General features: G+C 33.1%; 5 protein-coding genes and 1 pseudogene across 5 annotated transcripts; 1 reads left to right on the top strand and 5 right to left on the bottom strand.

Annotated features, from left to right (window-relative positions):
* Nucleotides 1-679: 679 nt before the first annotated feature.
* Nucleotides 680-1,770, bottom strand: LOC133182745 (uncharacterized). The gene has a single exon (XM_061317592.1). The coding sequence runs from the start codon at nucleotides 1,757-1,759 to the stop codon at nucleotides 680-682; it is 1,080 nt and encodes a 359-aa protein (XP_061173576.1). The 5' UTR covers nucleotides 1,760-1,770.
* Nucleotides 1,771-4,223: 2,453 nt separating this feature from the next.
* Nucleotides 4,224-6,948, bottom strand: LOC133182744 (uncharacterized). Its single transcript, XM_061317591.1, has 3 exons — nucleotides 6,913-6,948; nucleotides 5,437-5,968; nucleotides 4,224-4,246 (listed from the first exon to the last, which is right to left on the bottom strand). Exons 1-3 carry the CDS (start codon nucleotides 6,946-6,948, stop codon nucleotides 4,224-4,226), a joined length of 591 nt encoding a protein of 196 aa, XP_061173575.1.
* An 846-nt stretch (nucleotides 6,949-7,794) lies between these two features.
* LOC133182743 (uncharacterized) lies at nucleotides 7,795-12,559 on the bottom strand. The gene is made up of 4 exons (XM_061317589.1): nucleotides 12,527-12,559; nucleotides 10,980-11,037; nucleotides 10,518-10,568; nucleotides 7,795-10,322 (listed from the first exon to the last, which is right to left on the bottom strand). The coding sequence occupies exons 1-4, from the start codon at nucleotides 12,557-12,559 to the stop codon at nucleotides 7,795-7,797; spliced, it is 2,670 nt and encodes an 889-aa protein (XP_061173573.1).
* A 2,973-nt stretch (nucleotides 12,560-15,532) lies between these two features.
* Nucleotides 15,533-24,660, top strand: LOC133183739 (leucine-rich repeat-containing protein 74B-like). Its single transcript, XM_061318652.1, has 13 exons — nucleotides 15,533-15,704; nucleotides 16,153-16,352; nucleotides 16,488-16,595; nucleotides 17,762-17,855; nucleotides 18,585-18,634; nucleotides 18,746-18,827; nucleotides 18,932-19,017; nucleotides 19,559-19,753; nucleotides 20,038-20,130; nucleotides 20,448-20,565; nucleotides 20,725-20,861; nucleotides 22,682-22,767; nucleotides 24,175-24,660. The coding sequence occupies exons 1-13, from the start codon at nucleotides 15,572-15,574 to the stop codon at nucleotides 24,578-24,580; spliced, it is 1,788 nt and encodes a 595-aa protein (XP_061174636.1). The 5' UTR covers nucleotides 15,533-15,571; the 3' UTR covers nucleotides 24,581-24,660.
* A 12,208-nt stretch (nucleotides 24,661-36,868) lies between these two features.
* On the bottom strand, nucleotides 36,869-45,373 carry LOC133183737 (uncharacterized). The gene is made up of 2 exons (XM_061318651.1): nucleotides 45,290-45,373; nucleotides 36,869-38,311 (listed from the first exon to the last, which is right to left on the bottom strand). The coding sequence occupies exon 2, from the start codon at nucleotides 38,213-38,215 to the stop codon at nucleotides 37,298-37,300; it is 918 nt and encodes a 305-aa protein (XP_061174635.1). The 5' UTR covers nucleotides 38,216-38,311; nucleotides 45,290-45,373; the 3' UTR covers nucleotides 36,869-37,297.
* Nucleotides 45,374-52,441: 7,068 nt separating this feature from the next.
* The window catches only part of LOC133182742 (egl nine homolog 1-like), a 15,382-nt pseudogene continuing 6,875 nt past the window's right edge, over nucleotides 52,442-60,948 (bottom strand).

The following is a 60,948-nucleotide window of genomic DNA, read 5'->3' as shown; positions in this document are numbered from 1 at the left end:
TGCGTTGACGTCGAATGCCAAGAGATAGATTTTATGTAACAATAAGAACTAAAACGAATAAGAAAAGAAACAAACACATTCCAGACACCTTATTGTAATGACTAACAGTAGTTTGTCATTATAATTGTCACTTGTAATAGCTAATGATGACCTATAGTTCTGTGACGATTACTGTCCATTACTGAATTATTTTTGTTTTCAAAAAAATATCTTAGTATTTTTATCTATTTGTTTTTATGTCTGATGTGTAATTAATGTTTTCCTATCACATGTACTGAAAATGTGGACATACATTATTTCAACAACTACAGTATTATAAATTAAACATATCTGGCTTAAATCAAAACTTTACTTAAAGGAATAAAACTATTTTTAGAATTGGGTACAGTTGAAATAGTTTTATAACATACAGTACATGATTCATTTTTGAATTTTGTTAGATTCAATATGTACAGTTTTAGGGAAACAATTATGCCAAAGTCCACATCTCTTTTATTTAAAAAACGTCCAAACGTTGATATCTGATTTCACTAATTAATAGAATTGTTATTTTACAAAAAAAATTACTACATAACTTAGCATCTTATATTTTAAGTTCAGTCGCTTCCAGTTAAAACACCTTTTCATTATCAAATACTACTTTAGTTTACCCTATTCCAAAATAATGAATAGATTTGGATTAAAAATTACCAAATCGTCTCCCCGGGAATCCTGGAGGAAAACCGCCCCGTTGTCCCCTAAAGAATGGCGGTCTCATAGGAGGCGGTCGCCTCATTAATGAATTTTGTGGAAATGGCAGGGGTGGTCCCTGCATAGGGAATTGTCCAATCATATTTTGTTGCATAGGCACTGGCATTTGTCCATTTTGAAACATAAATCTTCTATTTTGAAAAATTGCGTTTTGCATCGGATTGGGTCCCTGAAAAGGAAGTGGTTGTTGCATTGGCGCCTGCCCTGGAGGGGAAAACCTTTGATTTGGGAACATCATGTTGTTTACGGGATTCATTCCATTTATTGGCATTCTGGGTGGTAATAACGCGTTTGTAGAGGCAAGATTGTTTTGTTGCGCTGCCATCAAACTTGAATCTTGTGTAATAATTTGGCCATTCACAATTTGTTGTCCAACTAAGTGTTCAAGTGTAGGTGCCTCTATCATCTGTCCATTAATGTCTGCGATAAAAACTTTTCCATTAAATCTGATGATGCTTCCATTTATGGATGTGTCTGCTGAACCTACATTTGAATCAGTTCCAGAGTTCTGTGTCTGTGAGTTTTGTGTTATCTGCTGGGCTTGTTGCACTGTATTTTGAATTGTCTTTTGTACATCCGAATTGCTGTTTGTTTGTTGTATCGAAGAAAGTTGTTGTTGTTGTGTTGCTTGGTCTCGCTGAAAAGGTTGTAAAGATGTCCCCGGAGCAGCTTGAAATGTTGTTCCTTGAATCTGAATTTGTTGCGAATTCTGTTGAAGATTATTTCCAGGCAATTGTTGCATAGGTTGCAGCTGACTCCCTAAAGCCGCCTGGGGTTGCGGACCAGTCGATACTGGCTGTTGTGCACTACCTGCAGCTGGGGGGAATGGAACCATTTGAAATGGCGTATACGAAATTTGATTTGGAGAGGCTTGAACCCCTTGAAAAGGGACACCCTGTGCTTGAAATGTTTGCAATGGTTGGGTGGATTGAAAGACTGGTTGGCTTGGAATTTGTGCAAATACATTTGTCGAAAGCAGTAAAATCAGAACTGTCAATCTAACCTCCATTTTGTTTTGAAAAAATCCTCTTTGTATAGCTAAAGTATAGAAAAAAACTCTTTTCAGTTAATAAATAAAGGTGCAATTATTGCACAAATTCAATTTTTTTTTTACATATCAGAAAACAATAAAAGCGTTGTACACATGAATTATTCATTTAAAAAAAATTTTGTATAAAATAAAATTAGTATTAAGAGTTTCATTTAACATATCAAAAACACTTTTCTCCTTACCTACATAACAATCTAATCCTTCTCTGTATAAATTGGATGTAAATTTAACACAAGGCAACACTCCTCGCGCGTGTAAATAAAATAAAAAAGTGTAAAACGGGCGACAACGATGATATATTAATTATGATCATAAAAGGCGTCAGGAGGCAGGTGCTCTTTGGCCTATCGGCACCTCACCTAACGTAGACAGCGACGAATATCAGGGGCATTAACAGACATAAATGTAGCAATAGCATACAGGCGAACATTTTTATGAGGTTATTGGAATATGATTGACATCGTACATATATATTCCCATCTAATTACTTATAATTACCGATTCCGAGATTTTCATAGAAAATGATTTTATGTCATCTTATTGGATTTTACCTTATCCAGGATATTTTATGGAAATGTGAAAATAACGAATACATGTACATAGTAATCAAACTCTAAACTCACTTTAACATTACAGATGGAGATCAGCGCAAACAAGGACCCTTGAAAATATCAGTGGAAGGATCAGGAGGAGAAAGCATCCGCTGTCAACCGGTCATACCCGCAATGAGCACGTTGTCTTAATCGGGTAAACGAAGACAAATCGGTATGAAGCGAATGACCCAAAAATATTAATGAAAAACCTGAGTCGGCCGAATGACAGTTGTATTTGCAAACCAGGTCATTGTAACGACCATAGAATATGCCAATGTTAATCTTAAAGCAGAATGTTGATACGCTTGTAACATCAACTTATTTATTAGTAGCCTCTCTCGGTTCAGAAATTGTTCGCAGATCATGTTCTTGTGTACCGAATCAACTAGGAGACCCATACACCATGGCAAATTGTTTTTTTAAAGAGGAAAATTGATGGAATTGTTAAAGTCATCACGTTTATCATAAGATTAGTCGTTAGTTTGCCATTAATGTCAATCTCCGGTAAAACATCCAAATATGAAACAGAAATTTCAGACTCTGTGTTTCTTTTAATTTTTCTTTATTTTTTGACAATCGTGAAAAAAGTACTATCCATTAAAATATAAATCCCACCAAAAGACCGTGTTTTCATTACTTTGAAGTGGAATTCCCTCCTAGACTTCCTACACCGTGTTCCTGAAGCTACTACAGATAAGGATCTGAGAAATACTAAACTGGATCATGTATCTTTGTTTTTGCAAAATGAAATACCTTCATCAGTCTGCTGTCTTTCTATGTATTAATATTAACACAAAGATTCATTTATTTCCCTTAAATATAAAATAAGGACATCAGTTCAGTTATTCAGTTTATTAAGGTCAAGAGAATTACAACAATCGCACGGACAATCTTTACAAACATATACATGTAAGTACATATAAAAAAAGGTCGTAAAAGCTTATTATATATATTAGATTTTGTTTTCGTATATGTCTTATATTGTGGGCATTTTAGATCGAAATAAAACCCTTCCTTAATATCCCCTTATTCACAAAGATTCCATATTCTGTCATTTCTTTCAATTTTGTATATTTGCAATCATTAGATTATGTGCAGATAGACTTGATCTGTGATTGATATTCTTTATTTCAAACGGTTTACATAAGTGAGAGAAGTGAGTGGGCAGAATTATCGACAAGGTGTTGGTAAATAAGGTATTTTTTGGTGATTTATATAGATATGACATAATATTATTGTACAAATACATCACACATTTTCTGATATGCAATATAAATTGTGTTTCTATTTATACAATTTTTATCATACACTTTGCAAATCCCAATCTATGAAATTCATTTTAATATTAACAATCCATTCAGCATTATTTTGAGACCTGACTTCAGAATACAATTATCACTATTCCCTAGTATTAAGCAATATCTGAAGTTAACACACTGTTTGCAAAAGTACATCGTCGTGAGTAGACATACGTGTATATACTTGAATTTTTGTTGGAGTGTCTGTCTGTTTGGAAACTTCATTACCTTTGGAATGAATTTCAGAATCACAAATACAGACATTTATTGTAAGCATATAGATCCAATTAACAAATCTCTTTCAGACAACACAACTAGTAATGACCAGGTGCAGTTTATTTCTGTAACTTGTCTAGCTGTTAACGGCGATTGATCAGAATTTCATTTTCCCACCAGGAACCGAAATTACCATTAAAGTTATCGCATCAACAGTAGAAAGTCTTCATGTAAGTTTTGTTTTTGTTTGTTTGTTTTTGTTTTTGTTTTTTAAACAAGCGTTATGTTATAGAGCAGATCTGGAAAATAATATTTCTATGGTGGGTCTGGAGTCATCTCTATGACACAACGAACACATGATAAAAAAAAGAATTTTTGCCCTTTTTTCTCTTAACAAAATATCAAAGAGTGTAAAAGTAAATTAAACTAAAAACTAAACTACATTTCGGCAAAACTAAATGAAATGTGTCAGTTTTTGGAGAGAAAAAATTCCCCTTTCTACATTCATCAATAAAAATGATGAAACTCACAATCTAAATAAGCCGTGTTGAAGCAAAAACTTAAGTTAAATTTACCCGACTTCTATAATTATAAAACTGTATGATTTTTTTAAGTGTTGAGCTCTACGACAGTTATGTCCATGCATTTTGTGGTGACATGACAGTGCAGTGAAGATATAGGCCAAACAAATAATGCTATATTGAAGGAATCGTGAATAGATACTTATTCCTTATAATTACATATAAAAAACGTTTTTTTTTCTTTTCTGTTTTATTCCACTTAATAAATCTTATTAATATTATTAATTTTCTTTACGCCTACTTTTATCATACGAGATCACAGTATGAAGATATAACCACTAATTTTACCGGCATAATAATTAAAAAAAATACTAGTGTAATGTAAACAATGCTACATGTACATGTATATACATATAAGTTCAGACGTTTTATGTACTGTATCTTGTCTTTTACATAACAGTTACCGGTAGATGATAACAAAACTGGAAATGGTTTTGCTATAAAATGTATTTTACATAACATACAAAAATAAAACACTCGTCATGAAATATACAATGTTAATATATATACAGCGTACGTTCCTAGAACGTGAGTTTAAGATGGAAGTCTTTGGGAGAAAGAATAATCCACAGTGTAAGTGGATGAAAAATTTTGTGTTGATTGACACAAATTCCTTCACACATATCACAATGTCGTAGTCGTCTGGATCGTAGAATCAGCATCTCCGAGAGCTGCCGGTGCCTCCTTATCTTTTCTTATCGTGCACTTCTAAATTTATTTTCCTGCAAAAATTGCGTAAAACATACATGTACATTAGAAACTATAAGATTCATCAACTTTCCTTCTACAAAATTTGAAAAAATAATATTTAACAATTTTTTGATTGACGAAGGGATTTTGATTTTCTGCTCTGTAGTCTGGTCAATGTAATTTTTTCCATCAAAGTCTCGCAGTGAAAAGTGTTAAAAATGAGAATACAGAAACAAAATATAAAAAAATGTACTTACCGACTGGTTGTCTAAGTCCAGGGTTTAGTTGATTGAACTGGTTAAATTGGCCTGGAAATTGACCAACCATACCAGGTTGTCCAAAACGGTTGAAAGTATTTAGACCATTGTTGAATCCAGTGCCGAACTGGTTAAATCCTGTACCAAATTGATTTCCGAAGGGAGACCCCAGTGGAGTATTAAATCCAGTAGTTCCGAACTGATTGAAGCCCGTAGTTCCGGCAAATCCACCAAGCTGCCCGCTAGGCACAAGGGATGGATTCCGACCAAACTGACCATTTATACCAAACTGGTTTCCAAACTGATTGAAGGCTCCAAACTGGTTCATTCCTAATTGTCCTTGCATTCCAAACTGATTGAATTGTGTTCCAAGTTGGCCAGGAATTCCTCCGATTTGACCAGGAACTCCGAATTGACCAGGAACACCACCTATCTGACCGGGACGAAGTTGTGCATTTAACTGTGGATTGATTTGTGCGAAATTCCTTCCACAGAAAGCAAGCGAAACGCAAATTACAAACAAAAACCTCATCTACAAAAAATAGAGTATATTTTCATTAAAGAATTCAGTCAATCAAAATCTATAATTAAAAACAATACTGTAAAGAAACATACTTTAATGCACATGTATGAATTCTCGAACAGATGTATATTCTTACCTTGTTGGAGACCAATATACCCAGGTTAATACTAACTTTGAATGACCAATCCAGGTTATTTATGCAGCTTTTTAGAGAGGGATGTCTGGGCTATTTACCATCAATCAACTGTTACGTTAATTGACACTGGCTTCGTGATTTCTCACCTCTTATTCATTCACCAATCACAGAGTTTGATTTGGACATTACCAGGGTGCCCGTAGGATCGGGGAAGTTGGGTGTTATACACAGATGATACAATGTTATCTCTGGACCAAAGAGGAACTTAAGGCAAGGGAAACGAATATGAATAAATATAGTTATCTAGATAATTTGGAGACAGAGAGATACATGTAGTAACTATTCTTATGTTTCTCTAATTGAAAAAGTTCCGTAGCAAATAGAAGAAAAGTGTGCGATTAAATAAAGCTGTTTCTTGAGCCGTACTTTTTTTTTTAACAGATATCAAATACTTAAAGCATGAAACGGGATATTAGGTTTTTTGATATTTAACAGAATATCAAATGCAGCACTAGCTCCAATTCTTTATTTTATTATACAGGGCACTGATCTTTGCGACATGAAGGACGAGAACAGTAATAGAAATGTTGTTTTTCATTAATGTGGACGTCTTGAAAACAAGTCTGGATACCTTTTTTTAGACAAACTTTAAAAATTGTGTCCAAAATTCTGAACATTTTGTTCAATGTTTTTTTTCTATGATGAAGCGATAGAATACTAATGCTGTGATATCAACTCATGTTGACACATTTAAAATAACGTCATACACCCCAGATCCGAGTCTATTGCTGGTCATTACTCATATAAAACATTGTACAATATGTCCACGAGGCACATTGTCCATTAACGCCATGGGTGTCGTTTACAGAAAGTCAGTGTTATTTAATTAAAGAGATTAATGGCTTAATCAAGACGCAAGTATTTCTAACGTTAGTAATATACTTGAGTAAGAAAAACATATGTTTGACCAATGACCTGAAACGTATTTTCATAATAATGTAATTCACTTACATATATGGCTGGTCATATGTCATTCTTGAAAATAGATATTAAAATGTAAATCTCAAAAAGCTACTTAATTGTTCTGTATTAATTTAATTACTAACAATTACCAAATGAGATGACAACAGAAATCTCACTTTAAATTTTGCCTGATTGAAGAATCTGAAAATTGTTGACATTTGTCAGCTGAAAAAAATACCCATTTTACCAAAAAATAACATAAAAGCCTTGTGGTAAATTATGTACATGTATTTATTTGTTGGAATAATGTAATTACCACGTACCAGCTTCCCATTAAATCTGATCGAATAATGTACAGTTGTAATAATTATTCATTAGCTTTTCATTAATTTTGACATGAAAAAATTCATTAACTAAGGCTCTGACAATAGATTTTACACACCAATATTCTGAAAATAAATTGCTTATTTCTAGTATCAAGAATATTGAAGAAACTAAACATGTTCGTTACTGGAATATATATTATCTAATAAATCTTTAAGAATTTTTTAAAAGTAAAACAGAAACAAACAAACAAAAACGCACAGATCTTTAATAATATTTAAAAAAACATTCAAACAAATACTACATAATATGTCGTAGAATAATATTTAGACGTAGAACTGGAAATCAGCCATGATCATCTGTTTTCCAAATTCAATATATTCTTCAAGTGTGAAGATGAAAAAGATTCAAGTCAAGGGGAGTTATTCTTAAGTAATTTGAATATTGGCAAGTTCAGCTTATCACAAGCAACTGCTAATGCCAGGTGTTTTTCAACATTCGTCCACTGATACTTTTCTAAAAGGAAGCGCACAATTTGTTCTGGACGATAATCTTCAGGAAAATTAGAGGCAATCGCCAGAGTTTGCTTCGTCCTTCTAATATTCAAAATGCATTCAAGGAGGAAGAAATCTCTTTTAGCACATGCAATCTCAATTGCTTTGTTCACAGCATCGTCTGACCATTCGCAATCATCAACCTTTGCGAAAATAGAATACAGAGGAATGGCTTTTGGAGAATACGCGCCTAAAACTAAGCAGTTGTCAGTGAGTTGCGTACCTGCCTCCATGAGGAAGTTTACGACTTCAACATTCCCTTTCATGCATGCGGTCTGCAAAGCAAATTCGCAGAGACGACTGTCCCATTTTCGGGATCTGTAGATGAGTTCAATCATTTCATAACTATCACTACTTAGTCCTGCAGCCAACTGCAAAACACCATCATCAACATGGATTCCGTCAGCTATTAGTAACTGGGCTTTTTGAGCATGTCCATGGCGACAGGTCAATCTGAGAGCCTCAATTTTCTGTTCCTCAGTTAAAAGATTTATCAAAACATACTCTAAAATCCTATTTGAGCCAGCTCCCGTTTCTATGAGAAGGTGAAGATGTGCTTCCGTAAATGACACATCGCTTTTCTGCAGAATGAACTTAAAAACGTTAACATTATCTCGAATACATGCTTGTTTAAAGGCATTCTCTTTCATTTCTGAATCCCATTGCTGAAAAATCCGCAATTTTTCTAAATATGCCGAAAGTTTTTCATCTATAGTTCCGGTATGTCGTCTTTGCTTTGGGATTAAAACATGCGATTCACTTGTTAGATATTCCACAAGTTCAAAAGATGATACGTCGATTTGAGTCAAGTTATCATTGGACATCTTCGGATGAATTCCAGTTTGTTCAGACTGTGTCAAAGGATGTTCCGATATGTAGTGAACAGCACCGTAGTGTAGTATGATCTCTACAACTTGTGGACAGTCCGAGTTCATCGCCAGAGCAAGCGTAAACTTTCTTTCGCGTCGAAACCAGGCATTGTTTGGATCATAAGATTGTATGATTTGAGATAAAAACGCGGGATTTCTGTAGCTGAAGAAGACAAGAGATGGTGAATGGTCTCCAATGTCAACCGAGCACTGTGAAACCAGTCTGGCTGCATCGGAAAAATTGTACCGTCTGGAAATTAAGCTTTGGAGACATGAAGCTTTATTGAAATGTTGCAAAAGGTTTTTGACAAAACGATTTTGTTGCATGATTTTCAAGTTGATGGTTTCATAAGGGTTTTGAGTTATTTCTGTATAAATTCTAGAATAAAGTATTGCACACTGTTCTGTTCTCAAAATCAGTTTGCTCCGTATATCTGTTTTTTCGTCATTTCCTAAAAAGTCGCACCATACTAGATCTAAATCTGTATTTCCACATTTACATAAAACAACTTCGAGGAATTTTCTTCCTGCGACTATGAAAACAGTTTCTCGAACCGAAGTGTGCGAAAATTCGTATACTGATGAGGATGTACTGAAGGAGAGAAATACCCCTTGCAGGAGTTTAAGATTTTTCCGCAGCCTTTCCAGATCAGGTGCACTTGATCCAAATTTCCCTAACATTTCGTGCAAAGCGTCGGTTTTGTTTAACAAATGGTGACTTGGAAAACAAGAGTCTTTTGAAAACAACAACACCACACAAAGAGTCACAAATCTATCAAAATGAAAGTCAAACATTTCCTCAATGTATCCCATTAGTATTTCATAAGGATGAGTGAAAAAATTCAAACCGTTTCGAAAAAAGTTTTCATGTGAGAAAAACAATTTGCAAAGATGGGGAAAACCTAACGGTGTGTCCGTATTTCCAATCTTATTTTTCAGGTTTTTTGAAAGACATTTTTTGTAACAATTCGAATAATTATCCAACATTTCTATTTTGGAAAGTCTATCTATTTTATAGTCCATTGCTAAATTGACCACATATCTGTCTGTAAAAATGTTGTGTTGACTGAATTTGGAGGACCGTAGAAATCTCAGACTTTCGGAGTAAATATTATTTCTCGAGGTAATAACAATGAAAACACTCCTCATGTCTGGATTCCCAAACCCCTTATACAGGTATAACTCCTCGAATCTTTGTCGCCAACTTTCAAAGAGATTCATTTCAAAACCGAAACTTCCAAAAATATCATCCAATAAAATGATACATTTTTCTTCTGTCATCAAGATTTTATGCATTTCGTCTGATTTTGAATTCCATAATTTTATTGGGGTCATTTTACAAACTTCATGGAAGTGGCGTAACACAGAGAGACCTAGTATTGTTTTTCCTTGCCCTGCCTTCCCTATTATTACAGCCAACCCTGTCTCCAATATACGCTTGATGACGTCATCCAAGACAGGTAACTCTGTGTAGCATGGCGGTCCGAGTTGTTGGTCCATAAGGCGTTTGGTTTGTTCTGAGAATTGAATATATAAAAAAGTAAAACCATACTGGAATTAACAAATGCTGATGGCACTCCTCTTTTGAAGCAAGTTTACTAATACTCATTAATTATTTTTTAAAATGTTTTTTTGTAATCTTCCTTATTGTTGATAACAAAGATGGCTGTAGTTCTAAGTCAGTTAAAAATATTCAACAAAGAAACACTTACCAATCAGGCTTTCTGCCAATGGATCCCATGGCTTATGATCTCCTGAGTTTGCTGTGAAGAAATTATATCGGTAAAACATTATTGTCAGTAAACATAGTACAAAAGAGGAAATGTAGTCAAACCTATACATAGTTTGAAAATTCAAGTTCAAAATTGACAGCACAAATAAATTGTATATATATAGAACTGTAAAAGCATTAGTCTGAGAGATTCTCTAGAGCATAATTAATTATCTTCGCTATTTATCTTTGTGATATTATGATAGTCTTTCTCGTTTACGGAAGTCCACATTAAGTATTATGCTCATTGTCAAGTGTGTATGAAGAATGGAGGTGACTATTACTGTTTGACCCTTTTTGATTTTTTTTATTTCAATACATGTACATTGCACACACAGAGACAGAGAGAGAGAGAGAGAGAGAGAGAGAGAGAAAGAGAGATTTACTCAGTATTTAATCTTACTGGTTATTGTAACGTTAGTGATGTTTGATAAGCTGACATTATTGGTTCTCCTCGCATCCTGTTGATTGAAAATGTAATTAAAAATAATTCATTATAAACAAATAACTATAGAACAAGCAGGAGAAAAGCAGGAGAAAACAAAGTCAAACGCATAAAGGATACAGCACTTGTCTGATGTTAAAAACCTCATTTGTTACAAAACTCTTTCATCATAGAATATTCATTCATTTTGTACCCAATACCATTCTTTATTCAAACAAAGATTTTTTGACCTTGTTCTTGATATGTATCAATTAAATATTCATCAAAAATAAAAGTAAATATATTGATTAATATAGAGAAACCTTTGACTTTGATACCTCATTATTAATATTTTATTTCCTAAGCGCTGAAAAATACCGAACAAAAGATCTATTTCTTTTTGTCTAATACATCATAGCTCACCGGGGCGCTTGATTTTTGTTTTTTGTATTCATAGATATCAGACATGGATGTATTTGTTTTCTAGACATTTCTGCTGTTTTGTTTCCTTTCCTTCACACGCAGTAGTAAATTAATGATAATTTACTTTATCAATTAGGGCCTAAAGTTCACATTAGAACATAATCAAGCAAAACTTTTTCCGAAATTTTACGCCAGATGGAGCAATTTTTTTGCTTGAAGCTGTGACTCTTTTTTTTAAAGACGGAAAAATAATTTTATCTCTTTTTATTTTTTAGCAGCTTCCTGTTAATTTTAAGAGCGTTGATTTTTGTGTGAATTGGAATGGAAAAGACACTGTGCTTGATTTTAAGCACCTAGTAAACCTTGACGAAGATTTATTGGGAGGAGTTAGAGATGGTGGGATTTGATCACGCCTAACAGTCACTTGCAGCTTACATTTAGCAGCCTCCCCTCCTTTGAATAATCAACCCAGATATTAAACTAGTTTTGTAATAGTATATCCCATTAAATAATTATTCTGCGAAATATGATAAGTCACAATCACAACTTTGAAGGTCTCCTTCTAGATAAAACAGGTACGTAGTATCGTTTTTGAAAGGGAGAGGGGCAGCCAGAAAAAAGTCAACTGAGAAAATTTTGACAAGCAAAAAAAAAAAAAAAAAAAAATAAATAAATAAATAAAAAAAAATAATAAATTAATTAATAAAAGTAAAAAAAAAATTGTCCATAGTTGAAAATCGTATTGGGGGGGGGGGATTCGGGGGAGGTTCCAACTTTTTTCACAAATTTTATTAATACTGTACATCACCACATTTGCCGTTATTTTTTATACTGCAACAAAAAGTTATGTTTGGAAAACAGATTGGGGAGGGGGGAGCACGTCCCCCTGACCCCCTCCCCTTTGATATTACGTGCCTGTGAATGGGGCACCAATATTATTGGTCTATGAAATAGGATTCACATCTATAATCACATGCATTATGGTTTGCCTTGAAGAATTTTTCCATATTTTGTATGAAACGCAAGAGTTCAAGCATAGTGCGTTTGCATGGGTTATTTCTAGTTTGTTTTAAAATCAAATTCTCCATCTAGATAATACTTACTGAGTCAGCTGATGGCACAATCTGATCTTCCATGATAACTGGGGATTTCCCGAACTAATATTGGGCTATGTCACCACCTATTATAAACAAACAAGTACTTATCAGGGATAAAATGAAATGTGTATTGGAGTACATATTCAGTACATTTGATCATGAACATGATAAGTTTTTCTTACAAGGTGTGAATTAAAAGAAATTGTCGAAGTCATCGTTCCCTATTCTAAATATAAGATCTACATCAATTTGTATTTTTTCTCATCTTTTATTACGTTAATTCCAAGTACAATGAAACCTTACATTGTCTAATATCTAATACATATATCAATATTTATTTATCATGAGAAAATATATCCGACATGCAAAAATTACCAGGTGTTATTACTTCATTAATTTTGTAGAATTTAACTTAATGCATGTACATGTATTCAGTTTGCATTTTTCAGAAACTGCAATGTTTGCTCGTCTAGTACACCTCAGTCGATAAAAGATAAAAAAACAAAACAAAAACAAAAACTGATAATGTTCGAAAAAGGGTAAACATACTTGCGTTTAATCCCGTATATCATCATAGTTTGTCAAGTGGTGAGCTGCATACTAAGAAAAGTTTTGAGTGACCAATACTTATTACATGTAAATGTACATATAGTTTATATGTACATTATCTATAGATAGAATCTTACATCATGAAACTAATATTATCTTATCAAACCGTGCGTTTGTTATCTATATGCATATATTCTTAATTTCTGATAAGATCAGATACTAGTTTGTGTATATCAATACATAATTTTACAATTTACAAGATACATTTACAAAACAAGATTGTCCTTCTATTATATAAAATACAATTTATACATCATAAAAAAATTTATTTCGCATATAAATAATTAGTAAAACAGTAAAAACCAATTACTTGTTAATATACAATCAATATTATCACGAGATAATATGCTTAAAGTTAAGATATTCATAACCTTACAGCAAATAAGTTAATAGAAATGTAAAAGAGAAGCTAAAAATCTTCTTAACTTTGAACAATGATTTACTTTCTTTGAATATAGATTGATAGTACTCTGATACATTCGAAAAATCACATTTAGCCACGGAAAAAAACTATCTGTATAAATTCTTTTTTAAAGAAAGAAAGAAAAAATCGCCTCATACAATTTCTTGATACAACCACCATGATTTTATGAAGATGATTTCTATACATTAGTTATAACTAGTAAGTATTATACAAGGAAACGTGTCTATACCATTGTGCCAATGATATGGTTTTTTGCATTTTAAGAGGGCAAATAATTGACTACCCACCAGTAACATCACTATTCTTCTCAGACGAACGCTCTTTGTCTTCATATCTTTTACTGCACTCTATATATTATGTATAAATTCCCTCATATCTTCTTCTGTTTCGTAACGTGACGGAAACAATTCGAGCACTCTGTACACTATAAATTGATTATTGAACATCAAGCATCAGAAAACTGTGCCGCCCCATGGGTATTCATCGGAGCTATCCAGCTAATAAAAAATACATTGATCTTGTTTCTACTGGACCATGTTTTTGCTATTGATAATGTTACTTACATGTAACCGTGAAAGACGAGTGCGCTATCAAAAAGAATGTAACACACAGAGAGGTACGTAAGATAGATATATAATATGCTTGGCAGATTTTTTAATTTATTTCATGAAGAAATAATGTATATATCAGTTTTTATTTTCCAAATATTGCATTATCTTGGTTTCTTAAAACTTGAGAAATATCTTGAGTTCTATGGTTGGTGTTTTTTTCTGCAATAATATAATATATATTATAAATGCATTTTTTTTCTAACATCTAAATACTTTATCTAATCATAGGTACACTTTTTGCATATTTTTTTCTAATTTTTTTTATTTTACATATAGTTTTTTCAATCTCTAAATAAAATAAAATTGGTTTCAGACATTTTCATGAGTGTTTTGGGACACACTTAACACTATTAGTTTGTTTGACTTTAATTTATGTACCTGAATGAACTTTGATTACGGACAGAGGACAGAAGCAAACTTAAAAAAAAATCATGAAAATAACAAATTCATGTTAATATAAGTAAAATGAATGTTTAATGCATATATCATATTTTTCATTCATAGTTTCACAATAATGTCTTATAAAATTATGAAATGTTGTATAGATTAATAAGGCTGATGGCAGAAAAGTAGAAAACAACGAATCAGATGCGAATCATACTTTAAGATTTTTAAAATACTATCAAAGAATAAATTCTTAAAATTGTTTTTGTGAAGCAGAAGTGTAAAAATTTCTGGCATTGTATATTGACTTTTTATTTTGTAATTTTTAACAAACTCGCTAAAAATCTTGAAAGCAAAACGTGAAATAATTATCAGTGTTTTGCTCTTTGTGTTGACATGCCAATATTCTGAAGTTGAAAATAATAACTTTATGACATTGTGAAAAAGGTGTACATTACTCGTATTTATTTTCGATTGGCTAAATTTTCAGTATTCAGTGTAAAACACTAGAAGAAAGCAATAAAACAATAAACGAGCCTAGCTAAATAAGTATTTTGTCAACTTACCTAGTGGTACAAGTATTCTTCATACTTTATAATTGACTTCTTGTAAATCAAGTGGGGATCATTGAATAAGTGGTCTAATATCTAACTTTTCCCCCCGAGATTCGGTTTTATTGCATTTAAACTCTTAATCTGGGAATTTCTGTGCTGCATAAACCATTGCTTTTATGTACCGGCTAAAATGTTGTAGACTATATTGCACGACTTCCAAATCTCCAAAGTATGTAATTTAAAAAAATGGGGAATTGGCTCTGAAAAGACAAAAAATAACTTAAAGCTCAATAAATATTCAATGTTAACAAAATTATTTCATAGATGACTTTTAAAAATCAATTCTGATGAAAATTTATCCAAAACTTGACGTACAGATCAAGTTCTTTATATTGTAGAAACTCTTGGACTTTGGCTACAGTTGCAAATTGGGATGTATCTTGATGTTTAGATACAGTAACTGCTGAAAATGTCTAGTAATCACACAGATGACACATCTGAGAGCAGTTCTATTTCGTTAGAACCCACAACGGAAGTAACGTATCTTGTTGATACACCATCTCCCTGCAGCGAGGATTTTGATACAGACCTTGAAAATTCAGGTAACCACGTATTTCTAATCAATTGAAAAATTGCTACCATTTAATAGAGATTCACGGCATGGGCATATATTTTCAAGTTAATTAATCTCATTTGTAAATAAGAAGTTAAAGAGAAGATACTTGATTTTAGGAGTAGTTAAATGAAGAAAAATGAAGACTTGAAATGTCTAAAACATTCCACATAATTACAAAACAAGTGAAGCATCATAATCTTCAACATTCACTAACGGATCTTTTATATATTTTTGTTAAATGATAAACCAACTTTAAAGCATAAGTACAGGTATCTGCTACGGGTATTAAATACTTGTATCCAACATCAATTAATTCCAATTAACGCGATTTTTATCAAATACGGCATTGCAATGAGGAAAAGCTTTAGGACAATCAAGATTTCGCATATCTAAATATTTGTAATTAATCTTTTCATCTATTCTATTTCTTTTAGATGATATTGATAAAGAAAGACAAGAACTTAAAAGCCGAGAAAATGTGGATATAGGTCACCATACCTACATGGAAGTCTGTCAGGAACTAAATACAGTTCCGATACGACTTGTTCAACAACAGCTCAAGGAGAGCGAAATATGCCTACAACACATTGGCCTAAACACCAATGACGTCATTGCTCTGATGTATGCTTTACTGGTTCGTAGACATTGTGTTGCTTCTTGATTGTATAAATTGATTTCTTTTCCTTGATCTCTGTATTTAGTATAATTATTATGTAATATTTCTTATGCTGAGAGAAAATAATAACAAAAAACGTTAATTTGATTCCAGCACAACAGCAGGGTAGAGAACCTCGATTTAACAGACAATGGAATGTCTGAAGAAGCCCAGTTACACGTCATCGAGGTCCTACGTCATAACAATGCAATTTCAAGTCTTGTGAGGGTCGCTATATATCTTAATATGTTATTGGCAGAAACGTTTTCTATCATTAACAATGATTTTTGTTGTATTATTAACAGTAAAGGTAATGAAATGTCTGAATATGTCTCATATGTGGATGAAAATGGCAATATTTAGTAAAATAATTTTACTATTTCTATGCCCCCGTAATTGAAGATTGGGGGCATATAGTTTTTGATCTGTCCGTCCGTCTGTTTGTCTGCTAATGTTTGTCCTTAACCTTGCTCATACTTTTTAAATGGTTGGTGCCAGGGCTTTCATATTTAAATACATATTCCTTTTGACAAGACCTTTCTTTGGGTACCAACATATTTGACCTCTATACCTTGACCTTGGAATTTGACCAACTTCCAAACTTTAACCTTGACCATAACTTTTGAAAGGTTGGAACTAGGAATTTTTTTTATGTCTCATGTGTATTTCACGCATCCAGACCTTTTTTGGGGTACCAACATTTTTACCTTACCTTGAATTTGAATTTGACCTACTTTTGAAAAACTTTTATCTTGGCCATAACTTTTGAACAGTGAGTGCTAGGATTTTCATATATAATATGTATATTCCTTGTGACAAGACCTTTCTTTGGCCTGGGTAACAACATTTTGGACCTCATGACCTTGATCTTTGAGTTTGACCTACATTTGAAACTTTTATCTTGGCCATAACTTTTGAACAGTGAGTGCTAGGATTTTCATATATAATATGTATATTCCTTGTGACAAGACCTTTCTTTGGCCTGGGTAACAACATTTTGGACCTCATGACCTTGATCTTTGAGTTTGACCTACATTTGAAAAACTTTAACCTTGCCTATAACCTTTGAACGGTTCCTGCTAGGTCTTTCACTTATGTATTTGTTGTGACAAGATCTTTTGTTTGGTACCATTATTTTACTTCATGACATTGACCTTGAAGTATGACCAACTTTTTGAAAAACATGAACCTTGGCCATGTTTTTGAATGGTTGGTACTAGGGCTATTACATTTCACAGGTGTATTCCTTTTGACAAGACCTTTCTTTGGGTATCAACATTTTTTAACTCTTGACCCTGGAGTTTGACCTACGTTTGAAAAACTTTAACCTTGGCCTTGAGCTGCCATACGGGGCATTAGTGTTTCACAAGCACATCTTGTTTACATAGAATTTATCCGAAAACAGAACGACACCAATCTGTTGTGCCTCCCTTGCTAATGTAATAGAGGAAACTACATGGCTGACACACTTGAATTTATCAGGTAATTGTGTATTTATTGCAAACCTCACTCAGTTTGACATTTACCCTGTTAGAAAAAAATAAACATTTATAAATCCTTTAGCAAATCAAACTGATACGATGTATTACTTTTCAATGGTTCAGTGAAATATATGGATAACGAACAGTATTCAAGTTCAAAAGTCCATTAAACAAATGAATACAAATTTTGGAGCAGAGCAAACACGGACCTCTAAAATATCAGAGGTGGGATCAGGTGCCATGGAGGAGTGAACATCCTCTGCCGACCGGTCACACCCGCCGTGCGCTCCTTGTCATGATCGGGAAATAACGGGAAAATCCGTCGACAATTCAGTGTGTAAATAGTCAAACAGATTTTATCGCTAGTATCCAAAACATTTTATTTAGTAAGCGTCTGCCTATAGTAAACCTGTTCTGTTCCGTTATATTTTCTCAAAAATTGTTCAGTTTGGAGCTATGACCAAGACAATAAGTTTTGTTAGCCGAACCTTACATAGAACTCAGGGACCGATCTGAACATGTGGCTGTTCAGACACGCTATACGATACCGTCTTTTTTCACAGTATAATAGGAGTATTTTTAGTCTGCGTGCTGCAGATTATAACTGAGTACCAGTAATCTGGGTCATTCTTTTATAAGTACTGATTCCATTGAAGAAAGCATCCTTTTCCCCCCAGGATAAGCTAAACATTTTCCAAATCGTCCTATAATACAATACTTTCCTTTTAAGGTACTGGAATTGGCGATGATGGTGCAAAACATATTGCAACAGGCATGAGAGTAAGTCTACTGCAAATTACTTAGTAATCCTATTCCCATGACTTGCATATTAATATGTGAATGAATCAATTTTTACTTGAGATATAAAATATTTTCTTTCATTTTCAAAAGGGCAACGTAAGCATCGTTTGGTTAAATCTGAGTCACAATGACATCGAAGAAGCAGGAGCTACTCGAATTGGAAAAGCCCTAAGTGAGTACTTATCACATAAAACATGTTCTCAGTAATCTTTTAAAGTAGTAGTTTAAATTTTTAATGTCTCCAAGACCATATACCGGCATGCTGTTTCTTTGTAGCAATTAACGACACTCTACATGTGCTAGACCTGAGTTGGAACCATATTAGGATGATAGGGGCGGTGTCTCTTTGTAAAGGCTTACAGGTACTTGTGTAAAACGGTGTTCAGTTGCACCAGATAACAATGAAACATACAGTTATTTTATCATTATCTGATTTATTACTGGCCATCATTGACATATGCAGTGCTGTGAACTTTGACAACGACAGTGACTATTCAGATTATGAATGATTGGAACCTTTGTCTATCAAATTTCCTGAGAACTGGTTTCTTACTATCCTCTATGGGACTGTATCACAGATTTGTTGAATTTTTTTTTTTATTGTAAATTGCAAAATTATGCAGCTTATAACTGACGTGCGATTTAGCAGTATTCCGGAGATTAAACAAATCCTCACTAATTAAAAAACCTGAATATTTCCATTATTATCAACGTTCACTTCATCACAAATGTCAAGGAGTAACATTATTCGTTTTATCATGTTTATTCCCCCCTCCCCTCCTTTCTGTACTCTTTCTGATCCATTTGTTTTCTTTCTCTCTTTATCGTGTTCATGCACGGTTAAAAATTGAGCAAGTATGCTTTAAAAGAATCTAAACAAAACTGATCAGTGTCTTTTGACAGGAAAATACGTCCATTACCAACCTCAACGTTTCTTGGAACGGTTTGGGGTTTGAAGGTAGTATAGCTCTTGAGGATGCTCTGAAGGAGAACACAGCTTTAAAAGTCCTTGACCTCACCAACAACAGAATCACGTGGGAGGGAGTGAAACATATTATTAGAGGACTAAAGGCTAATGAAACACTACAGGTGTTAAAGGTGTAAAAGAGATGTTAACTACATTTATATCAGATTCTGCATTTGAAGCATTACAATTTTAAGAATAATTTAAATGTATTGCATGTACATGTATTAGAAATTGATTTCCTGCAACTCCATGAGGGTCACTTAAAATATAGCATATAATGTGAACCCCCGTCACTCTCTTGGAGAGTCTCTTTCTCTATAACGTGGATGAGAGGTCTGGTTTTTTTTTTGTTTTTGTTTTTTTTTTTAAAGTTAAAGAGCTTAAATATCATCTAATTCTTTAATTTGTTTTATAGATTGGGACTAACCCTATCACTATGGATGGTTGTCGGAGAATCCTTGAGGCTGTTGATAAGCCTGAAAGTTGTATCATACATGTTAATTTTGAGGTTAATATATTTCTACATTAAAAAATGGGCAATAAATCTTTTAATTAAAAGAGATGTCGAAAAGCAATCTCAAAAGTTTTTAATGTTGCTTTCTGCATTCTTCCTCCCTCTAGTTTGGTTTTTATAAAATATCAAGCAGAATTGTTTTTTGCGAGCTTTTTTTCGAGAATCATTTTTTTTTTTAAGTTTGGTCACATGATCATAAGTCATATTCTTGGAGACATAGAGAGAGATCACAAGGAAGGAAAAATGTAAAGAAGCACCCGAGTGAATAAGATGCGTAGATTTTAGAAAATTTATCAATTATTTGAAATTAGGGAATACCAATCAATAGTAGCATTGAGGAGCTGGCGGAAAGCATTGCAAAAAAGCGTTCCTTTACTTATGCGCATGGTGGTGTCACAGACTCGCACTTTATGATGGGAATAAAAAGAGGTATCAAAAATTAATCATAAGGTTCAGATTCCTTTCTGAAAAACTAATTTACAGATGTGTATCTGTCAAAGCTTGCCTCAAATCAGTTTGTGTTATTAATAAGTGCCAAGGATATTGTTTTCTTTTGTTGAATTTGCGATCAGAATTACTTATTTTTAGTGAAGAGAGAAGACCCGTTTACCTTGCTGATTAGATACATCAATATGATGGGGATACGGATAATGGATTTGTTCCGGATGCTTGACACTAAAAATGGAGCCACCGTGTCCAAGGCCAACTTCATCCGAGGACTAAAGGTCATAATTAACAGTCTAATTATTGATCATTCAGTGTGATATTACAAGAACGTATTTCTTTTTTTTTTACATAGAATTAGTAAGCAATTTTTAATTTAGTTATTACACAATTTCCCTGTAATCATCGTTTTACCCTTAAAAGTATTTTCACTATACAAATACTACAGATCTAAAGACCAATAGATCACGAATAAATGTTAATGAAAGTAGTCAAACAATTTTGATATTTGACCGGCTACTGGTCCAAAATACGAATTGTTGGACTGCTTAAATATCAACTAATTATATGTATCCCCTGCAACGAAGTTGGAGGGGATATAGTAATGCGCGCGTGAGTGTGTGCGTAATGGAAGTAATATATCGGATCGACATTTGCTGCTTTGCTGAATTGAATATTTGTTGTAACTTGTTTTCGTGATTTTTGTATTACGATCACAAAAATATAAATGAAACAAATTAAACATAAGATTCAATCTTATAGTTCTTGTTTAATGTGAATATTGAGTTGTGATCAATCGAGTTCTGAGTTATTCTATCCTTGACTGCTTAATGAAAAAGGTGAAGATAACGAACAGTGATCAAGATAACGAACAATGATCGATCTCGGGGGAAAAAACTACAAACAATTCTGTGAACAGGGCATAAAAGACAAACCCCCGGGAATTCCAGAGGTGGGATCAGGTGCCTAGGAGGAGTAAGCATCCCCTGTCGACCTGTCACAACCGCCGTGAGCCTTTATTATGTGTTGATCAGTTACTCGGAATATTCCGTAATCAAATTTAGTTAAAAAACAACTTTATGATTGGTATGAAATACGTCAGACAAAATACGACCCAATGATAGGCTATATTTGCTAACAAGGTCATTATAACGACCTTGTAATTTACGAAATGTTGATTGTTAACTAGGTTGTTGAAAATCGGTAATGAGTTTATCACAATATTCGATATTTTCCATTTGTATTGTATAATTTTTCCATTTACATTGTATGATTTCTATTTGTATTGTATAATCTTTATTTGTATTCTATAATTTTCCCTTCGTATTCTGTGATTTGTTTGGTGTTATATAATTGTTTAGTTATACAAGATAACTAAAAAAATATACAATACAAATTGAAAAAGTATGCGATAAAAATGGAAAATTATTCAATTTAAATGAAAAATTATACGATACAAATGGAAAATTAATTATACATACAAATCAAAATTATACAATACAAACGGAAAAATGGAAAAATAATACAAATGGAAAAGATTGAATATTGCAACGTTTGACATGCAATGTTACATCTCATTCTACACGGCCTTTTCCATCAAGTCGAGCAAACCCGATATTTACAGAAATAAATGAAAAAAAATATATATATCTACACATTTTACGGAAATTTGCAGTAAATTTAAATTCTTCCTTGCTCTAATGCACACTAAAGAAAAATCTACGAAAACCTTTCGTGACTTTCTAAGATATAATCAAAGGAACAAATAGTGATTTAAAAAATCCAAAATCCCTATGTTCAAATCAGATCTGTTTCAAATTTAAACGTGGTCATCCTTGCCTGAAAATTTTCATGAAAATCCATCACCAGATTCTGAGAAATCTTGTGAACAGATTGACAGACAGACGGACGTACAGATGGAAGTCATGAATATGAAAACATAACTTGCCAACTGCGTTAGTGGCTATAATAAACCGAGTTACTTCTCTTTGTATCTATTTATCCTATATGAACAGTCGCTAGGATTTACTATAGAAAAATATATAATATATGTACATGTACTGGACGTGTAATAAAGATGACTTGTGTATTTTATCTACAGAAAATTGGAGCACCAATCAGCGAGAATGACATGAGAACTGTCGCCCAAAGGCTGGAAAGAAAAGGACAAGGGTCAATTAGTTACAGGTAAAGTATACATGTACTACCGTAGCTCATTAAATTTCAAATGAAATTGAAAATTTTAACATATTGATTTATTCCAATAATATTTATTCACAAAAGTGAATGGGACTGGGCAGCAGGCATAACCTATTTTAGCCCTCTCCCTACATCAAAGTCACGGTAAATACATACATGGAAGGGACATGGCTACAGATTTGAATTTGATGTTTATAAACTTCAAAATTTTGGTAGTTTTCATGACTTGCATTTAGCAAGAGCGTTTCAGACTTTATATATTAAATAAACTAGAGACTTACAGTATGTTATCTGAAATGCTAAAAACTACAAATGTTAAAAACTACAAATTTCGGGGATTTTTTTTGCACTTTCATGAACTAAAATTTATCCTTATTTCTTAATATTCAGAGTGTAAATTCTTAGGTATATTAATAAAAAAAAGTTATTTAAATCAAGAAAAATCAAAAGAGAAATGTACGAAATCAAAACCAACACAGCAGTGTTGTCAGTTTGTGGTCAGTGATGTGAGCAATGTCAGCAAACACTTGTAAAACGACAGCCCCCCCCCCCCCCTCAAAAAAGAAAAAAAGCTCAATGTTTACAAAAACAGATGTTTGGTGTAAGGTTATTTGTCACTGAGTTTTTCATATAAGACATTTCCAAGTTTTTATCTACATTTAGCGTCCACGTGCGCCTTGTTTTCTTTGACAATCCCCGATGAAAAAAAAAAAAAAATCAGCAGTCCAAAATTTGTTTTTGATGGTGGAAACGTTTGTATTCTGTCAATTTCTTTCTATATTTGTTGAGAATCTGTCAAATTTGGTGTATACTTAGCATATACTTCCTTGATTTTGCGAAGCATATATCTTTCTACGAGAAAAGAAGAATAATGAAATGTTGTCGTTTTAACGTCCTTGAACTCTGTGTTTTACTTATCGGCTAGTGTTTTTTCTATAATTAGGTAGGTATGTTCTTGCATGATAGGTGGACGCTAAACAGAAAAAAAACTTGGAGTAGCCTAAGTTCAAGTCATGAAACTGAATTTTTTTTAAAAACTAGAAATAGAAATTCAAAATTGTAACTAAAACAGCAATGCAATTGCGTCCATGCCCCTGAAAATAAACAAATCAAGATATAGAAAAAGAAATAAGGAAAGAAAGAAGGAAAATTACAGAGAAGTTACGTATTTGCCATGTAATCATTTCAACTTCAGACTAAAATTAATGAACGACAAAACTAACTTGAAAAGCATCATGTCGGAAAATATTATGTCCAAGTCAGTGTAAATTTGCAGTCTCATTCTTTTTACGATGCATACATTATGAGACATAAGAAGTATCAAATCATGATAAACTTTGTATGCTTTTCCAAAAATTGCATATGATTATCATTTGATTGTTTGATGTTTTCAAGTGTTCTTGCTAATGGAGTTCGAAACCATATACGAGAAGAAAGGAAGGAAGACAAGCGACAGGAGATGATAGAAAAACAAAAACGAGAAAAAAGGAAAAACATTCTTCATCAGGGATCTCAGCGCATGATTCCAGAGGAATTACAAGAACTTAGACTTCTCTCCGCCATGGGCAACACCAAGACTTTTTCTCAGGTTTTTAGTTCCGCATCATCAGTGTCCAGCCGTCATGGATCCATTGCTGGGAGGGAATCCCTCATATTACCGCCTCTCCAAGAAACTTCGATAAATGTCACAGAAACAGTTCAGTCTGCGCGGACATTCTCTTTTCCGCTAACTTCTGGTGTCAAAGAAAAAAGTACAAGTGCACAACCGAGACAGAAAATCGGAGGTAGTTTATCGCTATAATGGCTTTGATGATTAAAAGTATTACAAACCTCTTCAATACTATTGATCTCCGAGTCATTTTTCACTTAGTCTACATGTACAAATGGGCAATTAATCATTTGTCGTAATGAAGTTTGGATTAACTAAAAAGTCCTCTGACTTACAAAGAAACGTCCATTTTTCCTCAACAAAAGAAAACGAAATCTTTTCGATCGTATGATTATCATGAGTTTCTAATTTCCAATACAATACATTATTGGAATTGATCAAATTTAGTTTCTAATAGCGTGCCATTATTGAATAATTTTTATCGTCTATGGATTTTGAAAATATCCAGAATAGAACAGAAGCTCTTTATCTACCTGTCAAAGTATCCGCACTTACCAACGCGATACAAAAAGCCCCAAGACTTCATTGTGTCTCCCCGAACGGGAGGATACTTATTGGTTTCTGTCATATTGAACTTGATTAAAATAAACATTTGATGACATATGGACAATAAAGGAGGCACTTAACACATTTTTCTAGAAGTCATTAATAATTTCTGGAAGTTGTTTATGTATCTCACTTGATTTTTAATTATAAGTCGGAACTTGATTGTTAATTACAAGTCGGAACTAGATTTTTTAATTAATAGCGATTCTCTGTAACCACTTAAACTTCTTTGCCACGCATGGTCACCGATTTTGATGAAACTTTGCCCATTATTACAACTTGACACCAGAAACAGATATCAAATAAAATTTCGTTGCTATGTGTCTTGGTTGCCATGGTAACAGCCAGAAAAGTTGGAAAAACTGAGATTTTCAGCTACCTTGAATCTTTATTAAGCCTTAACAAAGACTAAGAATAACAAACAAACCATTCTCACAAAAACATGACACCTTGTTGGCACTTATGCTATAAAGAAACTATTTAGAATTTATCTCTAAATAAGTGGTAACCATGGGTACATTCGGAATACATTTTAGATGCTGAAAAATGCAGAAAAACGCTCAATATTCACTAATGATAGGTGTTAAATGATCAAACTCAATCAGCAACCTAAGAAAAAACAATAAAAATATTTGACCTTAAGTAATTAGGTATTGGCAATATTATTCTAAAAATAACTTTCATGGTTGCCATGGTAACACAGTGTTACCATGCTAAATGTGTTGCTAAGATTGGGTTAATGCTACTATCTTCAGGAAAAAGAATAAATTTCATGACTGGCACATATACATCCTTAGGACCTTGCAACACCAACAATATAAGAAAAATTGGGATTAATTGTTACTTTGCAGTGTAACCATGGAAACAATGAACCAGTTGTTAAAAGTGATATTTTTTTTTGCTGCCTTAGGAATAGTACTTATCTGGTAGAACTAAAGTTGAATATCATATACTGATAACGTTTGTTGAAAAATACAACACTGTTGCTATGGTAACCAAGAAGGGAATATGTTCGATTTTGTTAATTTTATATCAATATTAAACCTTATGTGCCAGCTTTTTGCATCCAGATAGAGATTGGGTGGCAGTCAAAATTGAAAGTCAGGTTAGTTGTTCATAATTATCAATCATAAAAGTTTTGGGAATCTACATACAAGGGTACGTATCCAAGGAAACAGAATATTTTTTCAGATTTTTATGCATATTTCTCGGCTTATTTCCATAGCAACGCTCTATATAAAGAATTGAATTTGAATTTTTTGAAATATGAAAATTAGGCCCACATGAACATCTTTAAAAATTGATCATTAGTTATATAGAAATATGCTTTTTAAAAAGATAGGATTAGATTTAAACACTAACAGAGTAAATTTAAAATCCCTTCTTGGCATTAAAACCATGGCAACCATTGCCAACCTATAAGAAATTTCATAATTCTTCCTTGATATATGTTACAAAGATCTTTTGTCTATTATTTGCTTGCATTTCAACCTATATTTTTTTTTATTCTTAAGTGTATGATTTTATAAAATTAAATGAACAAAATTATTACTTTTGAATACTTTGTTTCCATAGTAACGTATGTAATAGTTGATTTACCAAACATGTTTATCATGCATTTAAGACATCAGGCCTTCAACTTTCAGAAACAATCATTGACACTTGTTTGCTTTGCTGCAAACGTTAACTGTGAGACTCTGAACATGTTGAAAAATGCCATTTTTCAAACTTCAGGACATGTTGCCATGGTAACCATGACACGTAGCAACCAATTTCTGCCTGATTTAAGTTTACGGTATCAAAGACTTTTATCATAGAGAGTTTGGAGAAATTCTGAGACTATGCGTGCCACAGCTCCTATATAAAAGTTCAAGTCGTTACAGATAATGGCTCTTATAAGTCGGAACTTCTATACAAGGTACATGCTGTCTTTGATGATAAAGAGAAGGGAGACTTATATTTGCTTCAAAACAAATTCCTATCTCCCAGACGCAATTAACATAATAACCCAACTGATATGTTTATATTTACAATATTTTAACAGATATGCTATTGAATGTTCGATTTTGTAATTATTAAATTATGATATGCATCAGAAGTATATTCTTAGTTGTCGAGTCAGTTGTCTCCCTCTGATTCGTGTGTATCCATATAATTGTGTCTTTCTTTTTTTAGTTATTACGTTCGCCATCTTGATTTGACTTTGGTTTTCTATCAAACAGAACAAAACTTTTAAAATATATATATATAATTTACAGTTATACATAAAATAAAATTACAGTTTTATATATATATATATATATATATATATATATATATATATATATATATATATATATATATATATATATATATATATATATGTATATTGCAATAAACAGATGTTTCATTTTGGTAAAAAAAAAAAAAGAAAAAAGAAAAATGATAACTAAACCGTTTTTCATCTATTTTTAAAACATCTTATACTAATCTTTCTTGAAACCGACATGCATTAAAATACATGATTTATTTCATCTGTACAATGTAAAATATTCCAAAATATTGAGAGTATATTTCTTTGGTAAACCATTCATTTTTTTTCTCTTGTTTACCTGTCTTGTAATATTTTTAGCGAAACCCAAGAGCCGTGGTAAAATATGCACCCAGAAATTAATTGACCACTTAAAATACTTGAGGAGCAAAATGCAAAAGCTTGACAGAATGGAGAGTCAAACTTTCAAAGTTTGACAAGTTTGCAACATGCAGATGGATGTATCGCTTTGTTTATATTAGTTTCCATCTCTTATCTTTCACAATAACTTGATAAATGACCCAAACGTATCAAAGAAACTACACCTGGCAATAGCCTGGCACTATGTATGTAAACTTTCCAGATTAACGTGACTGGCAGATAATGGAAACCATTTTAACTAAAGACCGAGTTGTTTCATATGGTCCCTTAGATGAGACGAAAGCAATCCCTCTACACCTCTCCACCGAGATTTAATCAGTGAAGTATCTAAACAGAAACCAAGTTACTGCGTACACAAAAGACAGAAAACCAAGTTAGACAAGAGAGTATGCGTCGTCCATTGGAAGAAAGAACCAACAACGGAGTTGAGCTTTAGAAATTATAATCCATTTGTCTTTGATATATGGAGAGGTCTTGTCGTCTGCTGAAGAGGTATTGTCGTCTGTCAGAAACAAGATGACTCAGAAAGTACATACAGAAAAAAAGATCTTCAATTCACTTTTCAGACATTGCAGCATGCAAACTTACAACATTTTTTTTCTTTGAATTCTTATTTTTGGATGTCGCCAGTCGTGTAACAGCACTTGGCTGTGCCGAGAAATTGAATACCGCGCGTTACCGCGGTATGATAATTTGTCGGCACGGATAGTTGTTATTATACGATCGACGACATCCAAAAATAAGGGTTTTTTTGTTTATTTATTGTTTAACGTCCCTCTCAAGAATTTTTCACTCATATGGAGACGCCACCACTTGCCGGTGGAGAGCTGCAAATTTTGACCTATACTTGGCACTCAGGGCCATTGAGCAGTGAGGGATCTTTTTCGTGCCAGCACCTACTGCGACACGGGACCTCGGTTTATACGGTCTCATCCGAAAGCCGCGACGTAAGGATCAACTTACTCCGCGACTCTAGAGCGAACGCTCTAACCACTGCGCCACGCCGGCGACTCCAAAAATAAGAACTGAATGCTTATATATACGTTCTCTTCATAAATGTTAATTTCATTCGTCTTTATTATAAACTTATCGCCTTTCAGAACTACATGGTGTGGTTAACAGACGTGAGAGCCGTTATGATGTAGACTGATTGATTGTATGTTGTTTACGTCCCGTTCGAGAATTTTTCACTCATATAGAGACGTCACCATGTACCGCTGAAGGGCTTCAAATTTAGACCTTTACTCGGCACTTAGGGCCATTGAGCAGTGAAGGTTCTAAATCGCGCCAACGCCTACCGTGACACGGGGCTTCGTTTTTTAAGGTCTCATCCGAAGGACCCGCAACTCTTACTTCAAAGCCTAGCACTTGGCAAAGGACCAATTGCTACCCATGTGTGTGTGTGTGTGTGTGTGGAGAATAAGATTCCCATCCTCCTAAAAAAGTTGAAAAGATAATACAATTAATGTGATTTATTTCACATTTGTAATTTATAACAAACTAAGGTTAAAAAAAAGAGCATTCATTTTTTTTGTAAATTCAATAAATATATACAATGTATATATTTCTTTTGTACAACTGGAAACTTCAGTCGTGGAATTCTATCACTGACACGAAAAAAAGGTTTAAACTGGTATTATGCCCCACGAAGGTAAGTAAATCATTATTATGGAATTCAATTTTCATATTTACACAATCAGGTTTGACCTATCTCAATGTAGTACAATTGGTAGAAGTTAAATATTAATCAAGGAAAGGCCTTGGTGTGATCTCATATTGCTTCCCATTTTATCTATTATTTAAACTATGTTCTCCCGGACAAATTGTGAGCTTGAAAATGAAGATGGATGCTTTGTTTTTCAGCAATAAAACGAAATTCTGTAGATGAAAAATTATTTGAGTATAAAAATTCATCCATTGATATTATACAATAAAGGTCGGGTTGACTAGCGTCGGGCATCAATCTTTAAAATAAATTTTTCAAGAGGAAAACAGATTTCAGTACTTTAAAACTCTTCACGTCTCTCTCGAAACAATTTTGAAATTAGCTTAAAACACTAAAATTGTTTGTTTACGATAAACTTTTAAATCAAAGTCAAACAATACAGGTAGGTGGGAACACAATTTGTCTGAGGTTGACCTGTGTTACGTAAATAACCGATTTACTCTTTCAATCCACTTGACTCTCTGTTTCCATACTCTTGAAGTACATTATGGGCCGATGATGATCGTGGTTTATCAGAATACAATCATCTTATTTTCAACATAATACTTTAAATTTAGACAGCGGTCCTGCCTCTTTGCAACGAAACTAAAATGAAAGAAGTCATTGAAATTGTATTGTTTTTGGTTTAATTTAAGAAGAGAGTCATATTTTTTCCTGCTGGAAATTGAATCCAAGACCCCCAGAACTAGAAGAAAAGCACAACGGTATCCCATCGTGGAGATGAAGTGTTATTGACTCCTATGAAGTGAAGTACTTTTGATACTCATTGAAGGAATTTGGATTAAATTTTGAGCACCAATGAATATATATTGGAACTGTCTCGTTGCATCTGGCAAAAGTTGATGATTCTCTCTACACGCGAGCTAAGATTTCAGTGCAAAATATTGCTATTATCTCATAAAAAATATTATTTTTTATGTTGCTTATACGAGGGCCCTCGTAGATCATGTATCTCTATAAACTCTCTCTCTTGATTGTTGGTGGAGGGTGAGACGTGCAGTTGCTGAGCTACATGTAGGGTGGTGCTACTAAGGCATTCTTAATAATCACTTCTTTCATACACTTCAAAGTGCATACGAATCTAATGTCCATTGTTACTGGATTACTTGTGTAATCAAGTCTTCAATAGTTTTTTTTCACATACAATAAAATGGAAGAATTTCTATAAAGTATTGATATCACTATAACTTATTTTATACAGATGTTCATTTACTAGCGTTATTAAGGAGTTAAGCTTTCCAGCAGTACATAATAAGAAAATCCCATCGAAAACAATTGCAAAAGTAAATTAGTAAATTTTTATGCCCATTAACAATAAAAGACTGCAAAAAAAAAGTTACGTCCTACAAGATTATTTACAAACTGTGTGCATACACCTGTATCTGGTCAAAAGGATGTGTAGTTATTATACATATGCTACATCTCAATTATCTCAATTATACGTGGAATTTCAGAGATAACAAACAACAAAATCATTTTCGATACGGTGAATGAGAATTGAAGCAACCTCTTAAATTATTGGACTATTCAATACACTTGAACAATCACAAGTATTAACATTTTTTTTTCCAAGCTGCGTCAATAGCTTCATGATTACAACACACCTATTTAAACCCATCGTTAAACTGTTTGTTTGTTTGTGTGATCATTCATTAAAAACCAATCCTTTGTCCTGACACTTCTTTCAATGCTAAGTAATACGATTATCAAACTACGTCTTTTAAATCGCTGGCGCTGGAGTTGGCATTTCTTATTTTTTCCAAATCATTTCATTTCTATTTAATTTCAGCATCTAATTCCAAGTATATTAAACGGTTGTCAAAATCAAAGAAATGCCTTTGAAGGAGTCGAAAATGTGTACAGTGTAATATCTTTCAGAAGCTTTTATATCCAAAAAATCAGATTTTCCAAAGAAAATAACTGGATTAACTCTAGACGTTTAAAGAATAGTTTTAATCCTTCAAACGGATGAGAATTTTGCTTCGCTCCTAGATTTCCGGAATAACAGAAAATATCTCAATGGATACGAATTAAAAATTTTTTCAAACGTATTTTTTTAAAATCTTAATTTCAAACTACAATGTTATCACTTGTCCCTTGTGTAGTATTCTTAGTGTTTTCCAATCCTTTGAGATACATACAAACAACTTAATCTTCTGTTAGACTGAAAAATATTGCAGTAGGCAAATTATACGCTTGGAAGAATTGGAACCCCCCCCCCCCCCCCAATTATAATGTACTGGACCGAAAGGTGAAGATAATGTAAATAAAAGTGTATTATCGCTATGGATAGACGAGAAATGTTGAAATCCCTAAACCTGATTTCGTCCCTCAAAAAGTTCTGTGTATGTCGTTGATTTAACTGAAGTTTAATTGAAATGGGGTGCTAATATCTCTCTTTCGTTCTCACGATGTCACTCTCACTTTCTCGCTGGCATTGTCGCTTACACTTGAGTTCCCGCTCTCACCTTCTCTCTTTTGCATTTTGAGATATCGCACTCTCTTTCTCCCGAGCATTATGGCTTGCTCTCTAGTGTTATTGCCTTTACTCTCTCGAGTGCATTGTCGTTTCTCTCTCATTTTATCACACTCAAATTCTCGCTCGTAATTTCGCTTGCTCTCTCATGATATCGCCCTCACTTTCTCCGCCGCATTGTTGCTTGCTCTCTCGTTCTCCCGTTTGTTGTCGCTTGCTGTCTCGTGTTATCAGGCCCACTTTTCTCGCTGGCATTGTAGCTTGCTCTCTCATGTTATCGCCCTCACTTTCTCCGGTGCATTGTCGCCTGCACTATTGTGTTATCTCTCCCACTTTCTCGCTCGCATGTGGCATACTCTCTCTACCCCCTCCCCCTCTCTCTCGTCATTGTTCTTCGCGTTCTCGCTTTGTGGGAAAGGATTGACCTATCACTTCACCAAAAGTTTTTTGATATTTTTGTGGAATAAGAAAATTTATATCTATGGCTTTTCTTTGTATGAGGAAATGTGTCAGATTTGATATCTCACGATTCACTAAAATTTACTACATGTATTTGCTTAGATTTATCAGGAATGATAACCTTTTTTTCATAGGGTTATTGTTAAATATGCAGATAGCAAACAGTTATTGTGAAATATGCAGATAACAAACAGTAATCATGCTCAAAAGTCCATTAAAACAATACGAATTGCGAACAGAGCAAACACGGGGCTCTAAAAACAGAGGTGGAATCAGGTGCCATGGAGGAGTTAGCTTCCCTTGTCGACGTTCACATCCGCCGTATGTTCTTTGTCATTTTCGGGAAAACGGAGAAATTCGTAGTAAATTCAGTATGAAAACAATGTCCTAGCAATTTACATTAAAGACATCAGTTATCATTCGACCTAACAACAGATTGTATTTGCAAACAAGTTCACCGTATCGACCATAGATTTTCGATGTTGACTTCAAACGAGATTCTATATACCCTTGTGTCATCAGCTTGTTTGTCAGTACCATGCCTCGTTTTAGATATTGTTCGTACGAAGATCAGGCTCTTGGTATCGAGTCAACTAGAGACATAAACCCCATATTCTAGGTGGAAATGGTATATTTTTGCTACATAAAATAAGGGAAGTGTTCAAGTCATCACATTTATCATAAAGTTTTGTTGTTAGTTTGCCACCAAACTTACTGTCATTCTCTAGTAAAAAATCAAAATTTGAAGCAGTTGTGTCAGACTTCGTGATGTTCTTTATTTTGAGTTCATTGAGATATATCGAATCAACGAATTTATCAAAATAATAAAATGTATTGTTAATGGACAAAACCTCATTAATTTATGTAAATGTCGAATTGAGGGCCACGGCAAAAGACTTCTTCTTTTCATGTAGAAGTGGTGTTTTGAATAAATTCTGCTTCATAAGAATACAAAAACAGGTCTGCTAATAATGGTAATAATTAGGATCCATAGGAACCCCAACGGATTGTTTGAATACCTGGTCTCCAAAGACTATATACATAGATTTTGTCACTGAGAAACCCAAGCACCTTTTATCATCATCTTCAGAGTACTTGTGTGAAGAATCAGAATGGTTTTTGACAAAGTAAGTCTGCAGATGACCAATAAGAAGGTAGAAAAGTTTGCGAGATCTATTCTTATTAAAATAAAAAAATGGCACTTGTCTATGATGTCAAAAAGCCGGGGCGTTTTTATTGTAGGGAATGGTTGTATAAAGTGTTGAAAAGACATACGTTGTGACGGTACAATTTGTCGTTTTGTACATATTGTCGTCGGCGACAATATGTACCTACCCTCACTGCACATATTGTCGTCCATCTGTACATATTGTCGCCGACTGAAAAGTTACATATGTACATATTGTCGCTGGCGACATTATGTGCCTCACCCTCACTGTACATATTGTCGCCCCACAGATATTGTTGTTTAAAGGTGTTTTTTGCTGTTTTTTGGTAGTTTTGTGAATGTAATTGGTGTGAGAATCACACTGACGTGTCTTGTATGCTATTTCTTGCAGCGTGATTGTGACGGTACATTTTGTCGTCCTGTTCATATTGTCGCCGACGACAATGTGTACCTTCCCTCAATGCGCATATTGTCGTCCATCAGTGTTATTGTATATGTTAAGTTAATTATTTAATTATGAAATTTTACCTGTGGACTAAGTATATACAAGTTAAACAAACAGAATTTACCAAAGCACAAAAAAAAATCAAACCACCAAGCAAGGGGTGGGGGGGGGGGCTACATCTGTCTGGGTCTTTGGTGTTTGAGAAGATTTTTAAAGATTTTCTGTATATATTCCTATGTAAAACTTTGATCACCCATTGTGGCCCCACATTACCCCTGGGGTCATGACTTGAACAAAATTGATTTTGTTTTTGTTTGTTTGTTTTTGGTAAAAATGTGTTGAAATTGACCCAGTAGTTCTTGAAAAGAAGCTAAAATTATGAATAGTATACAGACAGACGGACGGTCAGACAAAATGTGATCAGTAAAGCTCGCTTGAACTTCCAGTTCAGGTGATCTAAAAATGTTATTTTTTGCGTTATTCTTATATTATTATTAACAATAAATTATGTTTATAATATTATATCGGCACATGATCGTATATAAGAATAATTTCCAAATAATCATTACTACTGAACCCCCCCCCCCAAAAAAAAAAAAAACTGTATTCAATCTCCAAGTATATATTACAAGAAAAAAAGAATAGCTGATTTATCAGATATCTCTAGAATTACGGTATCTTGATATGTCATAGTGATGTACATCAATCCTGGACACAATTTTCTGACCAAAATGTTTTCTCCCTACAGTATTGCGAGTAATGCTGACTGTCTCCCTCCGTGCGTGTGTATGTTTGTCAATTTCCCTTTCTTTTCTCAAGTAAAAATTCGTCAAAACAATATATCGACGACAATATATACCGACCTTGACTGTACATATTGTCGCCGACGACAATATGTGCTGGTGCTTGACTGTACATTTTGTCGTCCATTATAATGCAGGAGAAAAATAAGGCTCGTCTCAGTACATATTGTCGCCGGCGACAATATGCACCGATGGACGACAGTATGTGCAGTGAGGGTAGGTACATATTGTCGCCGACGACAATATGTACAAAACGACAATATGTACCGTCACATACGTTTTGATGCTATTAATGTTGGTAAAAATATGTGATTTCAAATTTTCTAAAAGTTTGGTGGAGGTTTTAATTATCCATATTTGATTAACACCACTTCTTGAATGTGTTGTTTCACAGTACTGTTGAAGTTTTCCCTTCACTTGCTGTTAATATGTTTGTGAGGAGTAAAGAAGGAGGCTTGGTAGGACATTTGCTTGGTCACACCGTGTATCTCTGTGAGGATTTTTACGAAGTTTGAATCCAATAAAGGTATTGTAATTCAAAATCAATTTGGTTTTTAGGAATATTGAAAACACGTGTATTTAATACTGACATGTGATTTTGAGGAATCTCTTCCTTAGAAAGGGAACTATGAAAGTGTGTATGAAGAGAGGAAAATTTAAAAGCATTCGGAACTTGCTCCAATTTCCCTTTTGAGTCAACACAAAATCTTTTCAAATTAGAATATTTACATTTCCAATAAATTTCCCCTATGATTCTTTACAAAATAGAATACAGTTCATTTTCTCATGAACTACCATGGATGAGCATGAATATCTCCATTGTTACGTCATAATACCTTACTTGACGTCAAAACTATATAGTGCAAACTGTTTTGCTTTAAAAATGACAGTTGAATGGCGGTATTTGTGGCAAATCATCGGAAAAAAATAATGTAAATATAAGAAATGAATTTCATTTTTGAAAATTCATGAGGTACATGAACTACAATGCTTCTCGCCGGCATATTTATCATGAAGCGCTAACGCGCTTCATGAAATATGCCGGCGTGAAGCGTCGTAGTTCATGTCCTCATGAATCTTCAAAAATGAAATTCATTTCTTAAATAAATTCAATGTCGACATAATGAATATTGAAAAGAAAGTTCACGTCGCAGATCAGAATAGACACTGCAGATCTGGGTTGTTAAAAAATATATGAGTGTTTGTCTGCTCCAACCTGTCTTCATCTTTACAACGTGTTCTTCAGCCCACATTGCAAATAAAGCCGACATACAAATTCTGAATATTAATAAGAGTATCGGTTACAACGTATAAAACGCCATAATTGCTGTTCGTCTTTTCTCAACAATTCCAAGTTAATCATGATAATTGTCATATTGGTGTACAAGAGGTATCAGTTTCTTTTTCTTCATTTCTCAACTGATTCTGTTGTATGTTTGTATAACAAATATTTCCACCACAAATTTAATTCTTAGTGGGTGTAAGTAAATTGCACAGCTGTATATACTAAGGGGATATGGACCTCCTACTAAGTTAGGTAACTGTATTAAATCTACAGCATGAGCACGAAATAGAAGGTAACTAGAAATTAAAATTACTCAATTTTCTCTTTGAACTCATGAAACTATAAATTGGGCATTTGTTTCACGCTCTTAGGTTTTTCAATGTAATACGATATATAAGAATTCATATATCGGTCAGATGGAATACGAGACCTTATTTTTCAGTTGTGGAAAGTTAATGTATTTTATTATATCGAAATCAATAAAATGTAACCTGATATAAACCCTGCAGGGCTTTGAAAAGCAGTGTACGAGATATTTTATAACGATCATTATCGGGAACTTGATTAGTGCCTTTAGAGGGCAATGATATGAACCTAAAAAATGAGAATGAATGCTTAATTGAGTACACTATATATTATTTTATACAAAATGTTGGATGTCAGAGGGAAAAGTAGGGTGGAATATATACTAGGGATTTAAAGGAACCACATTTTTCTCCCACATTTTGATTACTAAACTTGTATAATTTAACAGCTCACAGATGTATTTGTATAAGTCAAGTCATAAACTGTTAATTCTTGAGTAACCACGGGCTTGAAAATAATCAAAAGAGAACGCAGGTGATTGATCAAACTTTATATAATATATTAAAAAAGATAAAGAATATTGAAAACTGTATAAAGATAAGAGAGGAAATTTATAGGTCGAACACAGTGACTAAACACCAAAACAAATACCATAAGCATTGGTATTTGACAAATTTATATTTAGCGACCGATAAACAAGTGGTGACAATGGTGATTCCATAATCAATAAATATAAACAAACAAAAAAATATATAATACTGCTCCAACGTGCCAATAACAAAGATAGCAAAAGAAGAAACGATTGAGCAATATTTGATATTGCAGATTTTGTGTGTGTGAAAATAAAATGTATCACAGACGTCCAAATTTGATTTGCACACGTCCCGATTGTAACAATTTAAAAATGCGTTTTTGAAACATTGATTCTTATAATGTTTATCGAAACTTTTTAGGTTATAAAAGGTCATGCTTTGACCTGACCTTCTTTGTTTTTCAGCCATTGCTTACTAGCACTCGGAACACTAATGTGTGAACCTCCAGCACTCGGAATACTCATATGAGAATCAGATTCTTCCATAATTCTATCAAATGATGAACCACTATGTTTGCCACTGCTGTCGTAGTAATCTGAATCGTAGTCCGCTCCCCAGCCATTGCTAGCACCAGTTTCATTGTCAATGGTAAGAGAAAGGGTTTGACCCTCGGTATAAGAACTTTGGTTGGCAAAAGACTTCTTTTTCTTGCCTTGACTTGCTTTTCTTGGGTCCTGTGTTCGCAAAGGCAGTAGAAGTGCCGCATGTGTATGTGCTCTTTGTTGATTTTTATTGTACTTTGATTCCATTGTAGGACTTCCAACATAATTTTCTCGTGTGGATTCTGTACGGCGTAAATTAGCTTTCGTTCTTGACCTGTCCTTAACGGTCCATCCAAGACTTGTAGTTTCAGGTGACACGTCTGATCCATTTTTAAAGATATTTGGCAACTTTACGTCATATTCATGCACATACGAGTTAGGATTTGAATTTACCAAATGTTTTTCAATAGGAAGAGGGGATTCTAGATCATTTGTTGCAGGTCTTGTCGAAGGACAACTTGGAGATCGACATAACTTTTTCCGCCTATGTTTCCTCTCCTTGGTTTGCGGATTTGAGTTACTTTGTGAGGAAAGACTTGGTAACTTACACGGTGACTTGGACGGACTATTATCACGTGATGATAATGGTGGAATTTCCGGTGCCTCGACTGGCGTGTCTGAATCGTTGCTGCTGCTATTCGATCTCAGTACATGTTTTCGTGGAGAGGCAATAGGAGGAAACAATCCGTTCACTTCCTCTTTTCCTCCATGCTCCTGTTTATCGGACGTTTTATTATTACTTGGCATATTTCCTTCCCTAGGTTTTCACATCAAACACACGGTCATATTTTGAAGAAGTAATTTGTTTTTCTGTTTACATTTCTAATCCAGGTGTTCTATGTTCTGAAAAGAAATAAAACGTTGGTAAGTTTTTGATCTGTTCTAATACTAAAGGTATATTCATTATGCAAAATACATGTCTTATGGTTTGGCGTCGTTTATTGCACACGAAAAGAAGCAATCTAAAAGTCTCCTTTTTTATTAGCCATCATGAAAATAAAACACAAATAACTCTCTAAAATATGTAACAAATGTGTCTTAATCCAGTAAGAATTACGTAACTGTGGCGAAATGATATATTGGACTTAGTCTGGATTTTTAAAGTACAAAACCAATTGTCCAATACACGAAAGCCCGTAAGAACCCTTCATTAAAATTTCATGAAAGAGAAATAAAAGGGACGAACTAAACAGAAGACGAGAGCTATTAACACTTTGAATCCGAGAAATTCCTATTAAGCAATGGCGAATTTCTCGTGGGTCTTGGCAAAGCATTTCATTGACCTTGTTCATCCGAGTATATTTTAACATGGAGCGCCAATCAACGGCTAGATAATTTATTAGTCTGTTGTGAGATTTTCTTATTATTCATAACCAGACCAATTTCCTTGCGACCTTGCGATGAACTGTTCCAAGCGGGAATATTACTGATTTAGGGGGAATTAAACTCGCTTCGATTGTTGGAACAGTTCTATAGTGAAATAAGGCCTATTAGTGAAATTGAAAATTGTCAGTTTCTGTTTGTATAAGGTAGAGGATTTATTGATTTCAAGCAAAGCATTCAAGCAGGCGTGAAAAAAAAAAAAAATCTTGCTCAGTATGACGATTAAGCTGATGCCATCGCTAATGAATAAAAGATAGGTAAAGAAAATTAACCAAAGAAATAAAACAATTGAAAGATGAAATCAGATTTAAAATATAGGGAAAATACCAAAATAAAAGCATTCTTATCTGAAGACAATAACACTTCGTTTAATGTTTTACATACAGTATTCTGTTGTGAAATTACAATTAATTACATCAGGAAAAAATACGCGACCTGGTTTCAGACAATTTCCAAGGAAAGCCTGGGTAAAGCATACTTAATAAAAATTCATCCCCGATTATGTCTTCCAAATCAGGACCACTTAAGCACAACACATAAAATGTCCTTTCTCGGTTAATGTTCTTTTCCAGACTGAAAGTATTGAACATGCATATCAGGGCGAATACGCATTGTTGATGAAATGTAACAATTATTCCATTAGGAATAAAAGTCCCGACTGGGTGTGATTTCTTTTCGTCGAAGCCAGTAAACTCTCGCTGAATTAAAAATTACTGACTATACATAGAGCCCTAAAGTATTTTATTTATAATTCTACGTTAACCACCTGTTTCCCAATAATTATCATGAAAAATCTTTAAGTACAGCAAATGTTTATCAATAGAACGAGGAAGATTTTTTAATATTCCTAGAATAGAAAGATTGTGCAAATTTTGTTCAATGTCACAAGTTGAAGACGAGTATCATTTTATTCTGGTTTGTCCGTTTTTTTCCGATGTTAGAAAGGAGTATATTAAGAAATATTATCACCAAAAACCATCTACCTTTAAACGTGTTCAATTGTTGTCGACAAAAAATGTAACAGAGTTATGTAAACTAGGAAAATATCTTTACAAATGTACAAGATTGAGAGCAGAAGTTAACTCACATTGATATAACGAGATTATCCTCACTATTACTAATACCAACGTTAACTTTCATTATGGTGCTTTTGTCTGCTTTATGGACTAATTTATATCATGGTGCTTTTGTTTGCTTTGTGAACCAAGAATGAATAGTATGTAAGATCCTTTACTATGATCCTGCTTTACTTAATGTACAAATGATAATGAAATGTTATACATGTATATTGTACAAATTGATTTATGTATATACTTTAAACCTATGAACTGTATGGTTCTTGGTAATAAACAATACAATACAATCAATGCAGGTAGAAAAACAAAACCTTATTACTATTTGACAAGAGTTTAACTGTTTATTTTCTTTAATTTTGAAATCAAATATAAGTTTAATAATGACAGAAATTCTAATTAATTTAAATTCAATGAAAAGTAATAATGTTTACCATTTCAGAGGAAAAAAAACAGAAAACGAAGCAAATCAGGATAAATGTTAAGTAATTTCTATGAAATTAAAAATTATATGAAATGGTCTCTAATGTCTAAAGGGTCTTTCTTATTTTAAACATCTTTAGATAAAGTCGTTTACTATTTTACATGGTGTTAGGGGATCAAAAGAAATTACAAAGCACAAATACGAAAAAGGAAGAAAAGAAATAGCCACGAACCCCCTTGGAGATGACAAACTTTAATCCTCAACACGTACGTCAAAAATCCTGTAAGTTCTGTTTTGCAATTTCTCATCACAAATATGAAATCATAAATAAAGTCTCAGAATTTAAATATACTGAAAATAGTTAAGACGATGATTTAAATTCAGATTGCCCGCGGATTACCTTCAAATTCTGGAACATAGAGGGGGTCTGCGCGTTTCGAGAGTAACTTTTTTGCACAATAGTCGCATGATATTATCCGCGCCGTGATAGGTAATAAATCTTGAACGGTTGTTTAATTTACCTTTCTGCCATTAAATCGTACATTGTTAGTCCTTCTTAGGTCGGCACCTATATGTTGTCTCAATAAACTCGTCGACTTATTATTTTTTCATAAGAATGGAAATGGGCGAGCTGTTTGAATACACTTGAAAATGCAGTGACGTTAATACTATTCCAAAAATAGATGAATGTAAATGGATGATGAATCCATATCATATTTAATAAGTCTTATATTGTACTTTTGCACGTACTCGAATCTCTTGATAATAACACATGATCTAACGTCACCAAATACTATTTCGATGTAACCCCCCCCCCCCCCCCCCCAATATATACTCCGAGTCCAAGAATATTATCCCATATGGAAATTCCCAAAAATGACGAATAAAATACCGCGGCTATGATTTTTTTAGATAAAATGTTTATTTTTTCTTTTACGTTTCCATATGGAATACATTACAAATGTGTGCTAGAAGAATAATTTATGAAAGTATCCTTGAACCCGGAGTATTTTTTTTGGGGGGGGGGAGAGGAGGGGGGGGTCCTATCCACAAGCACCCGTGTTTCGATATACTTTTTGTTCACATGCTACAAGCAGCTGCGACTGCATGTATACTTTTTGTGCACATGCTACATGTAACTGCGACTGCATGATCATGTTACCTCTAGTTCGTTTTAGAAATTCACTCTCTGATTATTTTCTTATAATATTAATGCTGTAACAATAAAAAGGGTCCATATACATTTATAAAGCTTTTTTCGGAATGAAAGTGCATTTCCCTATTCATTCTAGTCTCTACTCTGGCCTGTCTTGAACGTTTACATATAGTGATGCGCAAGAGTCAGGGAAATAGCGTGTCCTCAAAGTTCGATTACTGATATGTACTTTTACAGACAATATAAAATAGATCTCTTTATTCTTATTCTCGTCCGTAGACATAACGGTACTTAAAGCATGTCTTACCCACTGAGTCAGCTAAAACCACTTTGGATAAAAAATATACATCCATGCAAATATTTTTCATCATTGCAAACATAATAATCCGTTAACGAGAGCTTACGATGAGTATTTTCAAGGTGGGTTTTATTAAGCACCCTATGTAAATTGGGGGTGATTCATGGGGTTGCTTTATAGGAGAATACCACACAGACAGCTGAATAAATAATAAATTTTATATCTTCTAATTTTTTTTCTTTTGGTCAAAATCATAAATTATAAAAAATGAGAGAGAGAGAGAGAGAGAGAGAGAGAGAGAGAGAGAGAGAGAGAGAGAGAACTAACAGATGTCGGTCAGAGTTCTGCAACTTGTGACACTTTAATATCGTTTTCAATTGCCGTATAATTTTACACAAAAATACACATATAAAGCCGTAGTTTAAAGTGCCTATTTGATTTTAGCAAGATAAACAAGTACACAACAGAGACATGTTTTCGTTTGCGATTCAGATGTCATTCTAAAACTTGACCATTAAGTGCTCGAATTTCTCTTTGAATATTGTCATGAACAAGAAAAGCATGCGTTGAAGCTGCGGTTTACAACCGTTTTCTTTAAATAATCAAATTTAAATCACTTTCATTAATTACTGTTGGTTCAAGCTAGTACAGTGCATGAAATTTTCCTATAACAGGTACACGAGGGATTCGGGTGGGTCATTTATAGCTTAGCAGGGGACACGAGTGAAGCATGGGGGTATTGTTAAGGGGATTACGGGTATGGATGCTGATTAATATTTGATTTGTTTACCTGTTCAGTAGAGGAAAATAGCCAATAAATTAACTACGAACAATCATTGATAATGATATACTTAATTGTGCTCATTTGAGTTTGAAGGACAATGAAACTGATATATAAATTTATGAGTATGATGCATTATTGAAAGTGAATAAAAGTCCTCGAAGTCGATAACCTGGATGTTCAGATTTTTAAAGCAAACTACGGAAGTGTAAAAATATATATACAACATTTATTTCACGTTTTTGAGACGGGTATAGATGTGCCAAACAGAAGGAAATAATGAACACATTCTGACAGAAACCCCCCCCCCCCCCCACCAAAGACGAGTTCAAGTTTAACAAACAGTTATAAATAGATTAACTTGATTTTAAAACTTAATGTAACATATATACATGTACCTCAATTAAAATTATTCTTTCGAATATTCTTATAACAGAGGCATGGTTATCTTTGCAAGCCAGGGGTTACGATCCACTCGTCTCCCCCTAAAACTTGTCAAATTCATAAGTAACCACTGACTAGCAAAGGTGTATGGCTAGGAAAGAAGTTTAAAAAATACCATGCAAAACAAAACAAAAGGATTATGGAATTGGAACCAATGTAGGTACATCTGATGAATTAAAAAAAAAAGACTGATAGGAAAATGCTCTTCTAGATTTAATTTAATATTAGTGAGACTATGGGTAGTTTTCAAAATGTTAATTACAAGTCATTGCTGACATCTGTTTCTAACAACCAGATGTACAAATTTCTAAATGATCGTTTCTTAATTCATCAACCGTTTTATGTAAGAAAAGAACGACTTTGGTAGATTACATGTATATTGTATGGAATTCATATTACTCCTGGATTCCCAGAAATGAGGTATATTATCATGCCCCCCCCCTTTTTTTTTTTTAATTTTGCTTATTCACATAAAAATGTATTTACAATTACAGTGTAATATAATTTGCAAAAATATGTACACTTAATTACACGGACAAAAGGAAAATCAGTAAAACAATTCAACCCGCATGAAGAAGTAAGGAAGATTAAAGTACAGTAGGAGTAAACGTTATTCCGTGACAACTTTTAGAAAAGTTGGTTATAAAAGGGATAATATCTCATTTTGCATTACAATGACCCCCCTCCCCCCCCCCCCCTCCCACCTTACCACAGTCACATGCTCCTGTAGATTCCTCTCATTTCGTGTCAATATTTCACTCATATTTCTATTTTGATTTGTTACATAACAAATGACTACTCCGTGCATTATCTTTTCATTTCGTTGTTCCTTATTTTAAGTTTGATTGATCGGTCTTTTTCTAGCTTTTTTTATGTTTGATAATCAACTATAGATTTCTTATGTGGACCGACGTCTAAGAGCCGCTGTAAACACGATTCAGAACAATTCCAACACTTCTGATATTAACTTGGCATTATTATGCAATGCGTTTCTTCTCAATTCAAACTTCTCGTATTGATCGGGAATTAATCAAGTCGACATGGCTTATTTCAATATTTCGTAGTTAATAATGAGATTTCTTAACTCAATTTCTGCACACCTTACAAAAATACGTTGAGTCTCCGCTATAAACAGTTTGTAAATACTCAGTATTGAAATGAAAGTTATGTCATAAAATCTTAATGAGATGTTCTTTTTTACTTGCCTGTTTATATGTATAATCGTAATCGAATATCGAAAAAAAATGTGTGAAGTTGCTTTTTTGCAGAGAATATTAGATGTCACTTCCGGTCATGAGATTCGATTCCATGGTTACCTCTGAGCCGATTTAAACCATTCTACTTTTAGAAGTATAAAAATCTTTTTAAAGACTGTAATATTTTAAAATCATTAATTTGACGTCTGTTTGGAAAGCAAACAAATTTCACGATCTAAAAATGAGCCTGGTATTTAAATCTAACGCATAATCCTATGCATGCAGTGGTCTTAATCCAGCTTTCTCGAGATTTGTTTAAAATTTAAATTGATTTTATTTGATTATGTAGGTCATTGAATTATAAAATTTCTTCAAACTAAATTTTATGCTTATAAATTTTAATAATGAAACTTTACTTATAAAAAGAAACAACGTGCTCTTAAGAAAAAAATCTGCAAATTTATTACTAAATATGCATTCTTAGAAATCGAAATTCATATGCTAAACATAAGATACAAATTAATTAAAGTTGGGATTTATATCTAGGTAGAAATTCGGCTATGCAGTTAAAATATATTTTAGACTTTACAGAAGTTAAAATCATTTTCGACTTTGAACACAATTTGTCGCTTTTATCATTTTCAAGCATGCTGCCCACTTTGATTCACAAAACGAAGAATCAAATTTAAACTGTATTTATAAATCTCTTACAAACAACCATAGAGTGATATATCAGGACCTGTACTTCGACTTAAAACCTTTATTGTAACCAGAAACAGAAAATGTACTTATTTCATTTAAGGAAAAAAAACAGTAGTAAATTTGATTCGATTTAGGTCGATATGCATGTATTGAACCAAGGTGTCAAAAGAAAATAGCATCTTTCATTTTTACATAAATTACATTGTTTTTTTTCTTTTCTAACATAAGCAACAATTTACAATGTGAAAGTAGAAACTGATTTCCTGAAGTTATATTCAAGCTAAAAGATGTTCTGTGTAAATTGTATTGATGGAAAAATTGATTCAGAAGAGTTAAAATTCGATCAAAAACTTTGAACACCTACCTGTCCGATAATTTTCCGTGCTGTGTAGCGATAGTGGGTTAGACCTTTAATAATTTCTGAATGGAAGCGTGAAATCGAATCCACCCGGCACATGCGCTTTCAATCACAACAAATCAGACCAATTGTAATCGATCGTGCCTTTAACCTTTAAAAAGTACAGCGTAAATGTTTTGTTTGTATTATTTCAATTGAATACTTTGCAGTCTGAGTGGAAAATGAGTTTGTTTTAAACGTCTGCTTTGAGAGGGCATTCTTGCGAAAGAGGGTCCTCAGTAATTACAGTATCAGTTTTTTTTTGTTGAACCTACGTTTCATTTTTTTTCATTTGGCACGAATGAGTAGACAATTTATCCTTTCAAAGGATGAGCCAGATTCAACCTTCATAACAAACGTTTTGTCAACAAAATAATTTAATCAGAGGTGCGGCCATTTAATAAAGGTCATACAAAACAAAACAAAAGCAAAAACAAAACACGCAGACCTGATCGGAGAGCATGGCATTAATTGCGATTTAAGTCTGTTTGTGAGATTCGTCTCAATTGTTGACGATCTAAAACGAACACTTATAATAAACTTTCCCCCACAACACTCTCTTTTCGATAAAAAAAATATTTTCAATAGTACACGATAAAATGATCTTTACACATTACTTGATCACATGATCAATTATTAGTCATATGACTTGAGATTTGTATGTGCACCTAGGTAGAGATTGTGTTACTCGTGGTCTTTTTCTGATATTCGAATCACTTCCGGTTTCACAGTCTGTGAATAAGCGCAAAGATACTTAAAAATGTGTGAACTTGGTGCTGTGAAACAAAGATTAGGCGATCAGTTTATTCGAAAATGGTCCACTGATATAAATAGCTCAACAAAAGGTCAAATTTATAAAACTTTGTAGTCTAATTTTTGAACGTGAAAATCTGAGCATTTTACCAAGTAAGTTAAGAATTTAGAGCTAAGGCCACTACCCTCTGGTTGAGAATGGTAGGTGGTCAGACTTTGTACATTATGTTACTCAGGTCAGATAGCAGACGAGTTTCATAAACTGGAATGACAATTCCAATGTCAGTTTAATAAAAAATCGCATTCCGATATCCATGTTGGCGTCTTGCTAAAATACGCCGGTCGAAGAAAATACAAATGCCGAGAAATTTCAAAAATCTTTGTAAAAATTGTCCGGGGGAGGGGGGTTCAAATAAATTATTTTTACTGTCTATAAAGAAGACAATATATATATAATATATATATAAAAGAAAATGGATACTGGTGTATAAGACAGGGGCGTGTTTTATTTAGCATGGCCCCAACATGGATGTCGGAATGCGATTTTTTTGAGACCACACAGGAACTCTTGATAATTAACTGGTACACTGTACCATGTTTTTTTTTTTTTTTTTGGGGGGGGGGGGGTTGCATACTAGTATTATACAAGAAATAATACCCGAAGCTTGCGACGAAAATCGAACGTTTTTATAATGCTTGGATCTGTAGCTCTCTAGGTTGCTCAACCTGCAGAGAGCTACAGTTCCGCAGTTTGTAAAAAACAAGTTTTAAATCGTTGAAAAATCCTTCTATATTCATAAAATATATAATACATCCCCCAAAATTCATATTTCCTACTTTAAAAAAAAAATCCTTTAAGTGTTTGTTGCTATGGTTTGTATATTCATTCAGCGTAAATAAATTCATCATCTTTTTTTTAAACGAGAATTGTTTTCTTATGAATTTCAGTATACTTTTAAAAGGGCATAGATAGAAAGTTGAGGTTTATATCCTTCAAAAATTTCGATAGAGTTTCACGACTTACATGTTCTAAAACGGTTCAAACATTTAATTTCAAAAACATGATTTAAAACAAATGTTATCTAAAAATAGTACGAATTTCGGGTGCAGCTGAATGTTGTACATCCTTACACTTTCACAAACTATTAAAATGTACGCATCCTTAATAAATATTTAAAAAAAAACAACAAAAACATGGAAAATGTGTATTGATTTAAAAATATTATAAGCGTGAAACTGAAAAGTCAGAATAGAAGCGTAAGAAAGCAAAATCAGCACACCAACGCTGTCTGTTCAAGTTCAGTGATGTGTGCAGTGTTAGCAAATCGAATACACTCGTTAAAACGTAAACTCATATGTAGTAACTGTTTACAAACACGTGTTTGGTGTGAGGTTTTAAAGAATGCCGTTGTCATCGAATATTGAGCATTTTCAGTGATAATCATTGAACTGAAGCTTTTTTAAATAAATAGGAAAAATCAAAATTATTAATAAATGCAATGCAAGTGTGTTTATGTCCCTTTCAAAAAAAAAAAAAAAATTAAAATAAAAAAAATTAAATTAAAAAAAAAATTAAAATAAATAGATAAATAAACAAAAGCCAATAATAAAATATGGAGGACTATTTTCTAAATAATATTATGACTTATATGTTGCTAGAGCATTTCACATCGAACTATATATATTAAACTAAGATTTTCGGGACGCGTTTGATTGACACATATCTTGCACTTTCACAAAGTAAACGTTATCCATAATACTTAAGAAAAGTAGAAATTTTGTTTTGTATCAATAAAAAATATGAAAACTATAATCCAGAAAGTTCTGAGTAGAAATGCAAGAAAGCAAAACCAACTCACCAGTATTGTCAGTCCGTGCTCAGTGATGTGTGCAGACTAAACAAGTTGAACACACCCGGCAAAAGGTAAACACTAACAATAACAGAGCTCGTGCCCTGTTTACAAACACAGGTGTTTGACATGATGTTATATGAAGAATGTCGTCACTGAATTCTTAGAATATTCAATATCATGTAAGTTCAAATAATTAAATTGAAGTTGTTTTTTGAATAGACATTTAAAATTGAAAACAATGCAGCTGTGTCCAAGCCCCTTTAAGCTAATAAACAGGCATATCAAAATTTAGAATAATAGAAAATCAGACATGTAATTATCTTCTATTTAGTAGGAGCTAAATGTACCTTATCTTGTTTTACCGAGTGTCAAACTCCTGACATTCATGACACCGCCCCCCCCCCCCCCCGTCACGTGATTATATTCCGTTAATTGTAACATCCATTTAAATCTATATTATCCCGCAAAAGTTTAAGTGTTTTACAATTAAAGAACAATTTAAAGTTAAGCTGAATCATATAATAAAAGGACAAACTTCTGTACACGATAATTAGTTAAAGAACACTCTCCTCAAGTTTGTCGCAGTATCAACTACAACGTACATGTACGTATACATTGTATGGTCAATGACATGTATATATACCCAAGTGAAAATTTCTTCCATGCATTAAAGATAATTTATAGATCTTTTAAAAAGTTTTGTTTATAAGAATTAGTTTAACGTCAATCTTTAAAGAGAGTCGATTCCTCCATTTATCACTCATCCGAGGGAAAAAAGTATTTCCGGTGGTAATTAAGCGAAGAAATTTTCTACAGTTTGTTGCCAATTGTTTCAATTATTTAAAGGCAGATAATTCAACGTGTCCTCCAAAAATTTTATTATCTGCCCCCCCCCCTTTTTTTAAAACAACTTTCCTGTAGGAGTTTAAACGAGATTTGTACTCTTTTGAATTTCATTACACTTTTAATAAAAGGGGCATAGATAGGATGTTCAAGTTTAACTTCCATATACATGTTCCAGAACGGTTCAACTGATATATTATAAAAACATGTTTAGAAACTAATATCATCTGAAAAATATAACTATGAATTTCGGACGTGCTTAAATGTTATACATGATCCTTACACTGTCATATACCAAAATATTTTTTTTTAATTTTTTTTTTGTACTACTTCCCTGTATTTTCTGCTTGTCATTTTCAAATAAACTATGGTTTAAACTAAAATATTCTTAATTGATATTTAAAAGTTTAAGAAACAAGGGAAATCTGTCACAGTAGTGCATTAATTTAAAAATTTTTAAAGTGTGAAACAGAAAATTCAGAACAGAAGCGTTAGAAAGCAAAACGAACACACTAGTGCTATCTATTCAAATTCAGTGATGTGTGTAGTGTTATCAAATCGAATACACCCGGTAAAACGTATATGTAAATACAAACAATAACAGTTTACAAACGCGTGTTTGATGTGAGGTTTTGAAGAATGCCGTTGTCATTGAATATTGAGAATTTTCAGTGGTGGTTCAAATCATTGAACTGAAGTCATTTTTAAAATTTATGTAATTAGGAACATTCAAAATTGTAAATAGAAGGCAAAGTAAATGTGTCTTTGTCCCTTTCAATCAATCAATAAAAAACACCTGACTTAAGTTAGTTCGTGTAATAAACAGATCAATCAAAATTTGGAATAAGTCGTGTAATTATCTTCTTTTAGTACGAGCTACACGTACATGTACCTTGCCTTGTTTTACCAAGCGTCAAACTCCTGACACCGACCCCCTGTCACGTGATTAAATATTCCGTTAATTGTGATCCATTTAAATTTATTATTATATATTTATCCAGATAAAAGTCATGCAAACAAAACAACAATTAATAGATTTACAATCAAATTTTAAAATTTTACAGCCTGGGAATAAATAAAAAATAACAACCACATTGAAGACTATCACATACGAGGTTTGTCCGGTAAAACCGTGGACATCGCGTTTTTATATATATAAAAATAATAATAATAATAAAATAACGCAAGCACTAAACTGAAATTTTCAACAAATGTTTATTTATCATATTCAAGTATATTTTAATATTTTTGATAAATTATATTAAAAAATAAGGATTTCATTATATTTGAATTATATTTGAATGTGCATAGGCCTACGGCGCACGACCAAAAAATCGGGATTTTAACAGAGAATATTCGAGTAATAAAAGTATTAAAAAGATAAGGTTGGGGTAGAAAATAAATTATTTTTAATTCTCTATCTATTATGTCGTCATTTGGAAAATTTCAAGGATTTGCTCAATTTTTCGCAGTTTTCCGAGATTTTGAAATGGGAAAGTTATAAACGCGCACACGAAAAATTTCGACGTTTGATGACGTTACGGCCCACCGGTGAGAAGTTCAGTTATATGTTGTTTGAGTAATGACACCTTAAGTTAAGAAACTTTAAATGAATACAACAGAATACAACAAAATATAAAAATATCACTAATACAGTAGAATACAAGTAGAACGGGCAATTTTTTAAACGGGAGCTTTTTTGATCGAGTCCCCCTGTAGAACAAAACATATAGACAATCAACTATTGGCAATGATGAAATCATTGCAGACCGTCGGATAAAAGACTGCTTATTTCATTCCGTGAAAATGAAAATACCTTCCATAACTCACTAATACAAGTTTTCATAAGGTCCCATGTGTGTGCGAGATTGGTCCCTCGACTGTTTATTGAGGAATAAAGGGGAACTCGAGTGTGTGCGTCACTAAAATTCCAAAAATTAAAGTGGGACTTATCCAACTTTTTTAAGCAAAGAATAAACGTGACGTTCCTTCAGAAATTTTGACGTTATCATCCGTGCGCTGTACGCCGATACCACACATAACAAAAATTCCCATGTTTTGTTTCTCTGAGCATGTACCACTTTGAAATTTGCTATGTATATTGATGAAAAATGTACGAAAGAGTACGAAAATTTTTTAGAAGAAGTGTTGATTATTTTTCACTCTAGACTACTTGTCCACGATTTTACCGGACAACCCTCGTAAATAAGTAACAAATAGAGTCAAAGAGATAATGGAATTACTTGATTATACTAGGTATTCATAGATAAGTTTTTAATATATTTATAATTCATGTATATAATTACGGTATTCGAAAAACTTACGAAAGGACTATAAAAATGTACAAAATACTGATATAAAATAATACTGCCTTCTATCTTGGATAACCTCAAAAATCGTAAATGGCTTATTTCCATTAGAATCCATAATTATTTAGTATATTACATGTATTAAGTATAACATTAATTAAAGTTATACTATCCCGTGTTTTATAATCAAAAAACAGTTTTAAGTTAAGCTGAATAAACTAATAAAACAACAAACTTCTGTACACGATAATTAATTACATGCAAAGAACACTTCTTCAAGTTTGTAACTTTATTTATTAACTGCAATGTACATGAAATGAATGGTATGGTCATATATTATTATTTATTATTATTATATTATTAAGCATATGTACAAACAAGTAAAAATAACAAACATTAAAGATAATTTAGATCGTTTAATTTTGTTTAAAGAAATTACTTCAACACGGATCTTCAAAGACAGACAATTCTTCCATTTATCACTCATCCGAGGAAAAAAGACTTCCGATGGTACCGAAGGTAAACCTACAGTTATTTGCCTTTTGTTTCATTTGGCGGTAATCAAATGTTGTCTTCTAATAAATACATTTAGTTTCATGTATTTTGTTTTTCGAATATTCGAATGTAGATCCATTCTAAAAATTTTCGAATAGTCGACTTTTCATTAACGGAATGTCACTCACTTGTACTATTATAGGTATCATATAATTTTATTTCGACAACTTGTTATGTGTATCACATCATGTCAAGAGAAACAATTTAATGTAAATGTAACTCAGTATACGCAAAACTGCAGTTCAGTGTACACTGTTACTCTAGAATTCATAAACTACCATTACATCAAACTATTAAATGAATTCCATTCACAGAAATAAAAATTCGGTTTACGTCGTTCATTATCTTTTAGTCTCGCAAATTACGAGTATCTGCTAAAAACGCGTGAGAATCGATACTTATTTAATTTGTCAAAGAGATCCAATATCATATCGGTTTTCTTTTGAAGAAATAGATCTATTTTTTCATGATGTGTAACCTAGTCAACCATTGCGATAAATGACACACGAGTACTCGATTCATTGATCAATGACACATTTTTCATAGTCGTAAGTAAACTGATCAGTCTTTTTTTTTTTTTTTTTTAATTTTATCTTAGAATACAATGAAAGGTTTAACTGCATGGTTGGAAATAGATATTATATCAATAATAAGACATTGTTTTGTATCTTTTATACAATGTGGTGTACTAAGACAAGTTAAAAAGACTGGAAATGCCGAAAATAATACAGAAAACATTGATTACTAAATAAATTCATTTTATTCAAAATATCAAGATTTACAGAATTAATATAATAACACGTCATTGCAAACAATTACCTAATTACGTGCATCCGACTTGTTGGGGGTGGGTTCCATGCGAACTCAAAAATTATCGGACCTAAAAAAAATTGCCAAGCCAATAAAAAGAAAAAAAACAAGCAAACCAACATTGCCTACCTTGTTGTGGTAGGATTGGGTTTGGAAAGTAAGTTTTCTAAGTCAATTTCCTTCATGTAAATGACATTTCTTACCAAACTTAGAGGGGAATGTGATAACCAACACTGTGGCACGTGATAATACGCATTCTCTACAGTAACTTCTGTAAGCATTACGAGTTACTACACATATACACCAATAAAAAAATACATGCATTTACTTTTTCAACTCAGTTACTGTTATATTGCTACCTCTGGCTCAAACTAGACACTAGATACTTATAGGCATGAAAAATTCATGAAAATATTTGTTCCACCCCCTCCCCCCTCCGTCATTTTCTTCTTGGACACTCCTTTGAAGTGATGGCAACTAAATGAAGACGTAAAGAAATAGTTCCCAAGTTACACGGGATGCTTTGCAGTAAGATAAGTAATTTAAGCGCGGCTTTTACTGGGATGGTTATTATTGGCAAAACATAGGAAAATGTAATTGGATTTTAAATGTTTAGAACAAATTAGGCAGTACACACATTGATTCACCACTGAATTATGAATGATAATACCATGTAAGACATAAACCGTTGAATGTGATAAATTTGAAGTTCTAAAGGCAACTGGATTTTACAAATAACATTAACACAAAATTATATTGCACAAGGTCCACATATATACATAAAAATCCCTGAAACCTTAAATATTGATGATACAAGCATGAGAACTCATACTTTATGACTTTTATGTCAGATATTTTCTTAATTCTTCCAAAAGATGGTTCTGTATGGATGCTGCGATTCCCATTTGAGACAACACACCTTTTGGGTCTTCATGATCTCTTACCAAGTCCGCCAATGCCTATACAATAAACAAATAACATTTATTATTCTAATTTATAATACTATTGATAATTTATTTCCCTACAGGCGGCTGTAGGATTACACAACATAGAATCCTTTATCGTTCGGATTCCTTTACCTCCGAGAATATAACATAAAATGATCTATCCTTTAATGTTTAAGAGACTGTACTTTTTTCGGTGGAATTAATAGAAAACCTCAAAATCAAGATAGCGATTCCTCCGATGTTAGTCTAGGGGGACATGGTGTGCTTTCCGTTAGTCAATGCCATACTTAGAGTTGTAAACCCAGGGAGGTAGGAATGGTTGACCGAGTTTCGATCGTTGATTCAGACGATAGTGCAAGGTCAAATCAATAAAACAAAGGAACTAGAAAGCGGCATTTCCATTCCAAAAAAGAAAAAAAATTCCAATAACTGTTACTTTTCCCTTTCAAATGCAAATCTTTTAAATGATAGATATTTAAAGATTAACTTGAAGATTATATCAAAAGAAATCATAAACAAACAAAAAAATTTCCATTAGTTTAAAAGCCTGCAATGTCCTGGAATTAAAAATTGAAATCAAGCCATACATGTATACAGATATATCTATGGACCTCAATGCCCACCTTGAAACCAAAGGCTGAAAGCCAAGGTCTACATGGTCTATAAGTACTGAGAAAGTTTATTTTTAGAAATTAAAACTAATACTTTTAAAAATGGAGATGGGTAAAATAAAAAGCCCCTCTCCCCTCCAAGAAAACACACACACACACAAAACCCAAAGAGATACAATATTATAGAGTTAATAATACGGACTAGTAATCAGAGCCGAATGCAACACAGGTTTCACCTTATTTGAGCAAGATCATTTACAGTCAAGAGAATTAAAGAACAGGATCCCAAATGTCATTTAGTAATAAATAGTAAGTGCACTATGGTCTGAAAGCCTAGGTCACGTGTACCTGTTACCTGTGTATGTACCTGTAGTTCCTCCCTGGTCAGGGACTTTATGGCCTTTCTGGCTTCCTGCTCTATTTTCTGCTCTAGCTGGCTCTGCAATAAAAAACGATCTCTCTAACCCCTATTTCCTGACTGCCTTTCTTCCTTATGATTTTTTGACATCAAAGCAATGGGCAATTATTCCTAGTTCAATGAGTACACACAGGGAGATATCTCTCGCTACATCACCACATTCTTTTTGACGATCTGACAGTATTATGTATAAACTACAACTTCCAATTTCAGAGCAATGAGGATAAAACCAGGCAGCTCTGACTACAATAAAATGTTAAAACCGTAATACTAAACCAAGAAAAGATATTTTGTCTGGCAGCAGACATTTAAGTTTGTTAAAAAATATTTTACTTCTAAAAAAATGAATTAAGACAGAAACCATAGTCACAGTTGCCTCTCAAGTCCTTTTTTGATCTTTTCGTGTAAGGTTCAAGATGAATGGTATAATAAACAACGTACACATGCAGCATCAACAATTAAAAAGTTGACAAAAACATAAATAGAAACGCACGATCTTCCAGTACTTTCATACATGTATATCAACGTACTGGATCAAGTATATTATCTACATCAAAATTATCCTCAACACCAATCAATTAAAAATTCAATGTTTTTTATTGTCAACATACACTTGGCCTCGAACTTCAAGTGTGGATACATACCTAAACAATTGGATATCACTATCTTACCAAGAACTGTTGAAGGTATAATAAATCAATCAAAAAAAATGAACATTAAAAATCGATATAAAACCTTAACACTCTCTTCTTTCTGTTCAGTGCCCCCCACATGGTTTATGACGTATATATATATTAAATGGGTAAAGACTGGAATAATTGTTTCGCTAGTATCTACAAAAGAAAAAATCTCGAGCTTACTCGATGGCCATTGTGTTTCTTTTAGCAGATGGATTGAAAAAAAAATCAGAAATTTGTCCCTGGGAAGTTAAGTGAAATTTTGATTAAAGTAGTACCTTCTCATTCTCCATTTTTTCAGCTCTAAAAAACATCAGCTCATTTTTTATTGCCGAGACATCTAAAGGGAAAAAAAAAGGAAGTCAAGTTATTGTGAGCTCATGAGTTAATCATATAACTTTACCTATCGCAATAAAATGCATTAAATTGTTGATGATTATATAACGGAATTGATTTGAAATCAATTTAAAAGCAGGAAATGTTAACTACGAGTTCACTCTATATAAAAATCGTGAAGTCATTAAAATATGTCTTTATTGGTTATTGCCACTTGAAGAACAAGGGGTGTCTAGAGTAGTGAAATCATTGACAGATATTTATGACGTTGGTATACCTTGTACAGAGCATTCCACCTTAGCTCTTTCCCTCTCTTCTTTGTCGAAAAACCATACTGTGATAGCGTACCTAAAATACAATTTTTCAAAAATATTTTTAAAAATCGATTTAGGAATCATAATTCTACGGTGACATTTTAAAGAGAGAAATATCCAATGGGGATGATTCGAATGACACCATTACAGTTCAAATAATTTACCATCGTACAGGAAATATACTTACAAGTAAACTTTAAACTAAAATCCCCCATTTAAAAAAGAAAACAGAAACAGATATTAACTTATTTGCATAATCTCGTACATAAAGATTAGGTAAAATGTCTACTTAAAGACCCACGCAGATACAATGTAGCTGTAAGTATGCGAACATTTAGAGTTTGAGGACATGTGTCATGCAAAATCATTTCATTTATCGCCACAAAAACAGGGATCTCGCACTACTTTTTGGGGACTGGGACAAGAGTCGTTAAAATTGGATTTTGGTGAATTTTGAGAAAATCATCATACATGTACATTAAAACTGGTCATATTTTGGGTTTCTGGTATTTATCAACTAAAGGACAACTGTCAAGGTGTGGTAAAAGCCTATTTGATCTAAAAATCAAAAGACAAAATCTAGATCGTTTGCAATTAAAAATTCTAAATGGTACTTGTTTTCAAACCAGCATTTATTTTTATTCCAGTCATACAGAGGCCACAAGAAGGTGACGAAGTAAAACATTTTACCAAATTTCCAAATTCTGTTAGAGTTTTATAAAGTTTGAGATACTTTTCACTTCGTGATGCTTGCCTATCTGAGATTATTATACAAAAGATGTACCTGATATTTGTGCATGAAATATATATTGATAGACAAGCTTAAGCTTTCGGAGACAAAATGTGCTTTAAAACTTAGGAAAATTAGAATAAAAATAAAAAGATTCGGAAATCGACAAATTTTGTGATCTCTGCCTCTTATGTACCAGTAACTTAGAAATGAATACAGTACATATTTTGTAACATGGATGACAACGAACTACTTTATCGTTGTAAGAAACACCCCAAACCTGGGGACAAAAGGGGGTTATTAAATATATTCAGGGGGAGGGGAAGGGTAATGACTATTGGGAAAATTAACACATTCAGTTGGGAAAAAAGGTACCGTTTTGAATTGAAAATAGGAACCTTTCAACGGCCCCAAATATAGACAATTGAACCCCCTCGACAAAATGAAGCTGATTGAATTTCATAACAACAATCTTTTCAAGAAATACTTGGCTCCTTGAAACCTTGTTCTAAATGCTGGTTGAACCTCGTGTGGATTTCTTCTGTCGGACCAGAAGAACAACATCCTGTTGTAAACGGGACTGACATCAACAAAGCAACTGTCATCCTGGGCAGAAAAGATGCGCAATACCCCACCATCTTCCTGAAAGTGAGATATAGATCTCTGTGTTATTTAAGCTTTGAATTATTATTTTTTGAAAGATTTAGTCTCGTAACTGCAACGGTGTGTGAACAAACATAGTAACGCCAGTTATGAAAATTTGTTTGCATTGTTGCAGTTATGAGAGTACATATTTCAGAAAAATAACTGAATATTTAAAGTTACATTTTTTAAAACCCTCTTCTTTGTTTGCAACTGTGATTTAAATTTTTAAAATTTTCGCCTTATCCTTCAGGAAAGTTGCAATTAATGGAAGAGCCACTGGAACACCTATTACCGTAAAAGAAAAGAGGATACAATGCTGAAATATATTTTTTATGTTTTAATTTTTTTTTTGTTTAGAAATTTAATAGCATTAACTTTCATTTACTAATAAAATTGATGATGTAAATAGTTACTTATCAACCTTCATATCAATTTCAAGTGCAAGTGGGTGTATAAATGGGTAAATGAGTGCCAAAAAACCACAATGTAATATTGCTTTGAGATTTCTTTGATTTTTTTTGTGTGTATGTAATGCAATGGATAATAAAAAAATGACATAAACAGTTCAAGGCTTCGGTTATTGGATCTACTGTGATATGTGCATACATGTATATCGCTTTAAATTACGGTACCTAATGCCTTTTTACAAATGTCAAATGATTTACATTAATTTCACGCTTTACCACTTGCTTCAATTTATCTCGCGTGACGCAGTGATTAGAGCGCTTCGTTCAAGAGTCAAAAAGTGAGGATTAGATCCTAAACGTCGCGGGTTCAAATACCACTGCGGGTCGAAAAGGGGTCCTTCGGATGAGATGTTTGGTCCCATATCGCGATAGTATGATCCTTCACTATTTAATGACCATAAGTGCCGACTACAGGCCAAAATTTGCAGCCTTCCACCGACAACTGGTGGCGTTCCAACATAAATGAGAAGTTATGAACGTGAAGCAAGCAAGCAAACAAACAATATATCAAAAAGCCCAATTTTTGTTCAAAACTATATACAAACATTCTAGGTTGCGTCTCATCATAGAGCGAGGAGGGGACCTTGCTTTCTATAAATTTTTGCTAGCTAAACCTTAAAACACGTGCATTTCTTTTTACACAGTGACCGCCCTTAGATTACAGTCTTTCAACCGATGCAATGATCCAATACAATATTTCAGATATTTGCAGAAGAAAATGCATTATTACAACGCAAAATGTAATAACGACTCAAAATGTAATAAACTAAGATTATTACATTTTGTTATTACATTTACAGTAACAATGCATGCTATTTTTAACTTCAAATAACTTTGTTCTTCAGCATTTAAGCTAGAGCTTCCTCTTTCCCAAGTGACACGATGAATTAAAAAAAAGACAGCTCTAATAATTACATCATTTCTACATATATTGTTAGGCGTTTCCCTCAGAATTGATTTGAGGACCAAATTTATGACAAAGAACTGAACTGCACACGCAGAACGATTGATATCATTTATATTATATTATTTTTATTATGTAGTTGCCTTTAACTCCTTTAAAGGTAAAGCATTCTTTCCAAATGTGGCTCCAAATGTAAACTGAGGATAATTTTACATGAACATATTTTTTTTACAACCTCGGGACTAAAACTTATGGTCAAATCTAGGTTAATGTAAAGAATACATTAATTAATCTTCATTAAAAGAACACAGAGAAAAGGGTTGAATTAAGGTTTCTATGTTAATCTGGATTTAACTCTTTGGGGACTATCTTTCATCATTACACACTTACACATACACACACACTCTCTCTTTCTTTTCATATTATACTGTTAACTTAGCATGTATTAAGAAGTTAAAAATGAATATTAGATAAAATAGAATTTTTTCTTACCTTTTCTAACTTTCAAGACTTTCATTGTGCCAAATATTAGTACAAGTTAAATGTGCGTTGTCTTTATAAATATTTCTAAGATTAATATTTAGTGCATTCAATGGTAATTAATTATTCCAAAAGACATATGCATTCATTTTATTTATGACTGATAGGAGTAGATCTTTATATTTACAGTAATATGTGTGCAGAAGAAGAAGAAAAGAAAAACACACACACACCGATGTTTCATAATTAGTGTAATATACATGTACTAAATGTACTATGAATTGTACCTGCACTTTTAAATCAGGTATTAGTCAAGTTTTACGAACCAGCTTAGGATAATCCCTCTCATTATAAATAAGGAAATTTCGACCAATCAAAAATAAGCTCTATGTCAAAGATTGTAAATACCCCCCCCCCCCCCCCAAAAATAAAAAAATAAAAAATAGAATAAAATACAAATATTTCTTAAATACACTTTAATATTCAGAACACAATCTTTAATCAAGAATCTACATGATAATCTAAGGTGTTAGGTGATGTATGAATTTGAGATTTCATAGGATGAGACTTCAAAATTCTGATAAATCGAAATTAATTCTAATTTTTTTTAGCTCTACTGGTCAGAGACCAGAAGAGCTTATGCGATAGTAAGGTGTCCGTCGTCCGTCCGTCTGTCTGTCTGTCTGTCTGTCTGTCTGTCTGTCCGTCTGTCTGTAAACAATTTTTCAAAACGCTACTCCTCCTACAGTTTTGGTCCGATTTCAATATAACTTGGCACACAAGTAGACTGCACTAAGATACATAATTTAGTGCATCGGTTTTTGATTTCGATGGACGGTGTTGTCATGGTTACTAAAAATAGAAATTTCTGTGAAATTCCTTTAAAATGCTACTCCTCCTACAGTTTTGGTCCGATTTCAATATAACTTGGCACACAAGTAGACTACACTAAGATACATAATTTAGTGCATCGGTTTTTGATTTCGATGGACGGTGTTGCCATGGTTACTAAAAATAGAAATTTCTGTGAAATTCCTTTAAAATGCTACTCCTCCTACAGTTTTGGTCCGATTTCAATATAACTTGGCACACAAGTAGACTACACTAAGATACATAATTTAGTGCATTGGTTTTTGATTTCGATGGACGGTGTTGTCATGGTTACTAAAAATAGAAATTTCTGTGAAATTCCTTTAAAATGCTACTCCTCCTACAGTTTTGGTCCGATTTCAATATAACTTGGCACACAAGTAGACTACACTAAGATACATAATTTAGTGCATCGGTTTTTGATTTCGATGGACGGTGTTGCCATGGTTACTAAAAATAGAAATTTCTGTGAAATTCCTTTAAAACGCTACTCCTCCTACAGTTTTGGTCCGATTTCTATATAACTTGGCACACAAGTAGACTACACTAAGATACATAATTTAATGCATCGGTTTTTGATTTCGATGGACGGTGTTGCCATGGTTACTAAAAATAGAAATTTCTGTGAAATTCCTTTAAAACGCTACTCCTCCTACAGTTTTGGTCCGATTTCAATATAACTTGGCACACAAGTAGACTACACTAAGATACATAATTTAGTGCATCAGTTTTTGATTTCGATGGACGGTGTTGCCATGGTTACTAAAAATAGAAATTTCTGTGAAATTTCTTTAAAACACTACTCCTCCTACAGTTTTGGTCCGATTTCAATATAACTTGGCACACAAGTAGACTACACTAAGATACATAATTTAGTGCATCGGTTTTTGATTTCGATGGACGGTGTTGCCATGGTTACTAAAAATAGAAATTTCTGTGAAATTTCTTTAAAACGCTACTCCTCCTACAGTTTTGGTCCGATTTCAATATAACTTGGCACACAAGTAGACTACACTAAGATACATAATTTAGTGCATCGGTTTTTGATTTCGATGGACGGTGTTGCCATGATTACTAAAAATAGAAATTTCTGTGAAATTCCTT

The sequence above is a fragment of the Saccostrea echinata genome, unplaced genomic scaffold (genome assembly GCF_033153115.1).
Source record: "Saccostrea echinata isolate AGI-Se365-2 ecotype Australia unplaced genomic scaffold, CSIRO_AGI_Sech_v1 ptg000009l, whole genome shotgun sequence".
Lineage (NCBI taxonomy): Eukaryota > Metazoa > Mollusca > Bivalvia > Ostreida > Ostreidae > Saccostrea > Saccostrea echinata.
The sequence above is the reverse complement of the archived record's forward strand: the minus strand, read 5'-3'. Positions and strand labels throughout refer to the sequence as shown.

Bases quoted from the DNA above. Each gene is read 5' to 3' on its own strand.
- LOC133182743 (XM_061317589.1), bottom strand. From the start codon at position 12,559: ATGGAAGATCAGATTGTGCCATCAGCTGACTCA. The intron at 11,038-12,526 runs GTAAGTATTATC...TTCAATCAACAG, and splicing joins TTGTGCCATCAGCTGACTCA to GATGCGAGGAGAACCAATAA. The intron at 10,323-10,517 runs GTAAGTGTTTCT...TTCAATTCTCAG, and splicing joins ATTGGCAGAAAGCCTGATTG to AACAAACCAAACGCCTTATG.
- LOC133183737 (XM_061318651.1), bottom strand. From the start codon at position 38,215: ATGCCAAGTAATAATAAAACGTCCGATAAACAGGAGCATGGAGGAAAA.
- LOC133183739 (XM_061318652.1), top strand. From the start codon at position 15,572: ATGTCTAGTAATCACACAGATGACACATCTGAGAGCAGTTCTATTTCG. The intron at 19,754-20,037 runs GTGTAAAAGAGA...TTTGTTTTATAG, and splicing joins AAACACTACAGGTGTTAAAG to ATTGGGACTAACCCTATCAC. The intron at 20,566-20,724 runs GTATCAAAAATT...ACTTATTTTTAG, and splicing joins TATGATGGGAATAAAAAGAG to TGAAGAGAGAAGACCCGTTT.
- LOC133182745 (XM_061317592.1), bottom strand. From the start codon at position 1,759: ATGGAGGTTAGATTGACAGTTCTGATTTTACTGCTTTCGACAAATGTA.
- LOC133182744 (XM_061317591.1), bottom strand. From the start codon at position 6,948: ATGGCGTTAATGGACAATGTGCCTCGTGGACATATT. The intron at 5,969-6,912 runs GTACAATGTTTT...TATTTTTTGTAG, and splicing joins ATGTGCCTCGTGGACATATT to ATGAGGTTTTTGTTTGTAAT. The intron at 4,247-5,436 runs GTAAGTACATTT...GTTGTGTCATAG, and splicing joins TGGACTTAGACAACCAGTCG to AGATGACTCCAGACCCACCA.